At 48.9% G+C, this 72,089-nt stretch overlaps 1 protein-coding gene across 1 annotated transcript; it reads right to left on the bottom strand.

Annotated features, from left to right (window-relative positions):
• Nucleotides 1-11,983: 11,983 nt before the first annotated feature.
• LOC142278332 (uncharacterized) lies at nucleotides 11,984-60,031 on the bottom strand. The gene is made up of 4 exons (XM_075333128.1): nucleotides 60,022-60,031; nucleotides 49,009-49,858; nucleotides 29,681-29,861; nucleotides 11,984-12,584 (listed from the first exon to the last, which is right to left on the bottom strand). Exons 1-4 carry the CDS (start codon nucleotides 60,029-60,031, stop codon nucleotides 12,381-12,383), a joined length of 1,245 nt encoding a protein of 414 aa, XP_075189243.1. The 3' UTR covers nucleotides 11,984-12,380.
• Nucleotides 60,032-72,089: the final 12,058 nt, after the last annotated feature.

The raw sequence follows: 72,089 nt of genomic DNA, 5'->3' as shown, positions 1-72,089 counted from the left end.
ACATCAGATGTTCATACATTTCCTAGTCATTCTATAGAATACCTAAATGACAAATAGGCGGAGTGTAGAATGGACAGAGAAGGCAGCAGCAGATCTGTGAAACTGACTCTCTTGCCCTTAGGTGGGCCTTACACATTGCGACATCGTGGCCGATATATCGTCGGGGTCACGTCGTTAGTGACGCACATCCGGCGCCAGTAGTGACATCACAACGTGTAAATTCCTAGATGCGACGATGAGCGAGCACAGAAGCGTACAATATCGCTGATCTGTGTAATGTCGTTCATTTCCATAATGTCGCTACATCAGGAGATACGATGTTGTTTGTCGTTGCTGCGGCAGCATACATCGCTGTGTTTGAAGCCGCAGGAACGATAAACATCTCCTTACCTGCGTCCACCGGCAATGCGGAAGGAAGGAGGTGGGTGGGATGTTACGTCCTGCTCATCTCCGCCCCTCCGCTTCTATTGGTCGGCCGCTTAGTGACATTGCGGTGACGTCGCTGTGACACCGAACGTCCCTCCCCCTTGAAGTTGTTCGGCAGTCACAGCGACGCCGCCGACCAGGTATGTGCGTGTGAAGCTGCCATAGCAATAATGTTCACTATGGCAGTAATCACCACATATCGGCCGTGCGCCTGGGGCGGGTACTATCGTGCTGGACATTGCTAGCAAATGCTAGCGATGTCGCAACATGTAAAATACCCCTTAGAATTAGCAACCAATCAGATTCCACCTTTCATTTTCCTAAGAGTCTGTGAGGAATGAAAAGTGGAATCTGATTGGATGCTAAGGGCAACTGAGCCCTTTTCCCACATATGCTGCCTGTCCACCTACTACTTTTGGACGGACCACCCTGTATGCTTTCTGGAATTAAGTAGTGTGCATGAAAAGTGGACTCTATGCAAGATCACAACTTAGTGTATGTCAAAAGGGCTTGCTCAAGGTTCAAGATGTTCCTGACCACAAAATACCTGTTCAATCTGCTGCTCCTGCGCAGTCCACAGGAAGTGGCCAACGATTTTTGAGGCGTATGTGCAAGACTAATGCGGGCTTTACACGCAACGACATCGCTAATGAGATGTCGTTGGGATCACGGAATTTGTGACGCACATCTGGCCTTGTTAGCAACGTCGTTGCATGTGAAACACACAAACGATCGTTAAATGATCAAAATTACTCACCTTATCGTTGATCGTTGACCGGTCGTTCTAATCCCGATTATCGTTGCTGTTGCAGGACGCAGGTTGTTTGTCATTCATGCGGCAGTACACATCGCTGTGTGTGACACCGCAGGAACGAGGAACATCACCGTACCTGCGGCCACTCGCAATGAGGAAGGAGGGACGGCTCATCTCCGCCCCTCCGCTTCTATTAGGCGGCCGCTTAGTGACGCCGCTGTGACGCAGAATGAACCGCCCCCTTAGAAAGGAGGCGGTTCGCCGGCCACAGTGATGTCGCTAGGCAGGTAAGTAGTGTGACGGGTCCGAGCGATGTTGTGCGCCAAAGGCAGCGATTTGCCCGTGACGCACAACCGACGGGGGCGGGTGCTTTCACTGTGTGTAAAGCCCACTTAAGTGCCAAACTAACAAATGCCTTTGCGTCAAAAAAGAAATGAAGTGCAATTCAAAATGCCATTCTAGCCTCCCGTGCTGCAACAAATAGTCAGGAATGACACTTCTGATTCCTTTTTTTTGTTTGTTTGTTTCCCAGCAAAGATATTTTTTGCCTGCTTCATGGAAATATTTAATTCCACATATCTAAAAAGAAAGCTGCACAATTTGTTTTTGATATGTAGAAGTTGGATGGAAGAGTAGGGGTTGGTAGACATTGGTATCTGAAAGCTGTCTTAAGGTCGTCACACTAAGCAACTTACCAGCGATCCCAACAACGATAGGGATCGCTGGTAAGTTGCTAGGAGGTTGCTGGTGAGATGTCACACTGCGACGCTCCAGCGATCCCACCAGCAACCTGACCTGGCAGGGATCGCTGGAGCGTGGCTACACGAGTTGCTGGTGATCTCACCAGCAACCAGTGACCAGCCACACGTGCAGAGAGCAGGGAGCAGCGCACACTGAGCGCTGGCTCCCTGCTCTCCTAGTTACAGCACACATCGGGTTAATTACCCGATGTGTACTGCAGCTAAATGTGTACAGAGCAGGGAGCAGCGCACACTGCTTAGCGCTGGCTCCTTGCTCTCCTGGCTACAGCACACATCGGGTTAATTAACCCGATGTGTCCTGCAGCTACATGTGCACAGAGCAGGAGCCGGCACTGACAGTGAGAGCGGCTGAGGCTGGTATCAAAGGTAAATATCGGGTAACCAAGGACAGGGCTTCTTGGTTACCCGATGTTTACATTGGTTACCAGCCTCCGCAGAAGCCGGCTCCTGCTGCCTGCACATTTAGTTGTTGCTGTCTCGCTGTCACACACAGCGATCTGTGCTTCACAGCGGGACAGCAACAACTAAAAAATGGCCCAGGACATTCAGCAACAACCAACGACCTCACAGCAGGGGCCAGGTTGTTGCTGGATGTCACACACAGCAACATCGCTAGCAACGTCACAAAAGTTGTTCGTTAGCAACGATGTTGCTAGCGATGTTGCTTAGTGTGACGGGGCCTTTAATGATTCCTAGATATAGTAATCCTGAGATAGGAGGACAACATTTCCCCCTTTATCTGCCTCACAGAACACATTGTCCTCCTGTTTATTATGACCCGGCGTTCACCCGTGCTCAACTTATGAGGCAAGTTAGTGTATATAAGGGCTTTTATGTCAGGACCTAATCCTGGAAGACCTCTATAATATTATGTGCCGCTGCAGGAGGACAAAAATCTGATTTTGTTCCTCGTATGAAAGGGGAGACGGCTCCTGTACTAATGTCCAAACTGCTCGCGTCTGAAACCTCACAAAGATTGGTCAGTATTTTTGCATCTCTCTTGAGTTCCCTGTCTAAGCTCTTGGGGAAAAAGCCCAAGGTCCCTGTTGCTACTGGCAGCTCACCTTCTGGAACAAAAATAGGGTGAGTGGGTGCAGGCTGAAAAACTTGAACAAGTGGATTTTGCGTATTGCTTTAAACAAATCCATTTTTAAGTCAACAAAACTAAAGTCATCATGTATATAGCTTCAAAAGGAACCTGAAGACCCATCTCTTCCAACAAGCCTACAACATACAATAACCTCAGTCCAGTAGACCACTGCGCAACCGGCTCTGTCCTCACCTATTGTACCATCACCCATTCCCTGTAGAATGTAAGCCCTCGTGGGCAGGGTCCTCTCTCCTCTTGTAGACTGTGAGCCCTCGCGGGCAGGGTCCTCTCTCCTCCTGTCGACTGTGAGCCCTCACGAGCAGGGTCCTCTCTCCTCTTGCAGACTGTGAGCCCTCGCGGGCAGGGTCCTCTCTCCTCCTGTAGACTGTGAGCCCTCGCGGGCAGGGTCCTCTCTCCTCCTGTAGACTGTGAGCCCTCGCGGGCAGGGTCCTCTCTCCTCCTGTAGACTGTGAGCCCTCGCGGGCAGGGTCCTCTCTCCTCCTGCAGACTGTGAGCCCTCGCGGGCAGGGTCCTCTCTCCTCCTGCAGACTGTGAGCCCTCGCGGGCAGGGTCCTCTCTCCTCCTGTAGATTGTGAGCCCTCGTGGGCAGGGTCCTCTCTCCTCCTGTATACTGTGAGCCCTCGTGGGCATGGTCCTCTCTCCTCCTGTAGACTGTGAGCCCTCGCGGGCAGGGTCCTCTCTCCTCCTGCAGACTGTGAGCCCTCACGGGCAGGGTCCTCTCTCCTCCTGTACCAGTCTGTTTTGTACTGTTAATGATTGTTGTACGTATACCCTCTTTCACTTGTAAAGCGCCATGGAATAAATGGCGCTATAATAATAAATAATAATAATTATATAAAAATATAAGCCTTTCATTAATACCAATATCCTATCACTGTCCAGTATGTGATTTAGAAAGATTTATTACATTGCGGCTAGTGGCTGGATCCAATGCAGGTGCTCTTAGTCCTCCACAATACTTGTTTGCATTTGACACCCGCCGGTTTTCTTCCTTCTCCTGCCTCCATGTATGATGCATTTCTTAAAGGGATTAAAAGTGTTTGGGAGCTCGTACCCACTGCTCTAACATCTCTTTTTTTACTTTTGTTACAACTCCCATCCTCAGAACTACTAGAGTCCGAATTTATTGTTCAATATCCGTAAGGCCGGTATCACACTTGTGAGTGCCTCGCATGGGTCTCGCGTTGCATCATCCGTCACGGCCACACACTCTCCGGACAGGAGCGTCTCAGCTGCATAGAGATGCATGCAACTGTCGCGGGCGGAGGAGGGGACGCCACACTCTCCCACTGCTGCTCGGGTCCGGCCGCCGCGGCTGCTGCGGCCTGCTGCTGCTCGGTGGCTCGAGCGATGAGCCGGATCCCGGGGACTTTAGCAGCGCTCCTCGCCCGTGAGTGAAAGGGGGGTTGTTGGGTGTGGGGATGGTTTATTGTCCGTGACGCCACCCATGGTTGTGGTGATTTGTTGGCACCACCGCTGCTCTGTATGGGGATCCCGGGAAGGATGGTATGGAGCAGCCAGTTGTTGTGTTGCCCCCCGTGGCTAGGGGTTGGTGATCCCGAGGCCCAGTGATGAGTTGGGAGATGCAGAGCTTGGTGGGCGCAGGGACGCGGGGGCAGCGCGGTGCCTTGCGGCACTGTGGTACTCACTCAGCCTGAGACGTTGACACAGTTTTACGGTAAACCACACGACTGGAAAGACGGTTCCCACGGACGGCTGCACTTGCTCTCCCAGTAGGTAACGGTGATGTCCCTTTGACCTGCACCTAGTGTTTCAGTGTTGGTAGCGATGGGTTCCCACCGGTAACCCACTCCCCGGCTTGGATATGGGCCGGAGGAGCCCTGCTTTGCCCGCAGACGCCGGCCCCGAGGAACTGGTGCCCTGGCGGTGGCGGTGTTCCTCCTTAATGGTTGGACTTTTGCCTTCAGTCGGGACTTGGTTGTTGGGGGATCGACGTCCCCTTCACTGACGGATTTGGCAAATTATGGCGACTCCTAGCCTTGCCGGGGTCCGAGAGGCCCCTGCCCTGGTGCTGACTGTCCTTCGTATACTGCTCCAGACCGCCGGGCCACTACCCGTCCGCGGTCCTTCCAGCAACCTCCGAGCAGTCCCCCTCCAGACGATCACCGCTGTTGCTGACCTTGCTGACACTGTCCTGCACTTAGCCGGACTAACTTCAGGGCTTTCTAAGCTCACTTTTACTCTTTTCTTCTTTGCTCTACTACCACTTCACTTTCACTTAGCTCCTCTACCACTTCCTTCTACTTCCACTCACTTTCCTTATCTGCCTGGTTCTTCCCGCCTCCAGGGCTGTGTACTCCTCGGTGGGCGGAGCCAACCGCCTGGCCCACCCCCTGGTGTGAACATCAGCCCCTGGAGGAAGGTAACAAGGATTTTAGTAGCTTTGGTGTTCCTAACTGGGATGTAGGGTGTGGGGGTGCAATGACCTGTGACCCCTGGCTTGCCCAGGGCGTCACACAACTAATCTGCTTCTGTGAAGAGAGTTTGAGTCTGTGCCAGGTGATTTAACGCGAGACTTGCACAAGATACACGCTAGGCACTCGCAAGTGTTACACTGTCCTTAAGTGTGCTTTACACGCTACGATATATCTAACGAGATGTCGGCAGGGTCATGTCGTAAGTGACGCACATCCGGCATCTTTAGTGATATCGTAGCGTGTGACAGCTACGTGCGATGGTGAATGAGCAGAAAAACTCACCTTCTCATTCATCGTTTACACGTCGCTCATTTTCAAAAAATCGAGCGACCGGTTGTTCATTGTTCCCGAGGCAGCACACATCGCTTTGTGTGACACCCCGGGAAAGACGAACACAGCTTACCTGCGTCCCGCTGGCAATGCTGAAGGATGAAGGTGGGCGGGGTGTTTACGTCCCGCTCATCTCCGCCCCTCCGCTTCTATTGGGCGGCCGCTGTGTGACGTCACTGTGACGCCAAACATCCCTCCCCCTTCAGGAAGAGGATGTTTTCCGCCCACAGCGAGGTCGTTTGGAAGGTAAGTACGTGTGACGGGGGGTTACAGCATTGTGCGACACGAGCAACAAATTGCCCGTGCTGCACAAACGATGGGGGCGGGTGCGATCGCAAATGCGATCGCACAGTTAATTGTAACGTCTAAAGCAGGCTTTAGGTGGATTATTCCATCAGTTAGTAAACTTGTAAGATCTTTTTTGGTAGAAGATGTGTCCCATCTTATAGTCTTTTAATCCAGCAGGAACTTCTCCCTTTTTTTGTCTAATATTGGTCTGTATAGAGATTCATTTTTTTATCAGACTTTTTTTTTTTTTTTTTTTTAAAAAAAAACAAAACAAAACAAAACTATCCATATCTTATATTCTGGAATTTTTTGTCTCTTACGATTCTAAGGTTAGATCCTGGTAATCCTTCATTCCGGTCCAAAATCTGTTGGAGCAGGCTTGGGAACAATTCAGCTGATTTTTTTTTCCCATTCCAGGGAAAAATGATGTGGCTGTTACAAGCCTCGTCATTTTAAAAAATGTGCTTAACAATATGTAGACCTCTTGGAACTCTGCCAATCTAGGCTGTGTGTCAAGTGTGAAAAATAGATCCTTATGGGCCTTATTGAAAGTTTTTGTTTTGTGAGGGCATGCTGCCAATCTTGGATGTGTGGTCAACTCTAAAAACAGGTTCTGTAGGGCCTTTTCTTTTTATTTATTATTTTACTTCTTGCTCTATGCTGTATGTGGGTACAATCTTGGCCATCTTGGTCAACTGTGAAAACAGCTTTTGTAGGGGCCTTTATTAAAATTGTTGCTCTGTGTGGGAACTCTATCAATCTTGGATTTGAGGGTCAACTCTAAAAGCAGTCTTTGTATGGGGCTTTTTTAATAATAAAATTAAGGAAATCATGGTATGTAGAATCATCAGTGTCACCCGTAAATACTTCATTATAGAATTTCCAAAGCTAAAGAAGAGCTCACACTATAGAGAATGCTTGCAAAGATTTTATTGCATATTTAGCAGCTTAATCACAGTTGAAAAAATATATCATATAAAATGAGGAAAGAAATGTGATACAATGAATCAGAATTAGAATTTATAATCAGAATTTATAGGAACAATTACAGTGACAGATTATATTCCCAGCATTCTCTAATGTACAAGTTGCCAACAAAGACTCTAACATTCCACCTGACTATCAAAAAACAATTTTATTTTTTAATATTTTGTATGGTTTTCATATACACTGGAGATCAAAATTAGAGACCAATGTCTGCTCAGTTGCTTTTTACAGAAATAATGTAATCTACATTGATGAACATGTGAAGGTTTTGTGTAAGGGGTTCCCCGTGCCACTAGAGCAGGGTAAGGGGTGCACCATGCCACTAGAGCAGGGTAAGGGGTGCACCATGCCACTAGAGCAGGCTAAGGGGTGCACCATGCCACTAGAACAGGGTAAGGGTGCACCATGCCACTAGAGCAGGGTAAGGGTGCACCATGCCACTAGAACAGGCAAAGGGGTGCACCATGCCACTAGAGCAGGGTAAGGGGTGCACCATGCCACTAGAACAGGCTAAGGGGTGCACCATGCCACTAGAGCAGGGTAAGGGGCGCACCGTGCCACTAGAACAGGGTAAGGGGTGCACCATGCCACTAGAGCAGGGTAAGGGGCACACCATGCCACTAGAGCAGGGTAAGGGGGGAACCATGCAACTAGAGCTGGGTAAGGGGTGCACCATGCCACTAGAACAGGCTAAGGGGTGCACCATGCCACTAGAGCAGGGTAAGGGGCGCACCGTGCCACTAGAACAGGGTAAGGGGTGCACCATGCCACTAGAACAGGCTAAGGGGTGCACCATGCCACTAGAGCAGGTTAAGGGGTGCACCGTGCCACTAGAACAGGGTAAGGGGCGCACCGTGCCACTAGAGCAGGCCAAGGGGTGCACCATGCCACTAGAACAGGGTAAGGGTGCACCATGCCACTAGAGCAGGGTAAGGGTGCACCATGCCACTAGAACAGGCAAAGGGGTGCACCATGCCACTAGAGCAGGGTAAGGGGTGCACCATGCCACTAGAGCAGGGTAAGGGTGCACCATGCCACTAGAGCAGGGTAAGGGGTGCACCATGCCACTAGAGCAGGCTAAGGGGTGCACCATGCCACTAGAACAGGGTAAGGGTGCACCATGCCACTAGAGCAGGGTAAGGGTGCACCATGCCACTAGAGCAGGGTAAGGGTGCACCATGCCACTAGAACAGGCAAAGGGGTGCACCATGCCACTAGAGCAGGGTAAGGGGTGTACCATGCCACTAGAGCAGGGTAAGGGGTGCACCATGCCACTAGAACAGGGTAAGGGGCGCACCATGCCACTAGCGCAGGGTAAGGGATGCACCGTGCCACTAGAACAGGGTAAGGGGCGCACCATGCCACTAGAGCAGGGTAAGGGGCGCACCGTGCCACTAGAACAGGGTAAGGGGCGCACCGTGCCACTAGAGCAGGCTAAGGGGTGCACCGTGCCACTAGAACAGGGTAAGGGTGCACCATGCCACTAGAGCAGGGTAAGGGGTGCACCATGCCATTAGAACAGGGTAAGGGTGCACCATGCCACTAGAGCAGGGTAAGGGTGCACCATGCCACTAGAACAGGCAAAGGGGTGTACCATGCCACTAGAGCAGGGTAAGGGTGCACCATGCCACTAGAACAGGGTAAGGGGCGCACCATGCCACTAGAGCAGGGTAAGGAGTGCACCATGCCACTAGAGCAGGGTAAGGAGTGCACCATGCCACTAGAGCAGGGTAAGGGGTGCACCATGCCACTAGAGCAGGGTAAGGAGTGCACCGTGCCACTAGAGCAGGGTAAGGGGTGCACCATGCCACTAGAGCAGGGTAAGGGGTGCACCATGCCACTAGAGCAGGGTAAGGGATGCACCATGCCACTAGAATAGGGTAAGGGGCACACCATGATACTAGAGCAGGGTAAGGTGTGCACCGTGGCACTAGAGCAGGGTTTTACAAAAAAATCCAAAGTTTATCAGCATAAAACGTGATGACAATTAGAGAACAGCATTGACAAGTACAAAGAGAATTCTCAGTAAATTTTCTTCAGCTAACAGCAGTCACCAATCAGTAGGACGTGCACCGGCCGTCGCTGTGAATGACTCCAGCACATCTGTGGCCACAGCACATCACTAGTCTCTCACACTGCTCTGGTGTGATTTTGGTCACTCTTCTTCCAGTCTCTTCCACAGTTCTTTGACTGTTGTGGGTTTATTAGCCATAACATTGTCACCAAGGAATTTCCAGAGGTTTTCTATTGAGTTTAGATCAGGACTCTGGGCAACCATTTCATTGTTTCACTGTTTTGTGTTTCGAGGATCTGCTTTCCCCATTTTGCTGTGTTACAGGGAGCATTGTCCTGCATGAAAATTGCTGCTGATTGAGTGATGAACGCAAGCAAAGAGCCACGTGTTGCTGAAGAAGGTTCTGATCTTCCACCCTATTTCACTAACTTCTTAACACACTTTGGGTTGAGTCTTTCTCAGTTTGTTGACAAACATAATGTTTCCCATCAGACTCAAATAAATTAAACTTGCTTTCATCAGTAAAATGACCTGTGGCCACTTCTCCTCTGTCCACACAACATGCTCCAAGTCTAGTCTTGTGATTCTTTCTGCTAATGAGAGGTTTGGTCACTGCAGAGTGGGGCTTTCAGTCCAAATGCTCTTACACGTCATGACACTGTATGACAAGACAGATCCTTATCCTGCTCAGTGCTGAACTGGAGATCAATTCCAGCTGCAGTGTGGCAATGATTACCCATGGAGATTATCTGCATTATCCTGTCCTCTCTTGGACTTGAAAGAGTTTGTGATATTGTAAAGATGCAATATTCTCAAAATCACAGACTTGGAACGACCAACTTCTCTTGCTATGGCTGATAGGGTCACCCTTTGGCCTTCATCTGGGCAACCTGCTGCCGGAGGGTTTCAGTCACTTTTGAACAGCACACCATTCTTGCATATTAGTACAATCTGGAAAGTTCGGCACTAGTTACATAGGGTTTGTTAGATAATTAAGGAAATTATCACCAGGTGCAGAGTAACACCAATAACTTGGAGGGATCTGAGAGTGTTCAACTTCTACACAATTAAATATTATTATTAGTTGCCCTCCAAAACAAAGCTTCTTGATCAAAATATATGATGGCACATTGCATCTTATTTTTTTCTGTAGGACCCACATAGGATTCTTAATCTCCACTTACAGTATATTAAGAAAGTGAGTACACCCCTCACATTTTTTTAAATAATTTATTATAACTTTTCATTTCACAACACTGAAGATCTGACACTTTGACTACTTTACATTGTATCAGGGTCGAGCTTGTATAACTATATAAATTTGGTGACTCTGAAATATCTCAACATAAAGCCATTAAGATTTAAATCACTTACAACATAAATAAGTACACCCTCAAGTGAAAAAAGCCAGATTTTGCCTAATTAGTCATTTTCCCTCCCAAGTGTCATGTGACTCATTACTGTTACAAATTTCTGGTGTGAATGGGTGGCAGGTGTGTTACATTTGGTGTTATCTCTCACACACTCTCTCATACTGGTCACTGGAAGTTCAGGAATCTCATGGTAAAGAAATATCTGAGGATCTGAAGAAAAATAATTGTTGCTCTACATAAAGAAGCTATAAGAAGATTGCCACTACCAGGACACTGAGCAGCATCATGTGGCCAAGACCATACATCAGTTTAACAAGACAGGTTCCACTGCAAACTGGCCTCCCCATGGTCACCACAGAAGTTAAGAGCACATTCTCAGTGTCATTTCCAGAGGTTGTCTTTTCAGAATAGATATATGACAGCTGCCAGCAATGCTGCAGAGGTTACAGGGGTAGGGGGTCTGCCTGTCAGTGCTCAGACCATATGTCACACACTGCAAAGGATACAGGGGGTGGGGGGTCTGCCTGTCAGTGCTCAGACCATACGCCGCACACTGCAGAGGTTACAGGGGTAGGGGGTCTTCCTGTCAGTGCTCAGACCATATGCCGCACACTGCAGAAGTTACAGGGACGGAGGGGCCACCTGTCAGTGCTCAGACCATAAGCCGCACACTGCATCCCATTGCTCTGTATGGCTGTCATCCCAGGAGAAAGTCTTTTCTAACAATGAGGCACAAGAGACCCAGAAACAGCTTATTGAACATACGTAAGCTAAGGATATGGATTATTGGAAATATGTCCTGTAGTTAGTTGAGACCAAAATTACTTATTTGGTTCAGTGTGTGTGGTGGTAACCAGGTGAGGAGGACAAAGACAAATCAGACCAACCTACAGTCAGGAATGGTGGTGGAGGGTCATGGCTTGAGTGCTTCCAGCTGTGGGGGCAACATTTCATTGACAGATCCATGAATACTTGTCCTGTGACATCTTTAAGCAGGGCATGATCCCCTCGCTTTATATTCCAACATGATAATGACTCCAAACACCTCCAAGACCACAACTACTTTGAACAGAATCGGAGGATAAAGGTGCTGGACTGGTCTAGATCTAAAGCCTATGGAGCATCTCTGGGACCTCCTCAAATAGAAGGTAGAGGAGCCCAGGGTCTCTAACATTCACTAGCTTCGTGGTTTCATCATGGAGGATGGAAGAGGAACCAGGGGCCTTTGTGAAGCTCTAGTGACCTCCAGGCCCAAAAGAGGTAAGCCATGCTGGAAAATATTGATATTTACACTTGTGCACAATTTGGCCATTTTTACTTAGGGGTGTACTTACTTTTGTTGCCAGTGGTTTAGACATTAATAGCTGTGTTAAGTTATTTATGGGGCATCAAATTTACACCTTTATATAAGCTGCACACTGACACTGTACTTTGTCTCAAAGTGTCAGATCGTCATTGTTGACCCATGGAAGAATATAATAAAATATAAAAAAAAAATGGGAGGGGTGTACTCACTTTTGTGATATTCTGTATGTCTCTCTATGTCATTGGAGACAGATGATAACATTTCTGCCCAATAGCAGCCTGTGAGTGCAGAAGTTCAGCTCCGTACGACCCTGGGATTTATTAATGGCAATTTAGAACACACAGAGATGCTCGTCTGTAGGTAACATCCACCACCATGTTGTGATTCTGATATCTTTTACATTATTATTCTTTACTATTTATTACATAGAATTTTTTATTTAAATGTCGAAAAAATCATAAATTATGCATTGTGTAATCTTATATTGGCAGTGATTGGGCATCATTGGTTATGAGCGGGATATTCAGCATCGACTCTAAAATCACTTCTCTAATCAGCGGCTGAATATCTTCTGGCGGTCAACTTGGAGTAGTTACTTGTTATAATCCTCTTGTGTGACCATCAGGTTATAATGTGTCGCCCCCTTCCATGTGCCTTCAAGAAGTGTCTCAAATCCAAAGACGGTCCGGACTCTCATTTTGTACGGCACATTCAGTTCTGCTTTCATCACAGAAGCCACCACTCGTATGGCTTTACCAGGAGGAACCTCCACCTCAGAGTTTGATGAAAATTTCACCTGTATTAGGAAATGATGATAAAAAATGATCAGATCAGAAATAGTAAATTTTTTATCCATTATGTTAATGAAGGTTTAATCCTAATCACAGATTACTATGGTACAAGAACTAAGATTGTAGATTCTTTACTGTCCGAGCTGTCAGACAATGGGTTCTTTGCTGCAGATTAATGATTCTTATGAGCACTGAAACTAAAGAATATAGATGAGCAATCGTGATTCAAAAAGATCGGCAAATTTCAAAATCGTACAATCCTTCCAGGGATTGGAAAACCGAACATTAGACTGAAAACTCAGAAATGTTCAGTTTGGATCAGTGCATGTTTGATTTGCAGAAACCATCCTCTACCAGCGCTATCACTGCCATGTCAAGTATTGGCATGGCTGTGATTGGCCAGGGAAATCACTGTAAAAAATTAAAAGTAAAATGGTTAAAGAATGACATACTTACCGAGTCTTTCCATGTCTGCTCACTATTCCTCATGCATATTTCCTGCTTTCCCCACCCACCAGCATCTCTGATTGGCGGCAGTCAGACCGCACCCTCTCTGAAAGCGTCTGTGATTGGTTGTACAATAATCCTACACGCTGTCTGCATCCTTAGACTGATGTAAAATAAATAAATAAATTTAAAAAATGGTGTGTGGTGCCCCATATATTGATACCAGCACAGATAAAGCCCATGGCTACAGGCTGCAGGCCCAGCCGTGCACTTATCGTGGCTGTGTATCAAAATAAGAAGAACTGCATGCAGATTTTTTTTAAAAATAAATGAATAAATGAATCTAAAAAATGGTCTGCAGTAACCCCCAATTTGATACCCATTTAAAATAGATGCACTCTCAGGGACCAATGGATTGACTTGCTGCTGTCACTGAATCAGCTGTTCAGCCTGTGATGGGAGACAATCGATCCACTCCGGCGTTGTCAGTGGAACACCTGGGGTAGACAGACACTGCACACCAAAAATCAACTTGGCCATCCTGCTGGAGGCTAAGGTGATGTCTCTCACTGCGGATGTCATACTGGGCGTGGGGAGAGACACCCATCAAGTGGACTCCTGGGAATAATGGAGGCTGAAACACAAAGAGGGGGGGTAACCAGGGGCTCCTGTGCTGACCCTGACACTGGAGGGGCCCTGTGCTTGCCCTCAAACTACAGGTACCTATAAGGGTTTGGAGGTGTGGCCCACAAACATGCCCCTGTCTCTTAGCCACACCCTAGGATTAAATCCCACCACCCACCAATCCACGAAAGGAAAAACAAAATAATAAACAGCAAGAAGGGGAAAAAGGAAAAACAACAACTTATCTTAGGAGGGAATCTTCAGAATCTACAGCAACAGTAGTCTGAAGCCACAAAAAGGAAAAACAACAACTTATCTTGAGAGGGAATCTTCAGAATCTACAGCAACAGTAGTCTGAAGCCACATGCACTCCTGAGCAAGCAACTTCTCCAAGTGAAGAGTATAAGGCTATGTGCGCACGTTGCGTCCTGACCAGTGCGGCAAAGAACGCACCCTCTGGCAGACGTGACGCTGCGTGTTGACAAAAAGAATGCATCCAAAACGCATGTATTTTGAATGCATTTTCCATGCCTTTTACATGCATTTTGGATGCATTTTTGTCAGTGTGGTCCCCCGGCAATTCAGCTCTGCTACATGTCCACTGACTGCAGACACAGACAGAGTCGGGCGATGAGAATGAACTCGGATGAACTACTCTCGACTTCATTGTCATCCCGCGGCTCTGTCTCTGTGTGCTGTCCCATAACGTGGAGCTCCCCATCTTGAGAATACCAGCCTTCAGTCATGTGGCTTTACCCTGGCTGGTACCAAAATTGGGGGGGGACCGCACGTCGTTTTTTTTTAAATTTTTTATTTATTTTGTTATCTGCTTGATATAGACACGCCCACCGGCGGCTGTGATTAGTTGCAGTGAGACAGCTGTCACTCAGGGTGGGGGCATGTCTGACTCCAAACAATCATAAGCGCCAGTGGGCGAGGGAAGCAGGGAATACGTGATGGATTAATGAGCGACCGGCATTTTCAAAAGACGAGAAGCCATCACAGTGTGAACGCCATGCAGTGCCGCGCCGGTGATCGGGGATCGGTGAGTACAAGAGAGGGGGTGGGAGGGAGAGACCGACATGGACATAGAGATAGAGACTGAGACAGAGAGACCGACCGACAGAGAGAGAGAGCCCGAAAGACCTGCGTTTATTATGTCAAAAACACATGCAGATCGCTAGTAAAAAGCAAGTGAAACACATTCTTTCTTGAAAAATATGCGTTTAGACATTTCTCTTTGACTTCAATGTTATTAAAACGCTGCCAAAATGGCAAAAACAATTGATATGTTGCTTCTTCAAATGCAGGGATTTTGACAAATTTTCGGAAACTAAAATGTGCAGCATTTGTAAATGCATTGTGCGCACAAGAAAGCCCTATGTCCTATAGACTTTGCCTGGAAATCAAAACGCTGCAGCTCAAAACGCTGCAGAAACGCATGAAAAAAGCAAAGTGCGCACATAGCCTTACCCGCACTGGAGGAGTGACAGGCCCCACGTTATAATGGCCCTTATTACTAGCTGGAGGAAAGGTTCCTCCACCCTGACAAGGAAACAGAAAAAACCTAAATCAAGCACTGAAAAGGACAGCGTCCATTAACGTCTGGGCGGTCGCCGGGCCCTTCTGCACCTGGTCTCAGCAGCAGCACCTGCAGGTCCAGACACATCCGTGACAGCGGACCCATGAGTAAGATCTCTTTTGACTTTATCTTGGGTCATGGCAGGGCTAGCCAGTCTGGCCGTGGACTCAGGATTGCTGCATCTCCATCTGCCAGCTCCCAAATGGGAGTAGATAAATGGGACTAAAAAAACTAATTTGCAGTGACCGGGCGCTGCAAAAACTGGCTCCACTTGGAATTAAAAAAACCTGTTTATTAGCTAAAAATCACAATGTGTTTCGGGAATGATCCACCCCCTTCCTCAGGTGATACCACAGATCAGTTGCCTACAACTCTTCTGTAGGAAATACATGATCACTACATTAGTCATTAATTAATTTGTTAACACAATTATGAATAGCTTGAAGCAACATACACTAATTAGTTTATAAAATCAAATTAGTAGATTAATTATAAAGATGTTTCAAAGATATGCATATATATTAGCACCATAATTACAGTATATACTGTAGTTTCACAGTGTTTAAGGTTGGAGGTAGACTTAAGTCCATTGAGTTCAACCCATGACCTAAACCTAACATGTAGATCCAGAGGAAGGAGAAACTCAAATCCTTGTTATAAATGTGGGAAAGAAAAGTTGTATTTACATAATAAAATGCCATTAGGGATCATTGAATGCGTGAGCTGTTGTTTTACTAATCACTGAGACCCTCCCGACTCAATGTCATTCATGCATAGATTCTATAGTGCGGACAACATATTGGAGGCCACAGTTGCACTTGATCATATATGTGATATATGTTGAGCTGCAATTGAAACTAAAAACTTGAAGCCACAAGATTGCCTGTCTAGGATTGAAGAAAGGACGAAAGATACTCCAGATAATAAATCATTAAACGCTAATCAGTTCAAACATGGGCTTGTAATCACCTATAACAGTTCTCATAATATTGTTAAAAAACTAAAAAAAACTAATGGTTTATTCTGGGAAGTGACCCGATATTATCGAACGTTCTACCATAGAGTCATTACACACAGCAGGATCTATTTCACGTGCTTATTATATATTATATAGCGTCATTACACACAGCGGGATCTATTTCACATGTTTATTATATATTATATGGTGTCATTACACACAGCGGGATCTATTTCACATGTTTATTAGTATATATTATATAGAGTCATTACACACAGAGGGATCTATTTCACGTGTTTATTATATATTATATAGAGTCATTACACACAGAGGGATCTATTTCATGTGTGTATTATATATTATATAGAGTCATTACACACAGTGTTACGAACCAGAGCCGCCATAACCGCAAGCAGCCTGCTGCGGTTCCTGTTGTGACCAGGCGCCGGCTGCCGTTCTTGGCCGTGCCTCGGGTCGTTCAGTTGGCTGTTCCTTCCACCACGTCTAAGTGTGGAGAGGCGGCTAGTGCGCATGCGTGCGCCTATTTACCCCAGCCAGAGACTAAGCCCGGTGTTTTGCCTACTGAGCATGCTCAGCCTGATTGTGTTATGTCTGAGACTAAGTCCTCAGTTCAGGCTACTGAGCATGCTCCCACAATTAACCCTAACAGCCTCTTTGCACAGGTACTTGGACTTCGTGCTGTGTCTAAGTTCTGGGATGTGCCTACTGAGCATGCTCAAACTGATAGTCTGCTTTCTGAGCCTGTTGTTCAGGCTACTGAGCATGCTCAGGCACTTAGTGCATCAGAGGCTAGGTCCGGTAAGAACCTCACTGAACATGTCCGTGAGGTGGCAGGCCATGGTAGGGCAGAGGGTGTCAGGTGTCCTGATGACGTGGCAACTCTGGACTGGCTCTCAGAGGCCCGCCCCTATGATCTGGCACCTCACCATTGGTCGTCAGACGATGACTGGTGAAGTGTTTGGGGCGTGGCTGCCATGAGGTCATCAATGACGTGGCGGTTCCGGATAGGTTGCATGTGACGTCACTGATGACATCCACTGTCAAAATAAAATCAGATAGCGCAATCTAAATAGCACCCGAGATATTTTGTTAATAGATTTGTAGTTGGAAGCTGCTCACCTGGTTTTGTTGTGCGCCTTCGCACAACCCCGGTGATGAGCGTGTAATTCCTCTAGAATTAAGGGGCTGTAGTAACTGATGTTATCCGATCCTTTTTGGCTGGATGGAGCCGGAGGTTTACCGCTGATAGCTCCTGGTTCACCGACTCCTTTGATCCTGAAGCTTCAGGTCGGCTCTCCGTCCTCTCGCTGGATTGATCAGGGTGAACTGATAGATTCTGTGATCCTCAGCAGCTCTTTGCCGGAATCCCTTTCGGGAGTGGACAATGTAGATAATAGTGATGAAAATCCGGTTTTTGAGCGCTAATAATGGATTTGAATCTGGAGGTTCTTTTGAAGATAAGGCTTTATTATTAAATAAATAAATAAATAAAGCTCTTGTTATCACTTCACAACGCGTTTCAGCAAGATCCCCTTGCTTTCCTCAGGTGTAACAAGAGCTAATGCACATAAAATTTATAGGTGAACAACCCCTTAGGTGGGGCTTATGGGTGTAACATACATGCAAATCATTGTTAAAAGGATTTTTTTTTTAGGATCCTTCTTTCTCCTACATCAATATGTCTCCATATCCCTATATATAATTATATATGTGTGCACGTGTATGTATGTATATGCATACGTTTATTACAACAGGGTAAAGGGCAAAATAAGATCGAATAATATTTCAATATGTTATTATAATACATGTATTTATTTAGAATAAGCTTGTGTAAACCGTGTTTCCAATTGACATAATTGTTTTATGGTTTTATTCAATTTTATTATGTCTAGAGGTTTTACTAAGAAATTTATCACAAATTTATCCGACTTCTTTTTAAAAAAATTTTTTTAAAAAAATCCTTTTAAAACAAATCTTTCAAAAAAATCCTTTTAACAATGATTTGCATGTATGTTACACCCATAAGCCCCACCTAAGGGGTTGTTCACCTATAAATTTTATGTGCATTAGCTCTTGTTACACCTGAGGAAAGCAAGGGGATCTTGCTGAAACGCGTTGTGAAGTGATAACAAGAGCTTTATGCCTTATCTTCAAAAGAACCTCCAGATTCAAATCCATTATTAGCGCTCAAAGACCGGATTTTCTTCACTATTATCTACATTGTCACTGATGACATGGCACTCTGCTATTGGACCTTGGTGGTTCCACCCTGGGTTTGGGGCGGACCCAGGTTATAAAAGGGGCTGGAGACAACATGGAGGTGCGCAGTCTCCATTTAGAGTTCTTGGTGGCATAAGCCTTGTTGGAAGCATTAGGTAGGGCTAGGCGAACGGGGCCTGTCAGGCCAAGATTCGTGGCTCAGCACATGAGGGTCAGGCGCCGTGCTTCCTTGCTACCTTTCGTGTTGTGCTAGAGCAGTCCAGTGGCGTTAACTGGGCTGCGGCTGCTGCGTCACCTGTTCAGTTGTGCCTCCTACGCACACGGACAGAATACCTGTTGCGTCACCTGTCTGAGAGTGCCCTCTACGCACACGGACAGTGTACCTGCTGCGCCACCTGTCCGGTTGTGCCCTCTACGCGCACGGACAGCGCACCCCAGAATCCCTGTAAAGTTAACAGGGTGTTCTTGGATTGGGTGTGTGAACCCTATTATCCTCCTCGGCTTCCCAGTCAAATGCTACTGGTGTGACTACCTGGTCTGACGTGTCCTTTACACACGTGGCCAGTCGAGTGGTGGCCAGAAACGCTAATCGGAGGACCGCTCGGCCTGACGTGTCTTACACACGTGGCTGACAGGGTGCTGTCGCAGCGGTCTTCTCGGTCAACGCTAACTGGTTACCATCCGGCCTGACGTGTTGTTACACACGTGGTCGGAGTAGCATCCGCTCCACCGAAACGCTAACTGGGTTGTCGTCCGGTCTGACGTGTCCCTACACACGTGACCGGTTCCTTGAGTTATCTCAGAGCCATCCAGCTCTATAGTCTCCGCCTAACCCACAGGGTACCAGCAGCTCCATTACCATCTGGAGCACGGTGGGCCCCGACTGGCGATTGGGATATATACCCCTGGTCCTAATCTGCCGGTCCCCCCGTAACACACAGAGGGATCTATTTCATGTGTTTATTATATATTATAAAGAGTCATTACACACAGAGGGATCTATGTCACGTGTTTATTATATAATATATAGAGTCATTACACACAGAGGGATCTATTTCATGTATTTATTACATATTATATAGAGTCATTACACACAGAAGGATCTATTTCTTGTGTTATTATATAATATTTAGAGTCATTACACACAGAGGGATCTATTTCTTGTGTTATATAATATTTAGAGTCATTACACACAGAGGGATCTATTTCATGTGTTTATTATATATTATATAGAGTCATTACACACAGAGGGAACTCTTTCATGTGTTTATTATATATATTATATAGAGTCATTACACAAAGAGGAATATATTTCCTGTGTTTATTATATATTATATAGAGGCATTACACACAGAGGGATCTATTTCACGTGTTTATTTCTGTTAATGTTGATGATTATGGCTTACACCCAATAAAAATTCAAAAGTCATTATCTCAGAAAATTATAATAATTATCACAAAACATGTGCAAAGACTTTCTAAAGTGTTTAAAATGGTCCCTTAGTCTGGTTCAGTAGGCTACACAATAATCGGGAAGACTGCTGATGTGACAGATGTCTAGAAGGCAGTCATTGACACACTCCACAAGGAGGGTAAGCCACAAAAGGTTATTTATAAAGAAGCTGTCTGTTCACAGAGTGCTGTATCCAAGCATATTAATGGAAGGTTCAGTGGAAGGAAAAAGTGTGGTAGAAAAAGGTGCACAAGTAACTGGGATACCCGCAGCCTTGATAGGATTGTTAGGAAAAAGCCATTCAAAAATTTGAGGGAGATTCACAAGGAGTGGACGCTGCTGGAGTCAGTGCTTCTAGAGCCACCACACACAGACGTATCCAGAACAAGGCCTACAAGTGTCGCATTACTTGTGTCACCATTCATGACCAATAGACAATGCCAAAAGCATCTTACCTGGGCCAAGAAGGAAAAGCACTGGACTGTTCTCAGTGTCCAAGGTGTTGTTATCAGATGAAAGTAAATTTTGCATTTCATTAGGAAATCGCGGTCCCAGAGTCTGGAGGAAGAGTGGAGAGGCCACAATCCAAACTGCTGAGGTCTAGTGCAGTGTTTCTCAACTCCAGTCCTCAAGACCCACCAAGAGATCATGTTTTCAGGTTTTCCTCAATCAGGTTTTCAGGATTTCCTTAATGTTGCACAGGTGATGGAATTATTCCCTGTCTAACATTGAGGAAAACCTGAAAACATGATCCGTTGGTGGGTCTTGAGGACTGGAGTTGAGAAACACTGGTCTAGTGTGAAGGCTCCACAGTCAGTGATGGTTTGGGGAGCCATGTCATCTGCTGGTGTAGATCCACTGTGTTTTATCAAGACCAAAGTCAGCGCAGCCGTCTACCAGGACATTGTACAGCTCTTCATGCTTCACGCTGCTGACAAGCTTTCTAGAGATGGAAATGTCATTTTAGGGCGGCACGGTGGCTCAGTGGTTAGCACTGCAGTCTTACAGCGCTGAGGTCCTGGGTTCGAATCCCACCAAGGACACCATCTGCAAGGAGTTTGTATGTTCTCCCCGTGTTTGCGTGGGTTTCCTCCGGGTATTCCGGTTTCCTCCCACACTCCAAAAACATACAGTCAGGGAATTTAGATTGTGAGCCCCAATGGGGACAGTGTTCCTGATGTATGTAAAGCGCTGCGGAATTTGTTAGCGCTATATAAAAATAAAGATTTATTTATTTATTTTTATTTATTTTCCAGCAGGACTTGGCACCTGTTCACACTGCCAAAAGTACCAATGCCTGGTTTACTACACAGTATCCCTGTGCTTGATTGTCCGGCAAACTCGCCTGACCTAAACCCCATAGAGAATCTATGAGAGGCACCAGAGCCAACAATGCAGACGAGCTGAAGGCGGCTATCAAAGCAACCTGGGCCTCTATAACACCTAAGCAGTGCCATAGGCTGATCGCCTCCATGCCACATTGACGCATTGATGCAGGAATTCATGCAAAAGGAGCCCTGACCAAGTAATGAGGCATTTACTGTACAGACTTTTTAGGAGCCGCCAACATTTCTGAGTGTAAAATCATTTTTTCAGTTGGTCTTATATAATATTCTAATTTTCTCAGATAACTTTTGGGTTTTCATTGGCTGTAACCATAATCATCAACATTAACAGAAATAAACACTTATAACAGATCCCTCTGTGTGTAATGACTCTATATAATATATAGGAATAGATCCCTGTGTGTAATGACTCTAGATAATATATAGGAATAGATCCCTCTGTGTGTAATGACTATATAATATATAGGAATAGATCCCTCTGTGTGTAATGACTCTATATAATATATAGGAATAGATCCCTCTGTGTGTAATGACTCTATATAATATATAGGAATAGCTCCCTCTGTGTGTAATGACTCTATATAATATATAGGAATAGATCCCTCTGTGTGTAATGACTCTATATAATATATAGGAATAGATCCCTCTGTGTGTAATGACTCTATATAATATATAGGAATAGATCCCTCTGTGTGTAATGACTCTATATAATATATGTGTTTACTTTTTTGTATTGAATTAGTGAAATAAATGAACTTTTTGATGATATTCTAATTTATTGAGATGCACCTGTATATGCTCGAGAGCAATTGCGGCCTCCAATATGTGGACTGCACTATAGAACCTATGCATAAATGGCTAAATAAACATAGATATAATATTAGGCCTGGGATTTTCCAACACAGCGTTTCTAAACACTATTTAATGGAACATGATAAGAATCCAGGCCTTCCACAAATAACACTTCTGGAACACATTTCAGAATCCGCGCCTGAGCCTATTGAAAAATTGATATTAAGAGAATCTTACTGGATACTTCCAATAGGTGGCGCTGCGCTAGAGTTTGTCTCCTTTCCTGGAGAGACAATTTGAATATTCCCCAGAGGGGCATGGCAGCTATAAGTCCCCTTACTTTACTGGCAGCCAGACTGGCTTGCAAAGTCTCCTTAAGGAGAATAGTGTTCCCCCGTGGTCCCCACAAAGCTTCTCATGAGCCAGATCAGACACCCCATACTTTGCACTGACGAGGGACAAGCACCCCGAAACACCGTGTCTGCAAATTGGGATTCTGATCTGGCTTATATATCCTAGGTCATATGCAAAGGATTGTTAAAAATCCACATTTGACTTTTAGGATCGCTACTTCCAATAGGTGGCGCAGTGCTCGAGTTTGTCTCCTTTGCTGGAGAGACAATTTGGATATGTAAGTCAGCCACTTTGAGTCCAGAGGGTTTCAGTATGAATATAGAAAAAAATCAAGTGATTAGTAAGAACAACAGCTCACCCACTGAATGATCCTTAATGGCATTTTATTGTAACAAGGGTTTGATTTCAACTATATTATAAATGTGTAAATGTATATGTGTGGCGCCCTTGCCTAGCCAGGTCGTCACAGATAACACACAAACACCCCACCCCCATTAGACAGGGACACCAGCCAAACACAAAACCCTTGTTGCCTCCCTCCAGGGTCTGATGTTCACACCAGGTGGGGTGGAGCCAAGTGGTTGGCCCCACCCACCGAGGAGTTCACAGGTCTGGAGGCGGGAAAAGTGTCAGAGTTTGGAGTTTGAAGTGAGAGGAGTGAGCACTTGGGTGTCTGGGTTTGTGGCCCAGGCAATGACAGCAAGGTTGGCAGACGGTGGTGGCCGTCTGCAGGAGTGGTGGGCAACGGGGAACTGTAGGACCGGGGTCAAGCGACGGCCCGCCGGTACCGACCGGGGAGCGAAGTGAAGCCAGCACACACAGGCAGGGCCATCGGACCCCAACCAGGCTTGGAGCCGCCGACAATAGTCTGATCCGAATGTGCCCGGAACCCCAGGGGTTTCATAACAGCAAAAGTCCCGATTGAAGGCAACCGCTCACATCGTGAGGGTATACAGCTACCGCCAAAGGCTAGAGACCCAAGGGCCAGCGGGCTCCTCCAGGACCCATACACCGGAAGCGGACTACCGTTGGGGATCCATAGTAGTCAAACGAGAACATCAAGGTGCAGGGAAAGACAGCCACTATCGCCTGTCCGGGGAGAGACACTGCAGCTGGCTGCGGGACCCGTCCATCCAGCAGTTTGGTTTACCGAGGACTTTGTACCTTTCTTACTGAGTGAGTACACCCGTGCCATCCGGCACCGCGCCGCGCTGTCCCTGCACCTCACCAACCCTGCCTCCCCGTCACATCATCGGGCCCCGGGACCACCGACCCCTACCCACGGAGGGGGGAAACAACATCCCAGCTGCTCCCTACCATCGCTCCCGGGATCCCCGTCATCAGCAGTGGTGGTGCCCATCTTCACCACGACCCGTGGGTGGCGTCACGGACTAAATCCCCCAAACCAACCACCCCTTTCACTCACTGGCGAGGAGCACCGCTCGAGTCCCCGTATCCGGCCCACCGCTCAAGCCACTGAGCAGCAGCTGCAGCGCCGGACCCGAGCATTAGCGAGCACAGCGCAGTGGTGTCCTCCCCGCCCGCGACATATGCATATCTTTTAAACCTTTTTAATTTTTAGAATTAATTTACTAATCTGATTTTATAAGGTAATTAATTTATTTTGCTTCAAGCTAGTCATAAATATTTTAACTAATTAATGTAGTGATCATGTATTTCCTACAGAAGAGTTGTAGGCAACTGAGCTATGGTAACTCCTGAGGAAGGGGGTGGAACATCCCAGAAATGTGTTGTGATTTATAGCTAATAAACTGTTTTTTTTTTATTCCAATAGGAGCCTGTTATTGCAGCGTCCAGGCACTGACAATTTTTCCTTTTTTATATCAGTCCCTCTGAGCAGCGTCGGACTGGCTACTGGAGGAACTGCAGTTATACCAGTCCTGGCCACAGTTACCTGCACTGAACTCTGGAGCTCTCAGCTGAGCTCCAAACCCACAACCTCTTGCATCCCAAGCGACATGTCTACCACTAGACCAATGATGGGAAGTGGGAAACTCTACCCCCGTTTCTTCACTATTGGCTTGTCACACAACAGGGCCAACAAAAGAAAAATACGTCGTCTGGACTATCCTTCAATAGAAACTGATAGCCTGCATGATCCATGAAATTGAATCGAGACATTAAGAGTCCATGGGCTTTCTCTGAGATTCAAACCTACAACCTCTCGCATTCCAAGCAACAAGCCTACCACTAGACCAATGATGGGAAGTGGGAAATGCTACCTCCATTACTTTACTTAATACTATTGGGAAGGTGCTGCGCAGTAATAGCTCCACATCTGCAATATTCCTGAGTGACTGACTTTTTCAGCACATGGAGTCTGCAGCAGCTGGTTCTAGGCTCAAGGTCTGGTTGTGTGACCCACGGCTTAATAATATGAGCACATTCCCTTATTACTTTTATTTAGTATACTGCGTAAAACCCTATTGCGCTTTTTTCCCTTCAGCTTCCTATATAGATTAATAACTGGTAAACACATCTTCCTGTCAACATGGAAATGATGGACGGCTGACTGTTCTCAAAAAGAACAAGGCCTGGATTTGGCCATAATTCTCAACCCCACCAGATGACAGCAGCTGAACATAAAGCCAAATCAAATGTTCCAGTCCTTTCTCCAGCAGAAACTCTCCCTACACTATTTTCGGGTACAGGGCACCAAGCGTGGCATAACAACGTCTTGTATAGACCCTATGATATTATGAGGCCGACCAATCACAGTAATGCCAGTAGCCAACATGGCAATAGCCTTACACTGATTGGCAGGCAATGGCCGCATGTGTAGTGGCTGAGAAAAGCTGAAAACTCTCATGAAAGGGACTTGAACATGGCGCTGGAGTGCCAGGACATTCAATAGAATATCGAGCACCTCGAGCACTGCGATGCTTGATCAAATACCGAGCAGTGCCGAGCACCGCCCACAGCCAATCACTCACAGAGACTGCGGCCAGCCACGGTGATGTCACGTGATCAGGAACTTCACGTGACATCACCGGATCCCCGAGGTGATAGAGCCCGGGGTCAAGCGATGGGGAAGAGTGGACTGCAATAGCGCCGCTCACAGGCACTATTGCCAACATAAGGTATTTAGGAGAAACCTTGTTTCACAACATAATATCGATGTAGCGAATAATAAATATGGGTGAACCACTTCTTTAAGTTCAACTGTTTTCATCTCTGAACCAATTTGGCTGTAGAGCAGTGGAATCAGATAACCTCTTATACAGCTGGGGGAGGATCAGATACCACCGAACATGGCTGGACAGGATAATTACACAGCTATGCAAAACATGGGTTTATAAACATTTCTTCAAATCCAATTACCGAGTCTTTTAGTTTCTTAGACCCTTATTTAAAGAACACTTCTACTTTTACCATCACATATGAGTTTTGCACAAAACGCGTGTAAAGCTACGTATTAATGAGATAAACAAGAAAAATTTGTATTGTAGCCAAAAGTATACACAATATTATTTATGAGAATTTATTGCATATTCATTCTGCAAGTTAATTGGAAATTTAGTGTTGCACCTTTTCCTTTTTTCTTGATCCATTTTCTCTTATAGCAGGTCAGCATATCTTTTTTGGGAAGCCTCCAGCAGTCGTCCCCATCATGTTCACATCCATCTACCTTGGTAACATCTTTCTATGTCCTTGACATTCTGAGAAAATCTTTCTCCTTGTTCACAGCACCATCGTTTTCAGGAAAGTCGTCCAAATGGAAATGTAAAAAACAACTTCAAATGTTTGTGTCTTCAGACAACTGAAGGAAACATTTCAGCATGTTCTCCACAATGGACTTAAATTTTGGATCTTTGTTTTTACTTTGAAATCTCTTTACAACTTCTTTAAATCCCATGCCCTTTCCTCAACAGATTTCATTTTTGTTTTCAACACATCGTCCTTTCTGACTTTCTGACTATCTGGACCCACACAATTGCCTTCCTTCAGTTTTTCTTTGGAGAGTCCCTGAAACTTGGTTCACAGATATGTAAAAGTCTCTTTCTGTCGAGCTTTCACAAGCTTCATCAGTTCAAGCTTAATGTGTAGTGGTGGCAGTAGAACTTTAGTGGGATCAACTAAACTTTCCACCGCTATGTTCATGAGTCCATGTTGGAAAGATGTTTCCGTTGGCCATCTTTTTTGGCTTCAGTGATGAGTCTTATCCCAGCTGTCCCATTCAAGCAAAAAACATGGGTGCATTGTGTGTCCTCTTTGCTGTCCAAGAACCAAAGAGAGAAATTTCAGGTCACCAGATATTGACCATCCTTGATTATCATAGTTACGTTTCTTGAGAATAAAGTCTACATTCTCATAGCTTTCCTTCAAGTGCACACAATGCCCTACAGGCACTTTAGCAGACTTGCTGCCATTGAGCAGTACAAAGACTTTCAGGGGGTTTTGGATTGTAGTTAATGTTAATTTTTTCCTCATCCCAGGAACATCACTGCAATACACTAGAACGCTAATTACACCAAACTCAGCCACCAAAGTTCAAACAAAAGGGGTAAAAATATGGTGCAAGTAAAACTTATTCAGTCAGTGTTTGTGAAAAAACCACATGATGGATTTTTTTTTAACTCAGTTCAGTGATTAAAATTATATAAAAATCCCCTCTTACTTTCAAATAATTTTATCTTTGCAGACCTGTGTAATTAGATATCACACACAATAGCCGGAGAGTAGAGATGAACAAACCTGAGGTGTGCACACACAAACAAAAAAAAATGAAAAATACCGCCCACCCTCACCTGGAAGTGGTCTGCTTATGGCTGGCAGCATGTGGGTGGAGCCACAAATTGCCCAATTACTGACTTCCATTGAGGTTTGGATCAAGTCGAGGTCAAACCGAACTTTAAGGTTTGAATGACCTGGCAAACTGAACTTCCAAAGGTTCGGTCATCTCTACTGGAGAGGATGATAATCAAATACCTCCCACCACAATTGTAGAAAATAATGTTTAGATACCATCCATTATAGCTGGAGAGGATGATATGCAGATACCAGTCTCCATGGCTGGAGAGGATGATGATCAGATACAACCCACCAAGACAGGAGAGGATGACGATCAGATAACATCCACCATGGCTGGAGAGGATGATAATAAGATACCACACACTATGGCTGGAGAGGAGATAACACCCAAAATGGCTGGAAAATCAGATACCATCCACCATAACTAAAGAGGTTCAGATAAGATACATTATGGCAGGAGAGAAAAATAATTTGAGATCAACCACCTTAAGCTGGAGAGGATGATAATAAGATACCATTAATCATAGCTGAAGGGGATGATAAGGAGACATTGTAGAATGTTGTGATGTTGTAGATGAGAGAGGGACTCCAGATTCCCTGGGATGCAACATAAAACACCTGTCCTGGATGGGTGTGTGTACTTTGGCCATGTGGGCTGCGAACACCTACAGGCTGCACACTACCATTGATTTTAGCTGGCCAGGACAAGACAACAACTTAGGGCTTTTGAAAGCTCAGCTCTTCCATAGGTCAGAGATCATGCCGGGGTGTAGGCCTTTGATTTTGACAGGGACTCATGCTTGGGGCACTGGGTAACATTCTCCCCCAAGCCACCAGATCTTACCTCTTCTGACATCAGAGCCATCAGCCTCTGCCATCCACTTCATTCTGCTCTTTCCACAAAACACCACAACTCCATCATATCCTCCTTTTCCTTACAAAGTTGCACTCTCCCACTCATACCTTGGGCTTCCTTCAGGTCTCCACCGATTCTGTGTTGTCCATCTTCAAGGATAGAAATTTTCCTTCCACTTTGTCCAACAGGGGAAGACATTATTAGTGATGGGGTACCATCTCCATGCTTGGTAGCTCTGTCAAAGAGCACGACTTCTCCAGGACTGGCCAGATGTGTGTGCCTTTTCGCTCTATTGCCGCGTACACTACTGTCCATCATCTGAGGGCAGATGCTCTATGCTATCTTCAACTTCACTGTGGTCGCCATGTTCAATGTAGCCCGTGTCCTCCCGCCAACACTTTGATCTTCCATCGGTGAGACTACACCAAAGGTAGAATAGTTGTAGCCAAAGGCAAGGGATTTACTCCAGATGCCTTGAAAAGCTACAATAAACACCTGGCATTGGTTGGTTGTGTGGATTTCTACTGTGTAGGCTGGGAACCCCTACAGATTGCATACATCTGCTGGTGTTGGCTGACAAAGACCAGATTATGATTTACATGCACAAGGAGACCAACTGTTTGTTCACTGTTCACTTTCAGCCACAACTCTTAACTGGATAGGTTATTGTCATTCACAACTTTATATTCTAGATAGCAGCCACATATCTTCCAGCATGTAAACATTATGAGCCACAGTTCAACTTCCTTCAAGGTTTCATTCGATCTAACTTGGCTGGTGATTCCCAGTGCAACCTAGTCCAGCGCTACAATGCACAGTGATGGTCAACTTCCTTTCCTGCATTCCCATGTCCAGTTTGCTTAGGGGCCTGATAAAGATGAAACTTTGTACTCCCGGACATCCAGTGGGAAACCACCTGTCAGGCTGACTATGTTCATACCGCTGTTCAGAATAACCTGGTACTTTGATAGTTTAGAGGCTTGGCCACTAGAATCCTGCACTAGTAGAAGTCATTCGGAACCTTGACGGTTAAGGAGCCAAGATGTTAGGGTTCCATCCTCAGGCTCCTATAGTCCAGAGACACTCCATTTGTGCTTCGGTCTCACGTTACAATGCTGTTCCCACCCTGTGTCTCAGTCTACTCTCAAGGATCACGTTATCTTGTCTTCTGTCTCCTTTTCTCCACTGCCACAAACCACCCACTCTATGCAACCTTTACGACTGACCGACTATACATCTCTCATGTATGCTCACTAGGTCTTCATTGATTATTTCCAGAATGTACCATCACTTTCCCAGTCAGCTGACCCCTCCTAGGGTGGGCTAGTCCCAACTCCACTATTTCTGTCCCTGCGATCTGTTGCTGAGCAGAACTTGCTTTCAAAATGGTCTTGTATCAATACTGTACATAAAATGTTATCAACACTGATATATTTTATGAATGACACACTATGCATAATACCTAAATTACGCAGGAACATCACAATACAATATACAGGACACATGACATCACAGTATTTACAAAAGACACAAGACACTCTTCACACTACAATACTTGACAAGACAATAAAGTGATTGGTATCTTTAGGCAAGGAATGTGACTACCAATGTTCACCATTCTTACAATACCACACACCATGATATTGAGATACCACTGGGGACAGAAAATATTTACCTCAGTCTCATTAGTTTCCGTGAAGTTCCAGTTGTGAGAGGTGGATGCATTTATATTTACAGTTGCCTCGGTCTCGGCTATAAATGGCACTCCAGCTTTAAATTTAAGAGAAGCACCAACTTCAATTATAAATCCGTGACCCTGGGAGAAGGAGCTGGAGGACTTCAATGTTTTTTCAAACCTGCCCAAGAAAAATACAGATCTGCTGTTATCTCCAGGAAAGTGAGGAGTAAATTCTTGTAAATGAGCTCAGTAATTGCCAGACTGCTGTATCTTATCTTCTTAGAAGACTCTCTTATAAGAGAGTTAGTACCTTGGAGATTGGAGTACCTTGGAGTACCTTGGAGAGTACAATTGGAGAATGGCTGACATGGTACCGATATTTAAGAAAGGTAAGAGTATGGATTAAGGCAACTGCCGTTTGGTAAGTCTGATGTCTGATATCAGTGGTGTGCAATGTTTTTGAGGACATTTTAAGAGAGGACATGCAACAATATATTAGAGAAAATAATATAATAACTGACAGACAGCATGGATTCATGAAAGATAAGTCGTGTCTAACCAACCTGTTGGGGTTCTATGAGGGGGTAAGTGCAAACCTGGATATTGGTAATGCAGCTGATGGGATTTATTTATACTTTGCAAAGGCATTTGATCCTGTACCACATAATAGCCTTATTCTAAAGCTCCAGAAGCAAGGACTGGGGGAAACTATATGCAACTGGGTAAGGAATTGGCTAAAAGATTGGAAACAAAGAGTGGTCATAAATGGTACAGTCTCTAAATGGGCTACAGTTAGCAGTGGGGAACAGTAGGGATTTGTACTGGGAGCAATGAAGGCCACAAGGATCTGTACTGGCAGCGGTGGGGACCGTAGGGATGTGACAAGGAAGAAGTGGGGATCACAGGGATCTGTACTGGGAGCAGTGGGGTGCCGCAGAGATCTGTGCTAGTACTGATTCTTTTTAATCTCTTTATTAATGACCTTGTGGATGGGATTGACAGTAAAGTGTCAGTCTTTAGTGATGACACCAAACTATGTAGGATATTAAAAACGGACCTTGATTAATCAGTATTACAAAACAATCTGGATAAGATGTCAGAATGGGCAGATACTTGGCAAATGAGTTATAATCTTGATAAATGTAAAGTTATGCACCTAGAATGGAGTAATCCTATTTAGAGGTGAGTGAACCTTCTGCGGTTCGGTTCGCCGAACCGAACTAAGGGTGCGCTCACGAACCTTTAGTGAACCAAACTACGAACCTTTATCAAACCTTTACAAACCCCATTGGATTCAATGGGAGGCCAAATGTAAGGCACAGAAAACACCTTTAGAAGAGTCGAAAAGTTTCCAAACCAGCAAAAATATGTTTTACAGTCCAGTACCAATGTTTTGGCTTAGCCATTAGCTTCCTAGACTATTGACAGAAGAAATATAGAGGTGGATGATGTTGATGTAATTGTTTAATAACAGTAGTTCTGGTGATGTTGTGCTTTTGTTTATGTAGTGATGTTGTGACATTGGTTCTAGTGAAGTAGTCATCTGCCAATGACCATTCTGGTGATGTGGTCATGTTGATTCTGGTGTTGAAGTTGTTCACTGAACGTGGTTCTGGTGATTTTATTGTATATTGACTGTGAGTGGTTTTGGTGTTGTATTTGTCTTTTGGCAGTGGCTCTGTTGATGTAGTTGTATACTGACAGTGGCTTTGGTGATTTAACTCTGTACTGATGGTGGTTCTGGTAATGTCATCATGTATATATATATAGTAATATTTATTTTTTTGGACTTTATGCTAGAATATGAAACGTTCAGTGTGTTGGACTAGAAAGCTGTCTGAATGAGACCTTTAATTGCAGCCAAATAACTATTTTACTAAATCCCTCATACACTTTAGACTGTTGCCAGATCATTCGTCCGGCTATAATCTGGCCCATCTCTCCCATACACAGGACTGCTTTTCCGTTCTTTTCTGAGAGAAATGCTACTAATAGAAATGCGCACAACCTCTGTCGTTCGGTTCACCGAACTGAACAGAACAACTGATACATTTGCGGAGCCTTTATCGACTGAAACTTTGAACCTTATCTGAACCTTTCAAAACCCCGTTGGATTCAATTTGAGGCCAAACGTAAGGCACAGAAAACACCTTTTGGGAGGTCAAAAAGCTTCCAAAAGAGCAAAAATGCATTCTCCCGCAGACTATTCAAAGTGTGCTCCAACATGTAGATGATTGGAATACTGATGCTAATATGGCATCGACTGTGGTAAAATATTTGTAGCCACTTTGAAACTGTGCAGGAGGGTGCAGAGGTCCTTCATCAGTGCCCACTCTGCAATTCTGATTTGCCACACATCCATACTGCGTTTTACGAGGTTATGCATCATGGCATAGTGCACAAGGGCTTGCTGCTGCTGCCACATTCGCTGAAACATGTGCAGAGTGGAGATCCACCATGTCGACACATCGCATATCAATCAGTGGAAGTGAGCTGAGCTCACACCAACCGTGCCTTGTGCAGCAATGCATCAAGCCCATGATAGTGGGCTAGAAATGTCTGTACAACCAGGTTGAGGATATGGGCCATGCAAGGCACATGTGGGATGTCACCCAGGCATTAGACCGCTAACAGGTTTGCACCATTGTTGCACATGTCCTTCCCTGGCACCAGGTTTAGTGAAGACAGCCGTTGATACTCTAAAGTGCACAGTAAAGAAGGGGGAAACACAGTACCTACAATGAAATCCTCCCTCCGATTCACTACCGAGCAGTGGAGGTTGGCACCCTTGTAGACAAAATGGTGTCCCACTCATCGACGACTGCCCTAAAATTACCCAGCAAAACTTCTGCCAGAGCAACCATAAAAGATAGAAAAATTGCAGTGCTTTAACTAAAAAGTGATACTAGTGCAATCAGCAGGGCTTACAATAAACCCACATTGGGTCATACACCTCTGCTAGGTCCACCCCTTTATAAATATATCAGGTAAGTTACCATATTCTTAGGGTCAGTCACACAGTTGAAGCGATGTGCGGTTGCCAAAGAAATCTAGTACAGTAGGTTGTCCAGTAATGGAAGTGGTTCTCATTTCTCTTGGGATCAGGATTGCAGAGTGGGCACTGAGGAAGGCCCTCTGCTCTGCACCCTCCTGCACAGTTTTGAAATGGCTACAAATATGTTTAACACTGTCGATGCCATCATCAGCATCACTATTCCACTCATCTACATGTTGGAGCACACTTCAAACAGTCTGCGGGAGGAGGTGGGGTTCACAGAAGAAGAGGAGGAAGCAGAGGAGGATGAGTAAGGGATACCATTTCCTGTAAGGTCTGGACAGTCTTCTCCCAGGCGGGTGTCATGGGAGGGTGGATTTCATCAATTGAGGAGGGCTCATGGTAACAGACAAACTGGTATTGAACGTTCAAGAGCCAAGGAATAAATGGAGGAGGAAGAGTTGATGGGCGCTGAACACTCAGGACATGTAAAAGATATTGATCCCATCTCTTTTGTCTGTGGTTGTTGGGAGGAGGAGAGAGCAGGCAAACTTAAGCATTACCCTGCCATCAACATAACATGGACTTGGAAGCGTCCAGCACATGAGCGCCTTCCTGCTGCACTATCTGCAACATGATGTTTGTATTGTTAGTATTAGATATAATGCTGACTACTGGGTTGCCACTGTTAAGGCCCTGTCACACACACAGATAAATCTGCGGCAGATCTGTGGTTGCAGTGAAATTGTGGACAATCAGTGCCAGGTTTGTGGCCGTGTACAAATGGAACAATATGTCCATGATTTCACTGCAACCACAGATCTGCCAAAGATTTATCTCTGTTTGTGACGGAGCCTTTAGATCCATGGTACAAGAGTACATGTAGCAAGATCCTTTCCCCCTGGAAAGAGATATGTGGATGCTGATGCTTGTAGACCATCTTAAGAGTAGTTTTCCACAAGACAGCAGTGAGCACCCAGTATGCATCACAGTTATAGAATTCCAACAGCGGGAACATTGCGTCATCAACCCAGAAATATTAGCAGCAGTTCAAGTGGCAGAAGCAAAATCTGTGAGGTTTGGCACACAATTTTTTAGACCATTACATGCACCAACAGAACAGAGTACAAGTCAGAGACATAGTAAACGACTGGAGAGGATGGTGCATTAGTATCTAGAGCTCAATATTGAAGCCCTAAGGGGGCAGTGGACCTTTTTGAATGTTGGTCTTCAAAAGTGGAAGTGTGGCCTGAGCTCAACTTGCACGCATTGGAAGTTTTGGACAGCCAGCCAACCAGTGTTCTCTCAGAACGTGTCTTCAGCGCTGCTGGCTGTGTATTGGCTTTTCCCTAAGAGTTTTGACTGCCTAACTTTCATCAAGATGAACAAGTTGTGGATGTACAATGACTTTGTCACCCCAGTCCCAGACTGTGAGGACTATGTGATGGGGTAGTGCCAGGGTTCTGGGAGCAAGAAACCTACACCTGTCTGTCATCTTGCTGTCTCTGGTGAAGGTAGAAATGCTGGTTCAAGCGTTGATACAGGGTCGGTCCCATGCATCCATGTTGCAGCGTTGGACTATTTGTAGTCTGTGACAATTGTTGCCACTTTTTCTGTTGTCTGAACTTAATTTTTGAAAATGTAGAGACTCCAAGTATGGTCTTGAAATTGTTTATCTGTACTGGCAGGTGTGTGAGAGCAAGATGCCTAATCCTGTTACTCATCCACTTTTTCATTTTTAAAATGGAAATGCCATGCCACATCCTGTGTGTTGACTGGACCATACATCCCTGCTGTGCAAAGACATGGGGTGAGGGGCAATTGATAACATTTCAGGCAAACAGCATGACAGTGTCACTAATTATCAAGACTCCAAGATGGGTCTCCAAGTTGTGTCTTGTCTGTACTGGCAGGGGTATGAGAGCACCAGCCCTACACCTGTTTATCATCCAGTTCAATATTTCTTATCAATAGTCAATAGTCTAGGAAACTAATGGGTATGCCAAAACAGTCGAGGAAACTAATGTAAAACGTATTTTTGCTGTTTTGGAAGCTTTTTGACCACCTTCTCCCCGAAGGTGTTTTCTCTGCGTTAGGTTTGGTCTCCCATTGAATCCAATAGGGTTTAAAAAGGTTCGTTCGGTGCGTTCGGTGTGGCAAACAGTTCTGCAAACTTAGTGTGTGTTTGCTGAGGCTCAGTGAACCGAACGTTGAAAGGTTCGCTCATCTCTAGAGATTAGCCACCCCCCTAGTGTTTGAGTTTGGTTCGGTTCGTCGAACGGCGGGTGTGTTCGTCGAATGTTCTACAAACACCTTCGAACCCCATTGAAAACAATGGCAGGCAAACACAAACACATACAAACACATTATACATATACACATACAGTTATTAATAACCATTGCCATTTACTTACAGGTCCTGCGACGCATCCTGCAGACTCCTGCTGCTTCTCCTTCCGATCATCGCTGTGTCCGCCCGGTAACCAGCACTGATGATAGGACCTTTCCGTGATGTTATAGCATGTGACCAGTCATGTGTGTATTATGTCATTGGCTACAGACTGGTCACATGGCTATGATGTCATGCTAGGTTCTGTCAGTACATGTCGCCAGTATTCGGTGCTCGCTCGAGCATCTCCTTACTCAGTATACTCGGCGAGTGCCGGCGAGATACTCAGGCACATGCTTGGCTCCCCATTCCTGCATGTTGGCGCTCTTTACAGAGTCAGCCCACATGCAGGTACTGGATGCCACAGCCGGTGAATAGCAACGCCAGGAATCAGGTGTTTGGGATCACCATTGCTACAGTAACCCGCTTGTCAGGTTACTATTGCAACGGTGACAGCGGTGACGTCACCGCTTACAATCCGCAGCCTCTGCTCACTCATTGAGTGATTAGACTACACGGGGGCGGAGGAGCATCTTCCTCCCCTATGCTGTCTGATGTAGCAAAGCTGCATGGGTTGAAGGAGAAAGAAGACAGAAGACCAGGATCGTGGAGGGGTGAGAGGGAGTAATAAACATGGAGTCTCTAAGTGTGTTTGTGTATTTATTTTAATTAAAGTATTTTTTCTCTGTGTGGCATCTTTTTTTAACTCTTTATTGGAGATTCTTAATGGCCGGATCAAACTTGCCTGACATTAAGAATCTCTGGCTTAATACTAGCAGCGAGCCACCCGGCATCAGTGCCGCTGGAAGAGTTGGATACAGCGCCAGAAGATGGCGCTTCTATAAAAACGCCATTTTCTGGGGAGGCTGCGGACTGCAATTCGCAGCGGGGATGCCCAGAAAGCTTGGGCACCCTGCGCTGCAGATTCCAATCCCCAGCTGCCTAGTTGTACCTGGCTAAACACAAAAATATGGCGAAGCCCACGTCATTTTTTTTTTTAGTTTTTTGGCAAAAAAAAAATGCTTCCCTGGATTTTCCATTGCGAGTGAAGCAGTGGGGGTTAGCAGCCAGTAGCTGCTTGGATTACCTTTAGCTACCAATACAAAAAATGCAGCGGGAGCCCACATAATTTTTTTAAATTATCTATTTAAATAACTAAAAAAAAATGGGCTTCCCTGTATTTTGATTGCCTTACATCACAGTACTGTAAAAATAAATTAGTAAAAAAATAACATAGCGCTTCGCGGTATTTTTGTTTCTCAGCACAGATAAAGCAGACAGCTATGGGTTGCCACCCCCATCTGTCTGGCATTACCTTCGCTGGGAATCAAAATACAGGGAAGCCCATTATTTTTTTTTATTTAAAAAAATAGTTAAAAAAAAATGCGTGGGCTCCCGCCATATTTTGATCGCCAGTCAGGTAAAGCCAGGCAGCTGGGGGTTGGGATTCTCGGCAGCCCACAGCCACCCCTGGAAATGGCGCATTGTTTCTAAGCACCATTTCCAGGCACTTTATCCGGCTCGTCCAGCGGCTGTGATGGCGGTGGCTCACTGGGTAATAAAGGGGTTAATACCAGCTTTGTATTCTCAGATGGTACTAAGCCCGAAATTCATGGTGTCACGTCAAAATAGACATGGCCACCATGAATTTCTTGGAAAGATAAAAAAATAACACAGAAAAATATTTTAATTAGAAATAAAACACAACACAATTAGTTTCTCCATCTTTATTGAACTAAAGAACCCCCCCCACTCCGCTGTAGTCCTGGGTCAAGGGTCCCATGATGTCCAATCCAGATCTAATATGATCTGATCAGTTTGCTGGAAGGCAAAGCGATCAGATGATGTGTCAGGTGTTCAAGGACCTGAATCACACGACACAGCAGCTGATTGTATAAACGGCTTTTATACAATCAGCTAATGCATCAGTGCAAAAAAAAAACTTCACACGTCTGTGCTGACTCCCTTCCGATCGCTGCAGGAGTCGGCGGTAATCATCTGATGAAGTCTCCTGACTGCAACAACTGATAGTTAAGCCGGCTGGGCGGTAAAAAGCCGGCCTCAGCGCTGGACTTATACTGTCAGCTATTTTCATCAGGTGACCGCGTCAGCTGATCATCGCCAGGTCCTGCAGCCATCGGACGTGTCCAAGGAGTCTGCACACAGCCGGAGCAGGGGTGGCGGTACCGGGAAGAGGAGCTGGGAGCGGACATGTCGGGAGTCTGCAGACAGGTGAATATGACATTTTTTTTTCTACTGTTCACTTTTGATTTCGCAGCTGCTTCCACCTCCCATCTGGACATGGCACCGCACGGGAGTGGACATGGCGCCAGACGGGAGGTGGAAGCAGGGGTGGCGGTACCGGGAGGATCCACTCTTCTGTGTTTACAAACACAAGGAATCCTTTTCCTGTACACGTGATTGTACTACCCACCCCTTGTGTTTATAGCTGTGTTTATAGCCATAGAAACGCTTATGGTCCCGTTACACATAGAGACGCACCAACGATCCGACCAGCGATCCGACCTGGCAGGGATTGTTTGTGCGTCGCTACATGGTCGCTGGTGAGCTATCAATCAGGCAGATCACCACAGCGACCAGCGACCAGCCACCAGCGACCCGTGTAACGACGCTGTGGTTGGTAACCAGGGTACACATTGGGTTACTAAGCAAAGCGCTTTGTTTGGATACCCGATATGTACCCTGGTTACCAGCTTACTGCAGGCTCCCAGCGCTGGCTTCCAGCACACGTAGCTGTAAAAAGCTATAGTTACGCTTTTGGTGATCTAACCGTTATCGAACATAACCTCGAACTCTCGAACGTTAAGCAAATCGTTCGAGTTCGTTGAACGACTCGAACATCGCCAAAACAACTCGAATTTGAAATTGGCGAACGGTTCGATTCGAACAACTCTCATTTCTACTCATCTCCACTAAACATCTCTGGCTATCATTAATCAGGGAACACAGTTTAAAACTGGACATGAGGATCCTTATCTCCAACAACAATCATCAGTCAGAGGTACAATTACACATCTAAAGACATACTGATAGTGAATTTAGATTGTGAGCCCCAATGAGGACAGTGTTGTAAGTGTATGTAAAGCACTGTGGAGTTAATAGGTGGGGCTAGGTTGGGGCCAATAGGTGAATAAAAATTGTTAATTTTGTTATTATCTAATATATAAAACTGAGTGTATGCATGTGTGTGTGTGTGTGTGTGTGTGTGTGTGTGTGTGTATGTATGTATTTATGTATGTGTGTGTGTATGTCCACTAAAGGTATCTGCACTGTCGCATTTACAATCACAAATTTTTGCACAGACACCACCTGTGACCCAGGGAACATCATAGACTATGTTTTGACGGGAGAATTTAACCCCGAGCTTGACAGTTACTCTCCAAAAAATCTGCCTACATTAAAGTGAATGGAGTCTGAAACTACTGGTTATTAATAGGAGCTGTGATTGGTTGCTATAGGAACAAAGGACCGTCACAGTATAAGAAGCTTCTGTGTGAGGTAACATGATGTTGGTGGGGAGATGGATAGAGAGACAGAGAGAGAAAGACAGACCAAGACAGACAGGGAAAGAGACAGAGAGAGGGAGAGACAGACAGGGACAGATGGTAAAAGAGACAGACAGAGACAAACGGTGAAAGAGACAGACAGAGACAGACTGGGAAAGAGACAGACAGAGATAGACGGGAAAGATACAGACAGAGACAGATGAGAAAAGAGACAGACATGGAAAGATACAGACCGGGAAAGAGACAGACGGGAAAAGAGACAGACAGAGACAGGCAGACAGGGACAGAGACAGGCAGACAGGGAAAGAGGCAGACAGAGAGACAGACAAAGACAGGTGGGGAAAGAGACAGACCTGGATAGAGACAGACAAGGAAAGAGACAGACAGAGACAGGATGACAGGGAAAGAGACAGACAGCAAAAGACACAGACAAAGACAGACAGGGAAAGAGACAGGAAAAGAGACATGGAGACAGACAGGGAAAGAGACAGACCTGAGAAAGAGACATACCTTGAAAGAGATAGATGGGGAAAGAAACACAGAGATAGAGACAGAAGGCAAAAGAGACAGATGGCGAAAGAGACAGACAGGGAAAGAGACAGACAGATGAGGTAAGGGACAGAAACAGACAGACGGGAAAAGAGACAGATGGGGAAAGACAGACGGGGAAAGAAACAGACGAGGAAAGAGACAGATGGGAAAGAGACAGACGGGGAAAGAGACAGAGACAGACAGATGGGGAAAGAGACAGACAGATGGGGAAAGAGACAGACGGGGAAAGAGACTGACCTGGAAAGAGACAGACAGGGAAAGAGAGAGACAGACAAAGAGACACAGAGAAAGAAACAGATAGGCTAAGTTCACACACTGCGTTTTTTGACGCTGCGTTTTTGTGCATTTTTGCAGCAAAAAACGCACAAAAACACATCCGCGGCAAAAAAACGCATGCGTTTTTGCTGAGTCTTGGTGCGTTTTTTGCTGCGTTTTGCTGCGTTTTTGCTCACTGCGTTTTTATGCGTTTTTTAACAGTACACAATGCCATTAAACATTGTTGAAAAAAAAAAAGGTCTGATGTCCTCATTTCCTTCTTCAATATGTTCTTCATTCTCCACTAGTGTATACAGGAGAGCAGACAGCTGCAGAACTACAAGGCTCAGCATGCTCCATCCAGGACTGTATGCAGGAGTTTTTGCCCCCCAAAAAATTACGGAACAAAACAATGGAAAAGATCCAGCTGGACTCCAAGGGGATGAATAAAAATGCTTCTTTATTTGTAACTTGATTAAAAATAAATATCCATATTTCAAGTGAAAACACCGGCTTGTGCACACTGATGAATGGCAGATGTATGCCACAATGCTTTTCGGCGGGACGCCTTCCTCAGGCCAAAAAATTACGTGGGCTTCGCCATATTTTTGTATGCTAGCCAGGTACAGCAGGCAGGTACGGGCTGCCACCAACCCCCAGCTGCCTATTTGTACCCGGCTGGGAACCAAAAATATAGGGAAGCCCTTTTTTTTTAATTGTTTCATGAATTTCATGAAATAATTAAAAAAAAAAAATGACGTTGGCTTCGCCCAATTTTTGAGTCCAGCCAGGTACAACTAGGCAGCTGGAGATTGGAATCCGCAGTGCAGGGTGTCCAAGCTTTCTGGGCACCCCCGCTGCGAATTGCAGTCCACAGCCACCCTAGAAAATGGCACCTTCATAAAAGCGCCATCTTCTGGCGCTGTATCCAACTCTTCCAGCTGCCTTGATGCCGGGTGGCTCGCTGGGTAATAATAGGGTTAGAGCTAGCTGTATATTATCAGCTGGCCCTAAACCCGAAATTCATGGTGTCACGCCAATATTAGACATGGCCACCATGAATTTCTAGTAAAGATAAAAAAAACACAACACACAGAAAAATATTTTTATTAGAAATAAAACATAACATAATTGGTGACTCCATCTTTATTGAAATAAAGAACCCCCCCCTCCATAGCAATCCTGGGTCAAGGGTCCCGAGCCGTCCAATCCGGATCCAATATCATCTGATCGGTTTGCTGGAAGGCAAAGCGATCAGATGTTGTGTCAGGTTCAAGGATGTGAATCACATCACACATCAGCTGATTGTATAAAAGCTGTTTATACAATCAGCTGATGCATCGGTGCCAAAAAACCCCAAAAATAATACACGTCTGTGCTGACTCCCGTCCAATCGTACCAGGAGCTGCCGGTAATCAGTGATGCGGTCTCCAGACGGCATCAGCTGATAGTTTAAGCCGGCCAGGCGGAAAAAAGCCGGCGTCACCGTGAGACTTACCATCAGGTGATGTGTCAGGTGCCACATCAGGTGACCTCATCAGGTGATCCACCGCCATGTCCTGCAGCTATTGGACATGCCCGGGAATTAGCACACAGCCGGAGCGGGGATGGCGGTACCGGGAGAGGAGCTGGGAGCGGACATGGCACCGGGAGACTGCTGACAGGTGAGTATGACTTTTTTTCTACTGTTCACATTTGATTTTGCAGCTGCTTCCATCTCCCGCCCGGCCATGGTGCCACACGGGAGCAGACATGGCGCAGGATGGGAGATTGAAGCAGCGATGGCGGTACCGGGAGGATTCACGCTTCTGTGTTTACTGACAGAAGGAATCCTCTTCCTGTACATGTCACTTTACTACCCACCCATTGCGTTTATAGCTGCGTTTTTAGTCATAGAAACGCACTAAAATGCAGCTATATTTGCAATTTGCGTTTTTCATTGCGTTTTTGAACATTTCATTTAACTCAATGGGTGGAAAACGCAGTGAAAAACGCAAAAATAATTGACATACTGCGTTTTTATGGGCACCACAAAAACTCAGCTAAAAAAACGCTGTGTGCAGACAGCAAAAATTAAAACTCATAGACTTTGCTGGAGAAGCAATGTCATGCAGTTTTCTGAGCAAAAACACACCCAAAAAACGCGCAAAAACGCCGCGAAAAACGCACTCTGTGAACTTACCTTACCCATAGACTGATACAGACAGAGACTGGGAGAGAGCCAGTATCAGTAACTCTCCCGGGCAACACCGGGTACTACAGCTAGATATTAATATTATTAGACTCTCAGCAGAACCGGTCAATATCTCAGAGGTTCAGCCAAATCTGCTGTGGCGCCCCTGACCTGGTCAGGCACCACTGAGTACTGCACCCATGCTGGGGACAGTACAATACAGGTAATCCAGAAGGCTGACTGGGGTGTGGAACACAGGCGCATAGTGACCAGGTCTCACACATGTACCCATGAGAGGACCCCTGGGGATCCCAGGAGGGGGCAAGCCTTCACCTTCACTGGAATAGTGGAGGGGGTAGAGCCTCCATCTCCTCTCAAGGGGTGTGGTGGAGAGTCTGGTTGCTAGGTGGCGTAGGCAAGAACAGGAGAGGAGGAGCAGTGAGCCAGTTCAGTGTAGAGTCCAGGGAGCTCAAGTGAGGAGCAGATCCCTGGAGCTGTGCAATCTGACAGCGTCCGCGCAGTGGCTACAGACGGGGGAGAACGGTCAACTAGGAGTGCTGCCTGAAAGCCAGCTTCAGCTAGGGAGTGCAACGGAGTGGGAAGTAAGGAGACTGCTAGAGAGCACCAGGCCCAACCGGGCGGCAGATCCCGAAGCGGGGATAGATTCAACTTTCTTCTGCTAAACCTGCCGGTGTGGGGCCCTTAAAGCCCACACCACAACACTACAAAAGCCGCAGCCACGTAACCGCAAGTTAGGGCCCATAGGTCATAGGAGGCAAGAGGCTGGAGTGGCCTGGTCCGGGGAACAAGCACACGGCGAAACAAGAAGGGGAGAGAGGCTTGGAGCATCTTCCCTGGGTGACCCCCATAGGGACTCAAAGTCGGGGTTACCCCAAACCACCAAGGGCTAAGGAAGGCGAGTCAGTAGTCACCCTCATAAAGTCAGCCTGAAGGATACCTGGTTCCACCTGGTTCGTCCCAGCTACGCCCGGGTTACTCACCCTGCCATCAAATGTGAGTAAAAACCCTGAAAGACACTCTGCCTGTGTGGTCATTCTGCGACTTGTAGTACTACAAACCTACACCGGGCCCTGGGGCTTGCCTCACTCTCAGGAGGCTACTACATCCGACTGCACCCACCATCAGCCCCAGGCGTCCCCTAACCTGCAGTGGCGGTCCCCACTGACCGCAATACTGAGAGTGGCGTCACGATCAAACAAGAAGATTTCCTACCAGTGACGGAGATCCAGCAACGTGGAGTCCCTGAAGGTAATGCACCGACACCGACACAACACCTGTGGGGCTTCACATCTGGCGTCACGAACAGGATAAGGACTAGACCTGTTCAGACAGGTGACCATGTGCCTAGGCGGTCCGCTTGAAAAATTGGAAGCGCCGCCATATTGCCACCATGAAAAGCGCGCTGAAAAACAACAGCAGCCCGCGCTGGAAGAAGTTACCGCCCACGAAGAGGCGTGGCTACCCAGAGATCCCCTGCAGAGTTCTGACCTGGCCGGCTATGAGAGCGGAAGCGTCCAGAAACGGCGGGAGAGAAGGGAAGCCACAAACCTGCTGCTGCGGAGAGCAGAAATGGAATCCAGACGCGGATACCCAGAACCAGGCTCTGCTGCCTGGTGGTGCCGGGAGCTTGCCCTCTTCTGTGATCAGCTGGAGGCCAGGATTATGCGACGGCTCTATGAGGAACGCAAGGAGCTCCTGGAGATGGCTGCAGCGGTCCGGACCTATGAGGAGAGAGCCGCGCGGAGCCTGCCGGATCGAGCGGCGACGACGATTCAGACCCCGATGGGTGAGTCCGGTGTTGCCCCGGCTAGAACAAGAGCCCCGACCCTAGCTGCTACGACCGCGGTCCCAGAGGAGGCGCCCGGTGCGGCGACGCTGAGTGAGGCCGCAGCCACGCTAGGTGCGGCCCGCCAAGCCCAGGCCGCTGCAGCGATGCCCCGCCTGTCCCGCAGGGCTCCGACCACCACGGCAGTGCTCATCCGTACTGCAGGTGTGACGCTGACCCAGGCTGCCACCCTGCTAAACCCGGTCCGCCAAGACCCCAACGCAGCAGCGACGCTCGTCCGCGCCGCAAGTGATATGCTGAACCAGGCCGCAGCCCCGCCGGGTGCGGCCCGCCAAGCTCCGATCACTGCAGCGACGCCCGGCTCAGCCTGCACGGACCCCATCGAGGCTGCGACGCCAAGTGAGACCGCGGCTGCAGTGTCCAGTCCGGCCCGCCAGGAACCGGCCGCGACAGAAACGCCAATCCAGGCCGCCGCCATACAGGGCGCGGCCCGCCAAGACCAGGCCGCCGCCATGCCAGGCGCGGCCCGCCAAGACCAGGCCGCCGCCATGCCAGGCGCGGCCCGCCAAGAAGAGATTACCTCGCCATTTACCCCGGCCTGCAAGGCCAGAGCAGACACCGCTCCCCAGTCCACAGAGGTCCCTGCTAGGAAGACCCTGATAGGAGAGGACCCCGAATACTGGAAGCTGAAGGCTGACCTAGAGGCCCAGTTCCCACAAGAGATGGTGGATCGGTACCTGCTCCCTCCGTATACCCCCAAGGAGATTCAGGCAACCCCTGCAGCTGCGCCGGAGAGTCCACCGCCTGGGCCAGCTGAAGAACACTCATCCCCAACGCTGCCACAACCAGGGTGCAGCGAAGAACTAAGGGGGAGGGGAGGCCAGGAAGCTGAGGGGCTGACTCCGACTCCAGTGCCACCAGCAGTGGACCCATACCCAGAGCCAGAGATGCTGCCCTATTCTCGCTGGGATGAGGAAGACTTGACACCGTCAGCAGATGAAGATCAACCCAAAGACCTCACCTGGGAGCCCACAGGCATGAATCCAGCCCGCAAGACACGGCGCAGCAGAACACAGGTTGCTCCAGCACCACAATCCCCAGAGCAGAGAGAAGTCACGGTCAGAGACCTGGAGGAGAAAAGGTGCCTAAGAAGGTCCAAAGCCCAGGCCAGAGGACCCCTGTGTTATGGCGTAGTGGAAGATTTCAATCTGAGAAGTGGTTATGGATTCATTGTAGCCCATGGCATCAAGGAGGGGATATTTGTAAACCGCAGAGATGTGAACGCTCATCTGCCAAGAGGACACCCTTGCAGAAATCTAAAGATGGGAGATTCCGTTCAGTTCACCCTGCATCAAGGCGAAAGAGGATTGTATGCCCTGGGCGTAACGCTATGTCCCAACAAACCTTACAGCCATCCCCTGCAACAAGAAAGACAAGAAAGACAAGAAAGACAAGAAAGACAAGAAAGACAAGAAAGACAAGAAAGACAAGAAAGAAAAGACAGAGATAAAGAAACAGATACAGAAAAGGAATCAGATGCAGACCAAGAAAGGAAAGACACAGAACCTATAGATGAGGCAACCACAGATGAAGACAGAGACAAAGAGCAGGAAAGTCACAGGTGCCAGTGCCCAACGTGCCCTCGCCCTAGTGAAAAAGAGGAGTAAAGTAAAGTACAGAAAAGAAGTACAGAAGTTAAAGTTTTGAAAGTTTTGTTTGCAACGTTTTAAAGTTCAAGAATGTGCCCACATAAACTGATGTGAGAAAACCCATAAACCTTAAGGCTATGAACTTGCTATAGCCACAAACTCTCGCAGTGTAAATAGTTACACCAGTGGCACCACCACCAGGGCCAGCCTGTTTAGGGGCTTGGCTCGTCTGCAACCAGGGGGGCCCGTCCGTAGAAAAGGGCCTTGGCTCACCTGCGACCAGAGAGCACGCCTGTTTATGGGGCCTTGGCTCACCACCACAAAGAGGGTACCTGGTCAGCACCAACTGTGGAGGCCGCCTCTGCATCCTGCCAGAAGAGGTTGAAGGCGCGGATCCACCAGGCCAGGTATACCCTGAAACCACCAGCCCAGGAAAGCCGCCTCTACATCCTGCCAGAAGTGGCTGAAGTCGCGGCCAACGGGAGAGGAAGATTGGAGGAAAGGTCTGGAGAAACGGATGGCCCAGACCTGGTTACCAACAGGACCGGTGACCTGCCTCCTGAGAGGGTTTTGGGTGGGTTAACGGACTTGTGGGTGGAGGGTGGTGATGTCTGATACCTGGTGCTTTTAAAAGTTTTACATGTTTTAATGTTTTATGCATTTTAAAATGTTGTCTTGCAGCCCGAGGACGTGCTGGTGATAACTAAGGGGGAATGTGGCGCCCCTGACCTGGTCAGGCACCACTGAGTACTGCACCCATGCTGGGGACAGTACAATACAGGTAATCCAGAAGGCTGACTGGGGTGTGGAACACAGGCGCATAGTGACCAGGTCTCACACATGTACCCATGAGAGGACCCCTGGGGATCCCAGGAGGGGGCAAGCCTTCACCTTCACTGGAATAGTGGAGGGGGTAGAGCCTCCATCTCCTCTCAAGGGGTGTGGTGGAGAGTCTGGTTGCTAGGTGGCGTAGGCAAGAACAGGAGAGGAGGAGCAGTGAGCCAGTTCAGTGTAGAGTCCAGGGAGCTCAAGTGAGGAGCAGATCCCTGGAGCTGTGCAATCTGACAGCGTCCGCGCAGTGGCTACAGACGGGGGAGAACGGTCAACTAGGAGTGCTGCCTGAAAGCCAGCTTCAGCTAGGGAGTGCAACGGAGTGGGAAGTAAGGAGACTGCTAGAGAGCACCAGGCCCAACCGGGCGGCAGATCCCGAAGCGGGGATAGATTCAACTTTCTTCTGCTAAACCTGCCGGTGTGGGGCCCTTAAAGCCCACACCACAACACTACAAAAGCCGCAGCCACGTAACCGCAAGTTAGGGCCCATAGGTCATAGGAGGCAAGAGGCTGGAGTGGCCTGGTCCGGGGAACAAGCACACGGCGAAACAAGAAGGGGAGAGAGGCTTGGAGCATCTTCCCTGGGTGACCCCCATAGGGACTCAAAGTCGGGGTTACCCCAAACCACCAAGGGCTAAGGAAGGCGAGTCAGTAGTCACCCTCATAAAGTCAGCCTAAAGGATACCTGGTTCCACCTGGTTCGTCCCAGCTACGCCCGGGTTACTCACCCTGCCATCAAATGTGAGTAAAAACCCTGAAAGACACTCTGCCTGTGTGGTCATTCTGCGACTTGTAGTACTACAAACCTACACCGGGCCCTGGGGCTTGCCTCACTCTCAGGAGGCTACTACATCCGACTGCACCCACCATCAGCCCCAGGCGTCCCCTAACCTGCAGTGGCGGTCCCCACTGACCGCAATACTGAGAGTGGCGTCACGATCAAACAAGAAGATTTCCTACCAGTGACGGAGATCCAGCAACGTGGAGTCCCTGAAGGTAATGCACCGACACCGACACAACACCTGTGGGGCTTCACACTGCAAATCCCAGAACTTTTTCAGACTGACAACAATTGAAGACCATTGATGTCTTTTTTTGTCCTGAAGCAGCTTTTTACTTCTTTTCAGTTGAGTTTGCTGACATCTTTTAGCCTCTGCTTTTTATTTAAATTGTAGTAGATACTATTGAGTGGCTTCCCAGCAAAAGCGGCCCCCAAAAAAGGTCATATCTTTTAAATGCTTTGCATATTAGAAAACCTGTAGTGTTTAAAAGAAATGTGCCATCAAAAAGTTCTGTTTTCAATAATTGAAAAATGTAAAAGTATTAATGTTTTTTTAAATAAAATATTAACTTTATATGAAAAAAGATATACAAGGTTTGATATTTTCCACTTTTAAACACTACCGGTGGCTATCTCCAACTTATCCGGGATTGGCTGGGGCCCATCACGACAGAGACCAGTACCCTGAGGCAGCACTTGAATTGTCAGTTAAAGACCTGGAACCACAGCAGCTGACTCAGCCTCTTATTGCCTGATGGAGGCATAAGGAAATGATCAGGCGATTACTGCAGGGAACCAGGTTGTTCCAGTCCTTGCAACCTTGACACCTGTGCAACCGGACTCCATGCCCCGCATTCCAGTGGCGGCATGGGTGCCACATAATTCTGGGTTACCTGCCTCGACGAGCATTGGTGAAGAGGGACTGGGTGCTGTGCCTAAACCCCATGATGTTCTTAGGCCCTATTCCATGACTGAGACTCTTCTGTTGTCACCTGGGGTCCTGTGCTGGCAGTTTGAATCCCAGGATGGAGGAAAGCCTAAGGTAATCATGATCTAGCCTCTGTGGAGGGCTATGCCGGATTCTGGCTCAGGAGCTGCCACTGAGGAGAAACCTGCTCCTGACACCATGGACATCCTAATACTAATTTGTTGCTGCTGTAAGAAAGCTGGACATTTTGCCAAAGGATGTCTCATGAGTATCCAGAACCAGGGGGCTGGGGTCGGCCCTCTGGTACCACCAGCAGTCAAGAGGGAGTAAATGTTTCCTTATGCCAAGAATTGTTGTTATATTTTAAAATTGATTACTCTGATGTTTGAAATGTTTGAAGTACTGGTGCCTCCCATAAAGGGAAAATTATTAACTTGTTTATATGCATACAAAAAAATTGCGGTGTACTAACTTTGCTTTGGTTGCAGCCCGGGAGTGCTGCCATTTGCCGTGGGGGAATGTGTCACCCCTGAGGCTTCAGTCACTACAGGGTAGTGCACCTCACTTAAGGTGCAGTATTCATCTCGGGTAAGGGGAGGTTAATCACAATGTTTCCACATTTCACCTTACAAATAGCTTAGGTGCCTTCTCACCAGGAATTGGACTAGGATAGACAGGGGGTGGCAATCCCAATGCATGGGACTTTCCCGGTCGCTAGACCAACCACCTGGAGGGCGGGCACCACTTGTCGTAGAAGTAGGAGCAGTTCTTACACAAACTTCAGTCTAGCCGGGACTACAGTTCTGGCAACAAGACACCACCATCTTCCTTCTTTCTTCTTAATAGGGCTTGTGGCTTGGAGCGAGAAGCTCAGCCCGGGTTCCTGACTTCCACAGGGGCAACACTTAGGAAAGGAAATTTCCAAATACCAGTGTATATCTCCAACTTATCCAGGATCGGCTGGGGCCTATCATGGCAGAGACCGGTACCCTGAGGCAGCACTTGAACTATGAGTAAAAAGACCTGGAACCGCAGCAGCTGATTCAGCCTCTTATTGCTGGCACCGTCACCCCGCGCTTTGGCGCCAACGACCACCACCACAACCCTCATCATCCTCCCCATGGCCCGCTCCACCTATGGAGAGCAGAACCATCCTTGCTGCAACACCATCATCCCCGGAGGACATCACCCCAGCGGCAGCTAATCCCTGGCCACGTACCACAGCTGGATCCATGAGAAAAAATACCATTCCATCATCCTTCATCTCCCCTTTTTTTATTGTATGCCTCAGGGACACAAAGCCGGGCAGGGCCACCCATAACATCCCAGACCCAACATCACTGGCCTGCGAAGAGTAAAGGTTAACGCCTTGCCCCGTGGGTGCTACAGAAACATCACTGGTGACTGCAAAGTGATATGGAGATGTGGACATACTCACCCAAATTTATGGTTCAGATTTGTGCCGCTCTTCCTGTTATCGTAGACTCTCTCCTCTATCACTTCTACACTCGATGAAATTCGGTCTGCGAGTTCAGGTAGGAACTTAAAGTTAACAATGTTTCTGATTGTCTTGTCTTTTGCCAAAGCGAGAAAACGAAAAACATTATATTGATTTCCCATATACTCAGCAAGTTCTACGTAATTTCCTTTTTCTGGTATGGTTCCTTTGTACATTTCTCCACTCCATTTGTTTACGCACCACAGTTTCTCTTTGGTAGAAATTCCCATGAAGTGGGTCAGATCTAGCCACCAACGTCTTCCAAATACCTTGGCTGTCTCATTCCAATCCCAAAAATTTTGTGAAGTTGGTGGTTTTGCTCCTTTAAATATGTCTTCTGAGGTCACTGTGTACAGATCACCATTTGGATGAAAGAATAAGGCTGCACATTGATTCCAGTCCTTTCCCCCAATCTCTGTGGATTGTTCATACATCCAGGGTAAATTTTCATTGTCCGGCTGTGGACCTTTGTGGAACTTTCCAGCATGGGTTACGCCGTACAATTCTCCATTTGGATGAAAGAAAAGAATTTTCCATTGATACCATTCATTTTTTCCAACTCTTCTGGCCATAGAAAACCAATCAACACCTTGCTTTGAGGGCATTGGCCCCCTGTAGAGGTCTTTACCACGGACGCAGAAGAGTTCTCCTGCTGGACTGCAGATCACATGGCTGGCATTCTCCAGTTTTCCTACATTATTAGCTCTTTCATGATACCTTTCTAGGTATGGTTTTGGTGACACAGCAAGTCTAATAGTACCATTGCTTTCGATGGCCAGTAACAGAGAATCTAGAAAGTAAAAAGATAAAATAAGTGATAAGTTTAGATTTTTCAGGACTTGGGACAGCTAAGAAGAAAGCAAATGTAAAAAGCATAATTCTCAACAAACACTAGAAATAGAAAGATTCTGGATCCAAACAGAATTCTGAAGAGGAAAAAACTGGAAAACAAAAGGCGCAATAGGGTCCTATCCTTCAGTAAAACCAGGGTAGAAAAAAGCTAAGCACGCTCACCTGCTAAGGCTGTGAGAGAGTCACAACGATCAAAGCAAACTCAATGAACCAGGCTGCAGCAGTCCACGGAGATATCAAATGTAGACTGGAGGGCAGAAGGAGGTATTACTGCTCTGCCCGTAACAGGAAAAATGCAAAAAAGGGTTTTTTTGTATAATAAAAGGAGTGACTTTATTTCTACGCATTTCTGGAGTCTGAGCCCCCTTCTTTAGGAAAGGAATCACTCTGATGCACACCAAAAAAAGCACAGCTGCCATGACGTATATACAGTGCCTTGCAAAAGTATTTGGCTCCCTTCAATTTCTCAACCTTTTCCCACATTTCAGGCTTCAAACATAAAAATACAAATGTTAATGTTATGGTGAAGAATCAACAACAAGTGGACACAATTGTGAAATTTATTGCTTATTTTAAACTTTTTTAAAATAAAATAAATAACTGAAAATTGGGGCGTGCAATATTATTCATCCCCTTTAATTTCAGAGCAGCAAACTCACTCCAGAAGTTGATTGAGGATCTCTGACTGATTCAATGTTGTCCTAAATGACTGATGATGATAAATATAAGCCCCTGTGTGTAATTAAGTCTCCATATACATGCACCTGCTCTGTGATAGTCTCAGCGTTCTGTGTAAAGCGCAGAGAACATCATGAAGACCAAGGAACACAACAGGCAGGTCCGTGATACTGTTGTGGAGAAGATTAAAGCTGGATTTGGTTACAAAAAGATTTCCACAACTTTACACATCCCAAGAAGCCCTGTGCAAGCGATCATATTGAAATGGAAGGAGCATCATACCCCTGCAAATCTACCAAGACCCGGCCGTCCATCCAAACTATCATCTCACACAAGGAGAAGACTGATCAGAGATGCAGCCAAGAGGCCCATGATCCCTCTGGATGATCTGCAGAGATCTACAGCTGAGGGGGGAGAGTCTGTCCATAGCACAACAATCAGTCTACACTGCACAAATCTGGCCTTTATGGAAGAGTGGCAAGAAGAAAGCCATTTCTCAAAGATATCCATAAAAAGTGTTGTTTAAAGTTTGCCACAAGCCACCTGGAGACACCAAACATGTGGAGGAAGGTGCTCTGGTCAGATGAAACCAAAATTGAACTTTTTGGGCACAATGCCAAATGATATGTTTGGTGTAAAAGCAACACAGCTCATCACCCTGAACACCATCCCCACTGTCAAACATGGTGGTGGCAGCATCATGATTTGGGCCTGTTTTCTTCAGCAGGGACAGGGAAGATGGCTAAAATTGATGGGAAGAGGGATGGAGTCAAAGACAGGACCATTCTTCAAGAAAACCTGTTGGAGTCTGCAAAAGACCTGAGACTGGGATGGAGATTTGTCTTCCAACAAGACAATGATCCCAAACATAAAGCAATATCTACAATGGAATGGTTCACAAATAACCGTATCCAGGTGTTAGAATGGCCAAGTCACAGTCCAGACCTGAACCCAATCGAGAATCTGTGGTAAGAGCTGAAAACTGCTGTTCACAAATGCCTCCATCTAACCTCACTCAGCTCCAGCTGTTTACAAAGGAAGAATGGGCGAGAATTTCACCTCTCCATGTGCAAAACTGATAGACACATCCCCCAAGAGACTGCAGCTGTAATCGCAGCAAAAGGGGGCGCTACAAAGTATTAATAAGCAATACATTTCCTTCATTGTGTCCACTTGTTGTTGATTCTTCACCAGAACATTACAATTCTTTATCTTTATGTTTGAAGCCTGAAATATGGGAAAAGGTTGAAAAATTCAAGAGGGCCGAATACTTTCGCAAGGCACTGTATAAAGGGAAGGGGAGGAGAAACAACAAGCAACAAATATGATCTTATCACATTACAATTGTCCAATTACATAAAAAACAAACAACAAAATATCACATTATTAGAAAAAGAAAAATACAGACAATGTAAAAAAATTAAAATGCAAAAATTGCAAAATTCCCTGCAAATTGCATCACTGGAATCATAAGGAGTCACATTATTACAGGGTTCTCGACTACTTTTATTGATGACCTATTCTTAAGCGGGCTTTACACATTGCGACATCGGCAATGAGATATTGTTGGGGTCACATCGTTAGTGACGCACATCCGGCACCGTTACCAACATTGTAGCGTGTAACGCAAATGAGCGACGATCAACGAGCACAAAAACGTCAAAATTCGTTGCTCGTTGTCACATCGCTCATTTCCATAATATCGCTGCAGCGACAGGTACGATGTTGTTTGTCGTTCCTGCGGCAGCACACATCGCTGTGTATGACACCGCAGGAGCGACAAACATCTCCTTACCTGCCTCCAGTGGAAAAGGAGGGAGGAAGGAGGTGGGCAGCATGTTCCGGCCGCTCATCTCCGCCCCTCCTTTTCTATTAAGCAGCGGTTCAGTGACGCTGCTGTGACGTCGCTGTGACACTGAACTAACCGCCCTCTTAGAAAGGAGGCAGATCGCTGGTCACAGCGATGTCGCAGGGCAGGTAAGTGCGTGTGACGCTGCCGTAGCGATAATGTTCGCTACGGCAGCGATCACCACATATCGGCCGTACGACGGGGGCGGGTGCTATCGCGCTCGGCATCGCTAGCATCGGCAAGCGATGTCGCAACGTATAAAACCTGCTTTAGGCTAGCTCATCGGTATTAGATCAATGAGGCTCCAATAACCCTACCGGGCAGCTGCTATCATTGAACAGCATAACTGCCAGGGGCGGCAGATCCGCTCATATGTCTGCATTACCCGTCCACAGACGCTAAATTGTTTGTACTGTTCTGACTTGCACACTGTTGGAGGTGATAACAGTTGATTGATCATAAACTCAGCTGCCCGACTAATCCATCTGTTCCCTCAATATTCCTGACCTCTCCTCTCTCATGATTCCTTCACTGGCTTCCCATTTCCCTAAGACTCCATTTCAAAACACTAACCATGACATACAAAGCCATTTGCAACCTGTCCACTCCATACATCTATGACCTAGTCTCCCGGTACCTACCTGCACGCAACCTCCGATCCTCACAAGATCTCCTTCTCTCCCCGCTCTAATCTCCTCCTACCATAATCGCATCCAAGATTTCTCCCGCACCTCCCCCATACTCTCAAACTCTATGCCGCAACTTATCAGACTCTCACTTACCATGCAATCCTTCAAAAGGAACCTGAAGACCCATATCTTCCAACAAGCCTACAATCTGCAGTAAACCTCAGTCCGCTATAGTGTCGCACGACAATCTCCACCCTCATCTACTGTATCTTCACCCAATCCCCTCACCCCACTATACTATTGCATGGCCAGCTCTGCCCTCACCTATTGTAATTATCATATGTTGGGGGCTTTAACTATCCCTTTGGGGCTGCTCTGAGGCAAGTTAGGATTTCTTTCTTCTTCTTTGAGGCTAGTTAGTTTCTTAGGCAGTGACAATGTGTTTACGTGGAGTAGGCATGCTCCACCGCTATTTCCAGTTGTTAATATATAGTCAGGGGGTTGCAGCCTGTTAGTTTCCAACCACTCTTGTGTCCTATTTTTGGGGTTTACCAGGTTTATTCCTCCTGGACTCTTGGGGTAGTAGTTCATAGTTCTTGGGTTGCCTCTATCCCTGGAGAGGGAAAGAGTTTACCGTTGAATAGGATATTTACAGCAATGTCAGTGGTCTCCTGACCATAACAGAAACTGGTACTGGGGAACTGCAACGGCCATGAGGTTTCAGAAACTGTCTGTATCCACCAGCCGGAAAGGCAGCATTTCCATGTAAAACAGTTTCGATATGATAAAGTTCAAGCACTTTGCTTTCTCATGTGTGGGAGAAAATGGTCTCTTACCGAACCAAAACTGTGTGACTGAACCCTGGCTACTGTGCTGAGAGAGGGTGTGCACGACCGACCGGTGGACTGTGTGGGAGGTGTAGGGACAGATTAAATGCTAGTTTGAGAACCATGTGGTGTGCTCAATGTCACATAGATCTAAAAATCAGCCATGGTCACTTTCATAACACCTGACAGTCCCTCATTTACCCTGACTTTAGCGGGGAAACAAAAGGCGTTACTGAGGTCGGAAACCTGTGTTCGAATATTTTCGATGGTGCCACTGGAGGAGGAAGAAGCAGGAGACGATGTTGATATTGTGGCCAGTGGTTGGGTAGTCCCCATAGTCTGCATTTTATTGCAGTGAGATTCCCACAGTAACACATATTGGTTCACCATGTGCATGGTCATGCATGTAGTAGTCAAATTATTATAATTTGTGCCTCTACTCAGTCGTTGTTTACAACGCTAGTAGATAACGGAAGTGGGGTAATCTTTTGCTGTCTGAAAAATGGCCTAGGCAAGGCAAATCTTCCTGTGAAATGCAGACTCGCAACTGCTGCTGGCCATAGCCAGAGTTATGGATGAGAATATAGTGCTTCTCATGATTGCATCACTATGTATTTGTGCGGGAATCGCCACCGTAACATTTTTGCCTCCCTCTTCCCCCTCCTCACCTGCTGAGCTACTCGGCGGCGAGTCTTTGGATTGTAAATGAGTGGGATCTCCAACTTCGTTATGATGTTGCCCTCCTCCTCTTCCTGACCTGACTTCACAGAACAGTATGCATGCATCTCAAGTATCTGAATCTCATTCTCACATCCACCCCGGGGGTTCTCAGTTGATGATGGTCGGGATCCTGATGAGGAACAGTACTTTTTCCGGGCCAGGAGCTAACTCACAATTATTTTGGGCATCGGTGCAGATGTCTTCCTCTACAGTCGGGAAATCTTTGGAGCAAACCTGTGAAAATGTGTCGCGGGCGGAGGAGGGGACGCCACGCTCTCCCACTGCTCGGGTCCGGCTGCCGCGGCTGCTGCGGCCTGCTGCTGCTCGGTGGCTCGAGCGATGGGCCGGATCCTGGGGACTCTAGCGGCGCTCCTCGCCCGTGAGTGAAAGGGGATTGGGTTTTGGGATATAGTTTATTGTCCGTGACGCCACCCACGGTTGTGGTGATTTGTTGGCACCACCGCTGCTCTGTATGAGGATCCCGGGAATGATGATATCAAGCAGCTAGTTGTTGTGTTGCCCCTCCGTGGGTAGGGGTTGGTGATCCCAGGGCCCAGTGATGAGGTGGGAGATGCAGGGCTTGGTGGACGCAGGGACGCGGGGGCAGCGCTGTGCCTTGCGGCACTGTGGTACTCACTCAGCCTGAGACGATGACACAGTTCTCGGTAAAACACATGGCTGGAAAGACGGTTCCCACAGACGGCTGCACTTGCTTTCCCCAGTAGGTGACGGTGACGGTCCGTCTGTCCTGCACCTAAGTTGATGATGGTTGCGATGGGTTCCCACCGGTAACCCGCTCCCCGGCTTGGATCTGGGCCGGAGGAGCCCTACTTTGCCCGCAGGCGCTGGCCCTGAGAAACTGGTGCCCTGGCGGTGGCGGTGTCTCTCTGTAACGGTTGGACTGTTGCCTTCAATCGGGACTTGGTTGTTTGGAGACAGCCGTCCCCTTCACTGACGGATTTGGCAAATTATGGCGACTCCTAGCCTTGCTGGGATCCGAAAGGCCCCTGCCCTGGTGCTGACTGTTCTTCGTATACTGCTCCAGACCGCCGGGCCACCACCCGTTCGCTGTCCTTCCAGCAACCTCCGAGCAGTCACCCCTGCGGACAATCACCGCCGTCTGCTGACCTTGCTGTCTCTCAGCCCGGGGCACACACCTGGACTAACTTCAGGCTTTACAAACTGTTTCTTTTTCACTTTACTTCAGCTTCTCTCCTAAGCTCCTCTACCACTTCACTTCCTTCTACTTTCACTTCCTAAACTAAACTCTATCTGCTTGTTTACTCCTCACTCTAGCTCTTCCCTGAGCTTACTGCCTGGTTTTCCCGCCTCCAGGGCTGTGAACTCCTCGGTGGGTGGAGCCAACCGCCTGGCCCACCCCCTGGTGTGGACACCAGCTCCTGGAGGAAGGCAACAAGGATTTTGGTTAGCTTGGGTGTTCCTAACTGGGGTGTAGGGTGTGGTGGTGTGATGACCTGTGACCCCTGGCTTGCCCAGGGCATCACAAATGCACATGCGATAGAATGTGTGAACCGCTCTTGACTCATCCATGTGTGGTTCCCCACAGTCAGTTTGCCAGTTAGAGATTTGTGATGCAGGCACAAACAAGTGTAATTGGGCAGCACCTCTGTGGAATGAACAGTGTGTGATGTGGAGGAGGAGGAGAGACTGTTTGATACAGCGCTTGAAACCAACTCTACCGCTAGATGTTGATGAGCCGGTGTTACTACTACAAATCTAGTGTTGTAGGCTGTCCAGTAATGTAAATTGTTCTCATTTCTGTTGGAACAGGCTGAGCCGATGTTTGCTCACTAGACCTTTGATTAACAGGACTTTTCACACGTACACCTGCAACACCCCGCCTGTTCCCCCTTTCATGAGCACCTCGTTGGGATTTTCCATTCATGGTATATGTATCCTTCCTCTTTCAAACAGATGTTTCTCAACCCTACTTCCATTTCTGTCAGACAAGTGACTCAAAAGATTCCTGACTGAATTGCCAATGTAGCGCCCCTGAGACTAGTCGCTACAGGGATATATCATTATATCCTTCCCTGGGCAGGTGAAGCTGTTAATCTGGTAAGTTTTACACACAACACATACAGCAGAGAGAAGCAGTCACTAGGAAAGGGTTAACAATGTTTCTACAAACACAGTCAGGAATTGACTCATTCAGCTTCTAGCCGGCCCAGGTTGCCATAGTAACTTGGGAAAGTGGTGGGGTTGAGCAGTCAGGAGTAGAAAAGAGACAATTTCACTTTTAGCCAGGCAGAACAGCTTGGAAACGAGACAGAGCAAACGTGTGCAGCTCCCTGAAGGGAAGCTATCAGGCCTTCAGGGAGGCAGAGCAGAGCTGTCTGGATGTAACACCGAGCAGACAGCACCACCAAGCTGAAGGCCAGTAACATCTATAGAGACGGGACCCAGTACCTGTAATCATGGACCAGAAGAGAGTAGTCTCCAAAGAATGGGACTGAGCACAAGAGAGAGGTACAGATCTCTAGTCACGGTGGCCGTGGCGCAACAGCAGAAAGGGAGCCTGGGAAAGGGATAGGAGTCCGACCCATAAGAGGCTAAGGCTGCTGGCCATTCGGGCCAGGACCGGGGGAGAGTACAGAGTTGTGCATGGAGGAGAAAAGTCACAGATTTTGAAACCGGATCCAGCCTCTATCCTGCCCATGAAGCGGCCAGAGTCTCTGATGGCGAGGACCAACACCCAGGGTGCGATACCAACTGAACCAGTGAATAACGTGACTGGAACCCGCACTCGGTGACTCTGTGAGTATTGCCGCCGCCCTGCGCTTCAGCGATCCCGTGGACTGCTGCCCCCATTCTCACCAACCTCCCGGGGAACCCCACTCTGCCCGTGGGGAGCGATACCATCCCGGCTGCACATAATACAAGCCCCGGAGAGAGACTGTGCAGCAGCGGCTAGTTCCTGGCCGCATACCGCGGGTGGCGCTGTGAACCATCCCCATTCCCCATCCAGTACTGCCCCTGGGAGAGGACTAGTCGCAGGAAGGGTCAGCAGCGGAGGAGGCTGAGACCCCAGTCACCGCTGCAATCGGTGACACACTTCACAGGGACCCGTCACCCTCCTTCCATCTGTATTGGACACTTGTCTGTTGGCTGTTTTTGTGTTTTTCATGTAGCCAATGGGGTCACGGAACCGGGTCAGGCCAGTCACAGCTACCCCAAGAAATCACTGGCCCAGTGACGAGTACCCTAAGGCCCCCGTGGTACACTACACCAATATTGTGATGGCTTTAAAAAAAAAACACTACCGACAATAGTTTTTTAAAAAAAAAGACGCCCCCCCTGATGAAGCCTATCGCTGAAACGTGCGTTGGATGGGACCTGGCGCCATTCCAGCAGTAAGTATGTGCCGTTCGGTTTGAATACTGTTTGCCCTAGCGTTTCACCTCTTATCACAGTGTTCCTTTGCTATTATGCCCTGACATACCTGTGTGTGATTCATACTCTTGCTTAGTGGCTGTTTACATTAAGTATTCCCTGTAATTGGCACTCATATTACTTTCTGCTGCTCTGGTATGCCACCTAGTGTACCTTTTTCGTTATTACACCTCATCTGCAATTTTGATGAATTGAAACAAAGATTATTTGTTTTATTTCTTATTTCTGATCCTTTTGTGAATTGGTCTTTCTGTCTATTATGGATCAGTTAATCCAGTAGATATATACGAATAGTGGGTGGTGGTACATTCTATCACTTAGAAGGACCACCTTACAAATTTGTCTCACCCATTATATTCGTGTTAACCAAGGCTGACCTTTGTTATCTACAATAGTATTTCACTAATTTTGAACAGACACGGAAACGTTAGAAGAACACCGTTTTACCTTGTTCAATGGCATTTTTTCAGCAGACACCACTAACAATGCCTATACATTGATTTCAGTGCGTAATTTACAGCAGACCCAGAAAAGTGGCAATAAACACTTTTTAGATACGGTACTAAACACTTTATTAGGACCACCGATAATACTTAGCTATACCCAGGTTTTCAATTTTAAATTTTTGTAAAGACAATTTAAATTGCCAACATACAGTGTGTAGATTCCGCACTAAAAATTTTTTTAGAACTGCCAATAATACGTGTTTACTACAAAAAAAGACAGTTTGCGCTCTGATAATGCTAAAGTATGGAAACCATGAATGTGCGAACATGGACCTGCACGACTGCTGAGAAAAATCTAAGAAAAATGAGATATTTAGCATATAGAAATGGCCATTTGTATATCTGCCCAGTTGCCCCTTCACGGCATATCTCATAACTCGGTACCTACACTATGCTGAAGCCTCTCTCTGGGTTAAAAACCTCCTGTGTATGGGCAAGTAGGAACCTGCTATATAGGATAAGATTACCTGTGGCAACTGGGGGTAGCAGTAATGCAGGTCCATGTTCACACATTCATGGTTTCCATACTTTAGCATTATTCCATACTTTAGCATTATCAGAGTGCAAACTGTCTTTTTTTGTATTTTATGACATGTTCAGTTATGCACCTGTTCACATTTTAGTTTGGTGAGTGCCGTCAGTCTTTTTGTCTATATTAAGAGGGTCATACCGTCTGACCGTGCACTCCTCCCCCACTTTCCACAGGTAATCTTATCCTATATAGATGGTTCCTACTTGCCCATACACAAGAGGTTTTTAACCCAGAGAGAGGCTTCAGCATAGTGTAGCTACCCAGTTACGAGATATGCCGTGAAGTGGCAACTGGGCAGATATACAAATGGCCATTTATATATGCTAAATATCTCATTTGTCTTAGATTTTCCTTAGCAGTAATGCAGGTCCATGTGTGGCGCCCCTGACCTAGTCAGGCACCACTGAGTACTGCACTCATGCTGGGTCAGTATAAGGCAGGTAATCCCAGAGGCTGACTAGGGTGCGGACACACAGACACGAAGTAACCAAGAACACACACAGCTTAGAGGGGACATCTGGGCAGTTCCAGGGAGGTAGTGTGGCCCTCGCATCCCAGCTAGTGGTGGGTAGTGGGACTGGAGACAGGAAGTGTGCAGAGGCAGCCAAAGGAGCAGGAGGTGTGGAGCCGCGTCTGGTGAGGGCAGAGCAGAGGAGCAGGGCCCTGCCAGACACTGCACCTGTTAGTGGCTGCTGGCGGGGAAGAAAGGCTACCCAGTGGTGCGGCCTGAAATCCACCTAGGCAGAAGCAAGAGGTGGCCGAGTAAGGCGACTGCCGGTAGTCCAAGCCCGCTTGGGAAAACAGGTCCCCAGAGCAGGGGCCCATTCTGGTAGCCGGCCAAACCTGTTGGTGAGGACACTTTATGCGCCTCACCAACCACACAGAGTCCGCAGCTACAGCAGCAACGAGGGGCCCATAAGGAGGACAGAGCCTGGAGCCGTCTTACCTTGGTCCATGATGTCAGGCAAACGGACCAGAAAGGGGAGGATGGCAGAAACGACTTCCCTTGGTGATCCCCACAATACTACACGTAGGAGTCACCTCAAAACAAGAAGGGCTAGGAAGGCGAGTCAGCAGTCAGCCCTACCTTAGCCTAAGGGATACCTGGTTCCTCCTGGTTCATCATAGCATCGCCTGTGTTGACTCACAGATACCACCTGAAAGTGAGTAAAAAACCTGAAAGACATTGCTGCTTGTGTGTGAGTTCTTCTGCAACCTGTGGTACTACACACTTACACTGGGCCCTGGGGCCAGCCTTACTCTCGGGAGGCCACAACAACTAACTGCATTTCCCATCAGCCCCAGGCATTCCCTAAACTGCAGTGGCGGTCACCCCCTGACCGCAATTACCGAGAGTGGCGTCACGATTCCCATAGAAGTTAACCTGACCTACCTGTGCCAGAAGATACCCTGCATTGTGGCGTCCCCGGACAGGATCAGCGCTCCTGGGGCGGCACAGCTTCTGGCATCACGAACAGGATAAGGACTAGACCTGTTAACACAGGTGACCATGTGCCTTGGTCGTCCGTTTGAAAAATTTAGAGCGCCGCCATATTGCCACCACAGAAAGCGCGCCAAGAAACAACAGCGGCCCTCACAAAAAGAAGTAACCGCCCACGAAGAGGAGTGGCTACCCAGAGAACCCCTGCAGCGCTCTGACCTTGCAAGTGATGGGGGTAGATCTGACCTTACCCGGCGGAGATGTTCAAGGCTGGTGGAAAAGGAAGGTTCGAGTCTGCTGCAGGAAGTAAAGCTGAGAGGTTGCAGAAAAGACTTGTTGAGCAGCGACCCAGGAAACATGGTGTCTGCACGCGGTGACCTAGAACCAGGCTCCGCTACCTGGTGGGACTGGGAGCTTGCCCAGTTCTGCGACCGTCTGCAAGCAAGGGTGATGCAGCAAATAATGGAGGGACGCACCGAGCTCCGGGAGATGGCTGCAGCTGTTCGATCCTGCGAGAGGTGGACCGCGCGACAAGTGTCACACCGGGCGGCGACCACCTAGACCCCGATGCTGATGCCCTTGGGTGAGTCCCCTGTTGCCCCTTCCCGCTCGAGTTTACCGACCCCGCCGGCGCAGTTACCGGAGGCGATGCCTGCAGCGGTGCCCGCTGAAGTCCATGCTGCGATGCCCGCTGAGACCCCAGCTGCGACCCCGACTGAAGTCCCTGCTGCGATGTCTGGTGCAGAAGTGTTCAATCCGGCCAGACCAGACCAGGCCGCAACAGCGTCCCGTCCGGCCAGACCAGACCAGGCTGTAACAGCGACGTCCCGTCCGGCCAGACCAGACCAGGCCGCAGCAGCGATCCGTCCGGCCAGACCAGACCAGGCCGCAACGCCATCTACACTAGCCTGTGAGGCAGAAACAGCCACCGCGCCTCAGCCACCGACCAAGGAACAGTGTCCTGCGTCCCCACCGGGAGAAGATCCAGCGTTCCTGAAGTTCAAAGAGGAGCTGAGTACACGGTTCCCCAAGGACTTGGTGGACCGGTACCTTGTCCCCAGGCCATCACCTGGACATGAAGTAGTCCCAGCAGCTGCCGTGTCTAGGAAGAGCCCACCACCCTGGCCCTCCGATGAACGTCCATCCCCTGCGCTGCTGCCGGAGTCACCGGTGGAGTGCTCAAGAGCACTAAGGGGGAGGAGGAGATGCCAGGAGGCTGAAGAGCCGATCCCTGAACAGTCGTAGAAGGATGCAGCACCCTGTAAAGTTGAGGGAGGCCCGGAGGCCGAGATGTTGCCCTACTCCTGCTGGGAAGAAGTTCCAACACCCCCTGCTGAGGAAGAACTGTCCATCTTGATACCCAGCATGTATGTGACTTGGGAGCCCACAGACAGCAAGGTGCCAGTAGCATAGAGTCCAGCCAGCAGAGCACGGCGCCGCACCAGAGCGAAACCACCCCCAGTGCAGCATTCCCCAGACCGGCAGAAGGAAAAAGTGACAGCCCGAAATCTGGAGGAAAAACAGTCACTCAGGAAAGCCCAGCACCAGGTTAGAGGTCCTCTCTACCGTGGAGTAGTGGAGGAATTCAGCCTGAAGACTGGCTACGGCTTTATAGTGGCGCCCGGCGTAAAGGAAGGCATCGTCGTGAGCAGAAGAGATGTCCGGTCCCATTTGCCCAGAGGACACCCTGGCCGTGATCTACACATGGGAGACCTGGTGGAGTTTACCAGACACCAAGGTGAACGAGGCTGGTATGCACTAGACGTAACACCATGCTCAAGGAATCCCAGCTACGGCCCAGCAGTTTCCACCAAAGAACAAGATAAAGACAAAGACACATATACAGATAAAGAAAAAGACAAAGAAGAAAACAAAGCTACAGAAGGAGATACAACTACAGATCCAGATGAAGCATCAGATGACAGCGAAAGAGCAGTGTCAAGCGCCAGTGAGAGGAGAAAGTCGGAATAAAGAAAAGTAAGAAAGTTACAGTGGACCAGTTTGGAGTTAAAGCAACGTTAAAGAAAAGTTCAAGAGAATGTGCCCACATAAACTGATGTGAGAACTCGTTTACCAAAATATTTGCACCTGGTTTGTGCAATCTCTAAAGGACTATTAGGCTAATGTGACGCCCTGGAACACAGGGATCACAGGTCATAATGTGGCGCCCTGGACTAGCCAGGTCGTCACAGATAACACTCAAACACCCCCACCCCCATTAGACAGGGACACTAGCCAAACACAAAACCCTTGTTGCCTCCCTCCAGGGTCTGATGTCCACACCAGGTGGGGAGGAGCCAAGCGGTTGGCCCCGCCCACCGAGGAGTTCACAGGCCTGGAGGCGGGAAAAGTGACAGTTTAGTCCAGGAGGTGGAAGTGAGAGGAGTAAACACTTGGGTGTCTGGGTTTGTGGCCCAGGCACTGACAGCAAGGTTGGCAGACAGTGGTGGCCGTCTGCAGGAGTGGTGGAGCAACGCGGAACCGTAGGACCGGGGTCGGGTGTTGGCCCGCCGGTACCGACCAGGGAGTGAAGTGAAGCCAGCACACACAGGCAGGGCCATCGGACCCCGACCAGGCTTGGAGCCGCCGACAATAGTCAAATCCGAATGTGACCGGAACCCCAGGGGTTTCCTAACAGCAAAAGTCCCGATTGAAGGCAACCGCCCACACCGTGAGGGTATACAGCTACCGCCTACGGCTAGAGACCCAAGGGCCAGCGCCTGCGGGCAAACGGGCTCCTCCGGTACCCATACACCGGGGAGCGGACTACCGTTGGGGATCCATAGTAGTCAACTGAGAACATCAAGGTGCAGGGAAAGACAGCCGCCATCACCTGTCTGAGGAGGGGCACAGCAGCCGGCTGCAGGACCCGTCCATCCAGCCGTTTGGTTTACCGAGGACTTTGTACCTTTCTTACTGAGTGAGTACACCTGTGCCATCCGGAACCGCGCCGTGCTGTCCCTGCCACCTGCACCTCACCAACCCTGCCTCCCCGTCACATCATCGGGCCCCGGGACCACCGACCCCTACCCACGGAGGGGGAAAACAACATCCCAGCTGCTCCCTACCATTGCTCCTGGGAATCCCGTCAACAGCAGCGGTGGTGCCCATCTTCACCACGACCCGTGGGTGACGTCACGGACTAAATCCCCCAAACCAACCACCCCTTTCACTCACTCACAAGGAGCGCCGCTCGAGTCCCCGGATCCGGCCCACCGCTCGAGCCACCGAGCAGCAGCAGCCGCAGCAGCGCCGGACCGAGCATTAACGAGAGTGCAGGAGCGACAGCCTCCTCCCCGCCCACGACAACTTGGCGTCACGAACAGGATTGAACCCCTCTACTTACCAGTAGACGTGCACCTTGAGATCTCCGCCGGCGGTGTCCAGCCAAAAATTTTGAAGCGCCGCCATCTTGGCGCGAAAATCTCCTGCTGGAGCGTCTTCTCCGAACAGGGAAGGCACGAAAGCGAAGCCCCACCCCCAACAAGCGGAAGTGCTGAAGAGAACCAAGGGGGGACGGGTGTGTGACTGCCTGATGTAGCCGAGGCTATAAAAGCGGGGACGCCAGGACTCTACAGACAATTGGTTCCTGGAACACGGCCACGCACGATGTCCCGTCCGTCCGGCACCGCGGAAATCCCCGAGCTCACGCCAGGAACAGTGGCATGGGTGGAAGCCCGGACCGCACAAATGTGCTGCCGCCTTCAAGCCCAGGTCCGGTTCTTGATGGAGCGCTGGGTGACCGAGATGGAGGAAGTGGTGGCGGCTGTGCGGAGACGCGAGGTGGAGGCTGAGTTGGAGAAGTGGGTAAGCGACCCACGCCCCTGTGTCCGAGAATGACCGGCCGCTGCGGCTGAGGGGCCCGACCTGCGCCCGCTCACCCTCCTGCCTCCCACGCCATCCGTACCGGTTGCTGTCGCCCCTCCGCTCGGTCCGCTACCCCCAACACCGGTAGCGGAATACAACCCGTCCGCCCTAGAGGACCGGCCTGGGGGCGTTGTCCGGGAACGGCCTGTGTCCCTCCCGCTGCCCTGGAAGATACCACCGGAGGTGTCCGTCCGCGACAAGGAACCATCGGCCCCGGAAGTGTCTGCACCTGAAGTCGTCCCGGCTCCAGCAGTCCGCCCGGCCAGGGAAGAACCAGCCGCTGCCGGCCCGAAGGCCCAACCGGTGAGGCCAACTGACCCTGAATCCCCCGCCCCAGCTGAGGCTGCGCCGGGCTGCTACTGCAAAGCCGCAGTACAGGCCACGTTACCGCAGGACCCCCACGAAAGAGTACCAGTAGTGGCCGGTGTGGGCGCGATCCGGCGGGGCCCGACCCGGGCGCAGAGGCCTGCTAATGCCCCTTATTGGGACAGGGAACCGAACCCGTTGGGCCGGGAGATTGCCGCCAGGGAGAAGCAGAGGGCCGAAGTTGTGGCGCGAGTAATTAAAGAAAAAGATGCACTCCGCCATGCCACCTTTCGGGTGCGGGGCCCAGTGTACGAGGGCCAAGTCCGGCAGTTTGACCAGCGGAGAGGGTTTGGCTTCATCTGTGAGCCAGACCTGGAGGCCAAAGTATTTGTAGCCCGCCGCAATGTAAATTCGCACCTCCCCACGGGCCATCCAGGTCGCAATCTATTGCCAGGCGACCTGGTGACTTACACCCGCCATTGCGGGGAGAGGGGCTGGTTCGCCCTGGACGTTAAGCAGAGGAAGAGCCGTGGTGAGCAGATGCGGCCCCAGCCCCCTCCTCCTCCACCAAGCCGTCCGGATGTGGAGCTGGTAGAGGTCCTGGAAGAGTACGACCTCAAGTAGTGGCAGCGGTCCGCCGTTGCAAGCAAGTTGTCCCCGTTGGGACACTCAGCAGTTTAAATGAATGACATTAATCAACCGTGACCTTCATCTGATTGTCTACTTGATTGTTCCGGCCGTTGCCGGCAAGTTGTCCCCAGAGGGACTCTCTGTGTTTGTACCACCTGCATGAGAGACTACTCTTGGACATGGCCGAGAACCGGCAGGCCACCCACGAACTGGTGGGCATGTAAATAGTTTTATGGGATGGAAACCGTTGCCACCTCCGGAGAGCCAGATTGGAGGAAGGGCCCGCAGCAGAGCAGGCTTGGATCCGGCCACCACCAGGACCGGTGGCCATCCTCGGGGGTTAGGGGTCCCCCTTGGACGTGGGGTCCCCTGAAGTGAAGGCCGGGTGCGAGTAACCGTACCCGTTCCCGCTCAGGCAGCCTGAACCTGGACTGGGGTCAAGGGGTGCTGCCCACTTCTTAGGGGCAGCATCAGGGCTAGGTTGCTTGCATGGGGGAGCGGAAGACATCCGTTTGTCCGTCCGTTATTATTAAAAATGTTTTTGTTTATATGTGCAACGTTTAAGTGTCCTAACAAAAATGCTTATATGTCTGAAATGTTTACATGTTATTTATGTTTTTACAGTTTTGAAAAAATAAAACGGTGATGGACGGGCAGCCCGCGGACGGTCTGCATTTCACCAAGGGGGAATGTGGCGCCCTGGACTAGCCAGGTCGTCACAGATAACACTCAAACACCCCCACCCCCATTAGACAGGGACACCAGCCAAACACAAAACCCTTGTTGCTTCCCTCCAGGGTCTGATGTCTACACCAGGTGGGGCGGAGCCAAGCAGTTGGCCCCGCCCACCGAGGAGTTCACAGGCCTGGAGGCGGGAAAAGTGACAGTTTAGTCCAGGAGGTGGAAGTGAGAGGAGTAAACACTTGGGTGTCTGGGTTTGTGGCCCAGGCACTGACAGCAAGGTTGGCAGATGGTGGTGGCCGTCTGCAGGAGTGGTGGAGCAACGCGGAACCGTAGGACCGGGGTCGGGCGTTGGCCCGCCGGTACCGACCAGGGAGTGAAGTGAAGCCAGCACACACAGGCAGGGCCATCGGACCCCGACCAGGCTTGGAGCCGCCGACAATAGTCAAATCCGAATGTGACCGGAACCCCAGGGGTTTCCTAACAGCAAAAGTCCTGATTGAAGGCAACCGCCCACATCATGAGGGTGTACAGCTACCGCCTACGGCTAGAGACCCAAGGGCCAGCGCCTGCGGGCAAACGGGCTCCTCCGGTACCCATACACCGGGGAGCGGACTACCGTTGGGGATCCATAGTAGTCAACTGAGAACATCAAGGTGCAGGGAAAGACAGCCGCCATCACCTGTCCGGGGAGGGGCACAGCAGCCGGCTGCGGGACCCGTCCATCCAGCCATTTGGTTTACCGAGGACTTTGTACATTTCTTACTGAGTGAGTACACCTGTGCCATCCGGCACCGAGCCGTGCTGTCCCTACAACCCTGCACCTCACCAACCCTGCCTCCCCGTCACATCATCGGGCCCTGGGACCACCGACCCCTACCCACAGAGGGGGAAAGCAACATCCCAGCTGCTCCCTACCATCGCTCCCGGGATCCCCGTCACCAGCAGCGGTGGTGCCCATCTTCACCACGACCCGTGGGTGGCGTCACAGACTAAATCCCCCAAACCAACCACCCCTTTCACTCACAGGCGAGGAGCACCGCTCGAGTCCCCGGATCCGGCCCACCGCTCGAGCCACTGAGCAGCAGCAGCCTCAGCAGCGCCGGACCCGAGCGTTAGCAAGAGCGCAGCAGCGACGGCGTCCTCCCCGCCCGCGACAATAACACTCACCACCTACACCCCCACACTAGAAAGGTACCTCCAGTCAGCCACAAAGACCTGATTCCCTCCCTCAGAGTCAGACAGGCACACCAGGTGGGAGGAGTCAGGCGGAAATACATGCCCCCCGAGAAGTCTGCTGACCTGAGGCAGGAACACAGTAAACAGTTCAGTTCAGAACAGTGGAGTGGAGAGTAGTGGAGTACCGTTCTGCTTGGGGCCTGGGCTGGAGCCTAGGACTCCAGATCAGTCAGGCAGGCAGATGGCAGTGGCCGCCTGCAGGAGACCGGGAATACGACCGGTAGAACCGTAAGGGAACGGGACAGGGTAGTGGCCCGCCGGAACAGAATCGGGGAGCCAACAGGATACCGGAGCACCAGGCAGGGTACTCAGACCCCGAACTAGGCTATATGCCACCACCATAGTCGAATTAAGTGATTGCGGTCTGGACCTCAGGGGTTCATTCCCACCAAAGTCCCGTTTGAAGGCAACAGCCCAACCCGTCCGGATAGTAGCCACTGCCAGAGGCCAGAGATCCAAGGGCCAGCGCCTGCGGGCAAAAGGGGCTCCTATGACGCATACACGCCAGGGAGTGGACTACCAGTGCCCAGGCACAGTGGTCACACTACAAACACAGGTGCAGGAGAAAGGCGGACATTGCCGACCCGACTAGGAAGCTGCAGCCGGCTGCGGGCCCCGTCCATCCCTCCGTTTGGTTTACCAGTGACTCTGTGTGGTTTAATCGTGAGTACACCAGTGCCATCTGGCACCGTGCCGCACCGCAACCCTGCGCCCTGCACCCCGACCCTTGCAAAACCAGGCCCCGGGACCAACATCCCCTACCCACGGAAGGGTCAACACCTAGCTGCACCAGTACACCACTCCCGGGAGTCCCTGTACCTTCACCGCAGCGGTGGTGTCCACCATCACCACAACCCGTGGGTGGCATCACGAACAATCATCCCAAAACCAAAAACCCGCATTCCCCCGCGCGTAGCGCCAAACCCCCTTGCAGAGCGACGTGACTCCCGGGTCCTTGAGAGGCTCGAGTCACCGCCCGCAGTGCGAGCACGGATCCGAGCGGCTCGGCGGTTGCAGCCGAGGCCGCGGGATGGTACACTATGAACTGGCTAGAGCCACAAACTCTCGCAGTGTAAAAAGGTTACCTTTGAGGTACCACCACCAGAGCTCGCCCATTTATGGGGCCTGGCTCCCCTACGACAAGGGAGCACACCTGTTTATGGGGCCTGGATCTCCACCACAAAGAAGTGACCCTGTCTGGACTGACCAAGAATGCCGCCTCTACATCCTGCCAGAAGTGGCCGAAGGCGCGGATCCACAAGGGAGACTTACTCGTTAACCACTAGACCAAGAAAGAAGATCAGAGGGTTTTGGGTGTGTTAATGGACTTGTGGGTAGAGGGTGGTGAAAATGGTACCTGGTTTGAATGTTTTTATGATGTTTTACTGTTTTAAATGTTTTTACATCTTTTTGCACTTTAAAATGTTTGTCTTTACAGCCCGAGGATGTGCTGTTGGTAACTAAGGGGGAATTTGGCGCCCCTGACCTGGTCAGGCACCACTGAGTACTGCACTCATGCTGGGTCAGTACAAAACAGGTAATCCCAGGGGCTGACTAGGGTGTGGACACACAGACACAAAGTAACCAGGAACACACACAGCTTAGAGGTAACCCCTGGGCAGTCCCAGGGAGGGGGCGGGGCCCTCGCATCCCAGCTAGTGGTGGGTAGTGGGACTGGAGACAGGAAGTGTGCAGAGGCAGCCGAAGGAGCAGGAGGTGTGGAGCCGCGTCTGGTGAGGACAGAACAGAGGAGCAGGGCCCTGCCAGACACTGCACCTGTTAGTGGCTGCTGGCGGGGAAGAAAGGATACAAAGTGGTGCCGCCTGAAATCCACCTAGGCAAAACAAGAGGTGGCTGAGTAAGGGGACACCGGTAGTCCAAGCCCACACGGGAAAACAGGTCCCCAAAGCAGGGGCCCATTCAGTGGGCCTGCCAAACCTGCTGGTGAGGGCACTTTATGCACCTCACTAACCACACAGAGTCCGCAGCTACAGCAGCAACGAGGGGGCCCATAAGGAGGACAGAGCCTGGAGCCGTCTTATCTTGGTCCACACTGTCAGGCAAAAGGGCCAGAAAGGGGAGAATGGCAGAAGCAACTTCCCTGGGTGATCCCCGCAATACTACAGGTAGGAGTCACCTCAAAACAAGAAGGGCTAGGAAGGCGAGTCAGCAGTCAGCCCTACATCAGCCGAAGGGATACCTGGTTCCTCCGGGCTCATCATAGCATCGCCCGGGTTGACTCACAGCTACCACCTGAAAGTGAGTAAAAACCCTGAAAGACATTGCTGCTTGTGTGTGAGTTCTTCTGTGACCTGTGGTACTACACACTTACACTGGGCCCTGGGGCCAGCCTCACTCTCAGGAGGCCACAACAACTAACTGAATTTATCATCAGCCCCAGGCGTTCCCTAAACTGCAGTGGCGGTCACCCCCTGACCGCAATTACCGAGAGTGGTGTCACGATTTCCATAGAAGTTAAGCTGACCTACCCGTGGCCAGAAGATTCCCTGCACTGTGGCGTCCCCAAACAGGATCAGCACTCCTGGGGCGGCACACATGTTCACACATTCATGATTTCTATACTTTAGCATTATCAGAGTGCAAATTGTCTTTTTTTATAGGTTATGTTCAGTTATGTACCTGTTCACACCTCAGTTTGGTGAGTGCAGTCAGTCTTTTTGTCTATAATAATACGTGTTTATACCCACAGCGGTGTTTTTAAATTTTTCTAAAGGCAATTAAAATTGTGTAGATTCTGCACTGACAATTATTTTAGGATACCAATAATACTTGGTTATACCCCGAGAGGTGTTTCTAAAATGTTCAAAGGCAATTAAAATTGCCAAGATACAGTATGTGTGGCGCCCTGGACAAGCCAGGGGCCACAGAGAACAACACCAACACACCCCACACTCCCGGTCAGGCACACCGAAGTCAGACACAAAACCCTTGTTGCCTTCCTCCAGGGGCTGATGTTCACACCAGGGGGGTGGGCCAGGCGGTTGGCGGAGTTCACAGTCCTGGATGCGGGAAAACCAGGCAGATTAGTTTGGAGAGTGAAAGTGGAAGGAGGAAAAGTGTGAGAAAGGAGAAAAGTGACAGCTAAGCAGACTGAAGTTGGTCCGGGTGTGTGGCCCGGACAGATCAGCAAGGTTGGCAGACGGTGGTGACCGTCTGCAGGAGTGGCCGATTGGAGTTTACCGCAAGGACCGTGGACGGGCGGTGGCCCGGCGGAACCGGACCGGTACACAAAAAGAAGTCAGCACTATCTGGCAGGGGCTTACGGACCCCGGCAAGGCTAGGAGTCGCCGTGAATTTGCCAAATCCATTAGCAAAGGGAACCTCCTGGGTTTCCCAGCAGCCAAGTCCCGTCAGAAGGCAACCGTGCAACCGAGGGAGGGAAACACAGCCACCGCCAAGGCTACCGTTCCCAGGGCCAGAGATTGCAAGCAAAAGGGGCTCCTCCAGCCCATATCGAAGCTGGGGAGCGGGTTACCGGTGGGGACCCATTGGAACCAAACACTACACAGGTGCAGGGAAAGCCAGTCACCATCAACCTGCCGGGAGCAGAAACCACCGCAGCCGTCTGTGGGACCCGTCCATCCAGCCGCGTGTTTTACCGAGAACTGTGTCTTCATCATTGGCTGAGTGAGTACCACCGTGCCGTGCGGCACAGTGCTGCCCCTGCGACCCTCCACCTCACCAGGCCCCGTAACTCGCCTGCCATCCATCCCTACCACCTCACCGGGCCCCAGGACAACCAACCCCCTACCTACGGAGGGGAGGACTAACACCCAGGCTGCTCCCTGTCATCGCTCCCGGGATCCCCGTCCAGAGCAGCGGTGGTGTCACCAATATCACCACAACCGTGGGTGGCGTCACGGACAATCAATCCCCAACACCAAACCCCTTTTCACTCACGGGCGAGGAACGCCGCTCGAGTCCCCGGGATCCGGCCCACCGCTCGAGCCACCACCGAGCAGTAGCAGCAGCAACAGCCGGACCCGAGCAGTGGGAGAGCGCAGCGTCCTCTCCTCCGCCCGCGACAACTTGGCGTCACGAACAGGATCCTACCGACTGGTGGAAGTGCGCCTTGTGTGACCGCCGGAGGTGTCCAGCCGAAAAATTTGCGAAGCCGCCATCATGGGCGCGAAGAGTTCCCGCTCGAGCGTCTTCTCGAGTAGAAGAGGCGCGAAGGCCAAAACCCCGCCCTATAGAGGAGGAGCCGGAAAGAGACTAAGGGGGACGGAAACAAGATGTCTGCGCCCGACGAAGCCGCCGGAGGAGCAGCGGACGCAGCCGCGGGAGCACCCGTAGATGGGAATGGGCCTGCCCAGGTCCCGGCCGCGTTGGCGGGGGGTGCCGCGGCCCCAGGCCTTGCTCAGGTGATGCCGTTCTCTTTGCCTTATGTGCCCGGAGATGCCTGGCTACCGCAGTACGATGGGAAGCCTGATGCCTTGCAGGTTTTCCGGAAAAAACTTAGTCCGCTGCTAGAACTGTACCCCCTGACTGATAAGCAACGTACCGCGCTAGTGCAGGGCAGCTAACTGGCGCGGCTGAGCAAGAGGCGGAGACCTGGGCCGAGGGGGATCGGTCCTCTGTAGCCACCATATTTGAAAAGCTGCAGACTGCATTTGAGACCCGTACCGAGGCAGAGTTGCGGATGCAGTTCTATCAATGCCGACAACGGCCCGCAGATAGCATTCGGGACTATGCTCTGCGCCTGCAGACCGCACTCCGCACACTGGTGGACACTATCAGCAGTGTGGACAGTAACAAGATGTTAAGTGAGCAGTTTGTGCAGGGGATGAGGTCCTCAGAGGACCGCAAGCAGCTTCGGCTGTGGGCCC

The sequence above is a fragment of the Anomaloglossus baeobatrachus genome, chromosome 1 (assembly GCF_048569485.1).
Source record: "Anomaloglossus baeobatrachus isolate aAnoBae1 chromosome 1, aAnoBae1.hap1, whole genome shotgun sequence".
NCBI classification, from domain to species: Eukaryota; Metazoa; Chordata; class Amphibia; order Anura; family Aromobatidae; genus Anomaloglossus; species Anomaloglossus baeobatrachus.
This window is presented reverse-complemented; position numbering and strand designations above follow the sequence as displayed.

Coding starts and splice junctions, on each gene's coding strand:
- LOC142278332 (XM_075333128.1), bottom strand. Junction 29,862..49,008: donor AATCTGAACCATAAATTTGG/GTGAGTATGTCC, acceptor TTTCTTGGGCAG/GTTTGAAAAAACATTGAAGT. Junction 12,585..29,680: donor CGGAAACTAATGAGACTGAG/GTAAATATTTTC, acceptor TTCCTAATACAG/GTGAAATTTTCATCAAACTC.